General features: G+C 47.1%; 3 protein-coding genes and 2 long non-coding RNA genes across 12 annotated transcripts; 3 read left to right on the forward strand and 2 right to left on the reverse strand.

The window, feature by feature from the left end:
• Positions 1-17,764: 17,764 nt before the first annotated feature.
• On the forward strand, positions 17,765-19,126 carry LOC123045515 (uncharacterized). Its single transcript, XR_006421460.1, has 2 exons — positions 17,765-18,574; positions 18,714-19,126. It is a non-coding gene; the product is annotated as an uncharacterized lncRNA (long non-coding RNA).
• Positions 19,127-19,895: 769 nt separating this feature from the next.
• On the forward strand, positions 19,896-25,733 carry LOC123045514 (uncharacterized). 8 transcript variants are annotated; one of them, XR_006421458.1, is made up of 6 exons: positions 19,910-20,519; positions 20,635-23,432; positions 23,502-23,575; positions 23,662-24,378; positions 25,243-25,314; positions 25,402-25,733. It is a non-coding gene; the product is annotated as an uncharacterized lncRNA (long non-coding RNA). The 8 variants fall into 8 exon arrangements; XR_006421453.1 differs by having other exon boundaries at positions 20,033-20,519; positions 20,635-21,038; positions 22,380-22,538; positions 23,227-23,432; positions 23,662-25,733; XR_006421454.1 differs by having other exon boundaries at positions 19,896-20,519; positions 23,662-25,314.
• A 2,944-nt stretch (positions 25,734-28,677) lies between these two features.
• LOC123045518 (uncharacterized) lies at positions 28,678-31,591 on the reverse strand. Its single transcript, XM_044468595.1, has 5 exons — positions 31,181-31,591; positions 30,159-30,244; positions 29,905-30,080; positions 29,346-29,454; positions 28,678-29,208 (listed from the first exon to the last, which is right to left on the reverse strand). The coding sequence occupies exons 1-5, from the start codon at positions 31,497-31,499 to the stop codon at positions 28,900-28,902; spliced, it is 999 nt and encodes a 332-aa protein (XP_044324530.1). The 5' UTR covers positions 31,500-31,591; the 3' UTR covers positions 28,678-28,899.
• A 51-nt stretch (positions 31,592-31,642) lies between these two features.
• On the forward strand, positions 31,643-33,525 carry LOC123045516 (probable pectinesterase/pectinesterase inhibitor 51). Its single transcript, XM_044468593.1, has 2 exons — positions 31,643-33,361; positions 33,458-33,525. The coding sequence occupies exon 1, from the start codon at positions 31,780-31,782 to the stop codon at positions 33,163-33,165; it is 1,386 nt and encodes a 461-aa protein (XP_044324528.1). The 5' UTR covers positions 31,643-31,779; the 3' UTR covers positions 33,166-33,361; positions 33,458-33,525.
• A 625-nt stretch (positions 33,526-34,150) lies between these two features.
• On the reverse strand, positions 34,151-35,723 carry LOC123045517 (septin and tuftelin-interacting protein 1 homolog 1-like). Its single transcript, XM_044468594.1, has one exon. The coding sequence runs from the start codon at positions 35,669-35,671 to the stop codon at positions 34,559-34,561; it is 1,113 nt and encodes a 370-aa protein (XP_044324529.1). The 5' UTR covers positions 35,672-35,723; the 3' UTR covers positions 34,151-34,558.
• Positions 35,724-72,089: the final 36,366 nt, after the last annotated feature.

Raw genomic sequence — 72,089 nt, forward strand, 5'->3', positions numbered from 1 at the left:
GTGGGGGATTGTTGGAATTTTGCTAGTAGGCTTTTGGCCCAAAGCCCAACTAAAATTCTGAAGTTCTCTTGGCCCATTCATGCATATATGTGAGTGGTGTGAGTGAGACTAAAGTTTAGTCCCACCCCGGAAGTTGAGAAGGAGTTGCACCTCTTTATAATGTGAGCTCTTCTACAACTTGTATGAGCATGAGAAGAGGAGACCTACACGCGCGCTCCTCCTCCTCGCTCTCCTCACCACGCCACGCCTCGTCACGACGCGCCGTGCCGCGGGTTGGGGGATTGAGCCGAGTCGAGGACAAAGCTATGCACGTTGTCTATATTTTTGTTGCTCGGAAAAAATAATGAGTCATTAATTAATAATTAATGGACACCTTAATTACTGAACCATTTCCGATTCTTTTGGATCGCGACTCGGACGTGGGGTTTACTCCTACGACCCACCCGACCCGCACTATAAAGTCAGGCAGACGTCTACCCTAGCCGCCACCACTTCGTATGGTTTCACACCACCGTTCCAGATCATTGCGCCGCCATGCAAGTCTTCTCCATCCCTCCTTCCGGCGTGCACCGCGAGAAGGGACAACAGGCCTCCGGACCCCCACCTCTCGTGATCATGTACGGGAGAGGGGCGACCAGGTTTTTGGGGAGCGTACTTGCGCGACTGGTGGCAGCGACGACTTCGCCAACGACGACTTCTTCCCCGATCTCGGCAACCTCGACCTCAACAACATGGCTGAAAACATCAACGCCGGCGGTGCTGCTCCCGCTGCACCGTATGTGATTCAATCCTTCCCGTTCGAGATCATGATAGAATTCATGTTTCTAGTATGTGCCCTAGATGTGATCTGTTCATCTATTATGCTAGTTCGCATGATTAGTTTAATCTCTGCTAGTGCTGTCATGGTTTATCTTCTGTTTATTCAGTTTAAAACTGGCAGTAATTTGCTCATATATTCAACAACTTCGGTCACACATTTCAGCATTTGAGAATGCCAAAGCCTATTTGGCGCCTTAAGTGTAGCTTAAAGGCCAATCTGTACAGAACGCACATCCTCTAGTATAGTTGTTCTAGTATTGGGTTGGCTCATATATTTTTCTTTTCATTTTTCTTAGTGTTTCTACATGGGTATTCTTTGTTTCCTTTTTTCCTCCTGTTTCTTCTCCCTTTTTAAAATATGTGAATGTTTTTCGAGAACAATGATTTCTTTTCTTAAAATTGACGAGCTTTATTTCTAGAGCGTTGTTTTCTTTACAAAATTTATGAACTTCTTTACAAAATCGATAATTTTTCTAAATGTGATTTTTTTTTATAAATTTATGATTTTTTTTCAGAAATAATATCCTTTTTCCGGAATTCATGATCTTGTTTTGATTTTTTTTCAAATTTGATGAACCTTTTTTCAAAATCGGTGAACTCTTTTCCAAATCTGTGAATTATTGTAAAGTTTATGAACTTTTTCAAATTTCTGAATGTTTTCCTAATTCATGAACCTTTTTTTAAAAACCTGGGAACTTTTTTCAAATCCATAAAATCACAAACAATTTTACAAATGCGCGAATATTTTTCATTTTCATGAACTTTTTTTCTAAAGTCAACGGTCAACGACCAGCTGGTGAACAGTGAGCGGTCAACTGGTCAACATTTTTTTCCAGCAGCACCTGGCGTGGAGCGTGCCTTTTTTGAGTATCGTAAGTTCGTAACAGGTGCATGAGGGAGCGATCCTTTTTTATTTTGAGGGAGCGAGCGAGTATTTGGGCCACCCAGTAGGCTCTCGTTTGAGCGCCTGGTGCATTATTAACAAGGCGCTTATTTCGTTGGGACCTTCTATATGACGCATTTTGCGTCATGCAGCAGCTCGATGCACAGGGGCGACGCGCTACTGGGCTGGCCCAATCTGTTTCCTGTCGCATGACACCAAAAAAGGCTACAAATAAAAACAATAGAGTTGCGACGGAATTTGATCCCAAGCTCTCGTTTGAGCGCCTGGTGCATTATTAACAAGGCGCTTATTTCGTTGGGACCTCCTATATGACGCATTTTGCGTCATGCAGCAGCTCGATGCACAGGGGCGACGCGCTACTGGGCCGGCCCAATCTGTTTCCTGTCGCATGACACCAAAAAAGGCTACAAATAAAACCAATAGAGTTGCGACGGAATTTGATCCCACGACCTCCTGCAACTGACAGCGAGCCCCTCGCCACTACAACAGACAACAACAGCTGACCACCAAGGTGCAAAACATTATAAGACCACACAGAAAGCGCTGAGATTTCGAAAACATTTCTTAAAAATAGTGAGAAGTTTTGAAATGCCGCAATTTCATTATATTCCTTTTTTTACAAGTGAAGATTTTTTGAAATCCCACTTTAAAATTAAACACGAACAAATCCTGCAAATCCCGAACAGTTTTCCAAAGTGCAAACAATTTTTCAAAAATTTAACCATTTCTGAGAAAACGAACAAATTATGAAAAATGTGTGCTTTTTTTCAAATTTCTGAATATTTCCTGAGATCACGAACAGATTGTAGGTTCTGAAAAAAAACTGGAAAACATGAACATTTTTTATGTTCAGAACAAAAAAGTTAAAACAGAACATTTTTAATGCAAACAAAATTTCTATTGTATGCTTTTTTGGAAATGCGAACAAAATTTGAAACATGGGAACGTTTATTGTAAATTGCGAACAAAATGATGAAACCGCGAACATTTTTTTAAACATGAACATTTTTCTGAAACGGTTCACAAATTTTGAGAAAGAAAATATTTTTTGAAATTACTAAACATATTTTGGACATGAACATTTCTATGAAATTGTGAACAAATTTGAAAATAGGAACATTTTTTGAAATTCTTTAACTTCTTCGAAACACGAATTCTTTTCGAAACTATGGACAAAATTTTAAAAAGAGATTTTTTTTGAATTTCAAACATTTTTTGAATATGAGTATGTTTATGAATTTCCTAAAGATTGTTTCAAACATGAACATTTTTTAAAAATTGTGAACAAAAATTGAAGACGAGAACATTTTTTTAAACTTTAGCTTTTTTAAATTTCTGGACAGAAAAAACAGGAAAAAGAAAAATACGAAAAAGGAAAGAAAAACAGAAAGAACAATAAAAAAAGTAAAAGTAAAAAATGGCAAAGAAAACCCGGTTTAGGAACCTTCTAGAAGGTTCCCAAAACCGATAAAAACCGGCTGGGAATCTCTGGAAGGTTCCTAAAACCGAAAGCGCTGTTACAGGTTCACGGGCCGGCCCAGTTTGAGCACTCGATCACCAGACTATGCGAAAGATCGACAGTTTGACGCAACATGCGTCAAATAGGATATTCCTATTTCGTGCACTATGGCAAGGTGTACATGGGCTCTCGCCGAGCCGGAGTTAGAGTCAAAGATGGCAGAGAATGTTGAACCGAAATCACTAATTAAGGAGTACTCTTTTCAAAGAACACTCCACTTTTCAAGGTCGCGACAAGTGGCGCACATGCAGCGCGCCACTTGTCGCAACCTGGGAGTTTTCCCTTTTTTCGTAGATCTATTTATTCAAAATATTTTATCTCCCAAACCGTGCGTCCAAATCTCGAACCGTTTTCACCATTGGATTCCTCGCATCGAGATCTTCAGAACTAGATCCCATGTTGATAAGTTTTGACGAACTTTTTTTTTCACGAAAAGACCGGACGAAAAAACCGGGCGAAAAAACCGAACCGGGAGCACGACTTTTTTCCCTTTCCGAAAGAGGCACGCCCGTGCCTCTCGCTAAATCACAACCGTGCCTCTCGTGGAAACAAAACCGTGACTCTCGTGAAAGAAAAAAAAACAGAAAATGCATTTTTTTCCCGTTTTCGAGAGGCACGGCCGTGACTCTCGCGAAAGCACAATTGTGCCTCTTGCGAAAGCAAAAACGTGACTCTCGTGAAAGAAAAAAAACAGAAAACTCGTATTTTTCCCTTTCCGAGAGATATGACCGTGACTCTCGCGAAAACACAACCGTGCCTCTCGCGGAAGTAAAACCGTGACTCTCGCGAAAGAAAAAAAAAAGAAAAAACGCGTTTTGTTTTTTCCTTTCCGAGAGGCACGACCGTAACTCTCGCGGAAGCAAAACCGTGACTCTGCCGAAAGAAAAAAAACAGAAAATGCGTTTTGTTTTTCCCTTTCTGATAGAGGCGGAGGTGTCCTGATCTTTCGATGAGATGATAACTATCGATTTGGTGGAGACGACTTTCACGATCCGACTACAAACGTGCACGACATTGCGCCTTAGCAATCGCTAAACCAATCTCCTGAGGTTATTGACCATGCCGGAGCACGATCAACCTGACCACGAAGGTGATGCGGAGCATCCCTTGGTCATCCCCATGGACCTACCATCGTCTCACCAAGCCTCAAGAGGACCCATGACTAGAGCACGTGCTAGAGCTCTCGAAACCGAGGTGACTTCTCTCCTAAATGATATCTCATATGATCCTCTCGAGACATGGCTACTACCTAAGTCTGATATACTATGCATGATTAGGTGTCAAGAAGAACCTCCCGAGGATGCATGTGAAGACGGACAAGCTGCCCACTCCACGGATGAAGAGAACCAGCTGAAAAGGACAAGTTCACCTTCCAGGCCCCGTACATCCGGCCCAAGCCCCGGACATCCGGCCCCTGGAGCATCGCCATCAGCATCAGCCAAGCCGGCCAAGTCTACAGGGCCCGGACATCCGGCGTCCAGCCCGGACATCCGGCCTCCGCCCGGAAATCCGGCCAAACCCCCCGGAAATTCGGCGCCTCGCACCAGGAACCACAGAAGTTCAACCCTCCAGCCCGGACATCCGGCGTCCTGGCCCGGACATCCGGCGCCTCCGGAAGCCCCGGACATCCGGCCCGACGCCCGGACATCCGGCTCCGCCTGCGTGTGAACAGTGAAGGGCCGAAGCCCATGTACCTCTTCGCCCCCTAGACTATATATACTCCTTCCCCTTCCTCTTTCTAGGTTTAGCATTGGATTAGCTCATATTTGTGTGAGATCCTTTGCTCATCCACTTGGATACTTCTCCTCGGAGTTCAGGACCTCTTCGGAGAAGATCCCCCAAGCGGATTCAAGACCCCTTTCTAGGGAAGACCCTCAAGACCTCCGTTAGGAGAAGAACTGTCCTTTGTATCCTTTCCTTTGTTGATCTTGAATCTTGTGCTACCTTATGTGTGTGATGATCTAGCACTCGTGTGATTGATTCTATGTTGGTTTAGTGTTTCTCTCTCGTTTTCCCCGTGTTCCCCTTTGTGATTTCCGCGCGTTCCTCGTGTTCTCCCGTAGGATCCCCTCCAAACGTGAAAGGTCGACGCTCTAGGGTTCCACCCTACATCATCTTGGTATCATGAACCACGTTGATCACGTTTTTGGAGCCCCTACCCCGTGTTTTCTAGCTTGATTTTGTTGTTTTCGTCCTAAATCCGAAAATCCCCAACAAAAAAATAGCCCAATTTTTTTTGTGATTTGTTGGTGTGATGAAATTTTGTTGGATTTGGTCCATGAATTTGTGTTGTTGCATGTGGATCTAGCTTTCCCCACCCTCCCCACCCTTTTCCATCCAGCAATTCGTCCGAATTTTGCCCTGGAGTTGCATTTTCCCCCCGTGGAGTTCATCGTGTTCGTCCCTGATCCAGAGCCCGGACATCCGGCCGTGTCCCCCGGAAATCCGGCGCCCCGGACATCCGGCCTCTTGGATACAGCAACTCCACCCCCGCGCCCATTTCTCCATACCTTTGCCAAATTTTGCCACCGTGCCCACGACTTCTTCTGCATACCCACAACACTTTCCACAACCACCACCACCGCTCACCGCTACCTCCTATGTCGATTTTGATACGTTTTGGTCTTTGAAATTTGAGTTGTGGTTCCCGTGTCCTATTTTGTTTCGGCTATATAGGTACGGTTCAACGTCATCATCACCACCGCTCAACTCCATCGACTACTCAACATTGCCAAGGACGGTAACTTCGACGACATCTTTGTCATAGCTTGCAATTGCATTGATAACCCACATTGCCTCATTTTGCGTAGCTTACCCATCGAGACTAGCCATTGAGTATTGCCGGCAACGTGACTTGTGCACATTAGGGATCATACTCCATAACATACATACCATACCATAGTGGTGCATATCTTGGGATCCATTTGTGTGTCACAAAGTTGTCATCGCATACACAATTGCTATCTTGGTTCGTGAAGTATTGCATGAGAAAAGAGCTCAAAAGTGAAAGAGCCACCCAAGCTTTTAAGCAAAGAGGAAAGATAAGCAAAGAGCTTATGAGCAAGAACCATAGCATCATAATACATTAAGATTGTCATATTGGATCATTGCACCGAAATACCATACATATAGCATACTTGGGATAGAGATAGTTGCATTTTTGCTTAGTAGGTTGTGCACAAGTTTGCGTATCCGCCTATTGTGCAATCGTGCTAGCGTCTCTCTAGTATTGTGCAACAAGAGCATTTTTGTGGTTTCCACATTTTGGCTCACTTTTGGATTGCACAATCCCATTTATCTATTTGCGTGTGTGTTTCCGTGTACCCATACTAGCTTGTTCTACTTGTTGCATTTGCAAATTTGTGAATCTTTTCCAACATTATTGAAGCTCACTTACTTTTGCATCAAATTTTGTGCCACCATCCTAACCAAGCTCCACCAAAAGCTTTTACTTGTGTAGGTGTGAGAACCGACAAGAATTGGTACCAAAAGTGCTATTTCATTGTCCGCATTTGGGTGAACTTGATTCATTTTCAACATCGGTCAAAGGTACATTTGGTACACGTTCTTTTCCTTCTACCACTTACATTTTGCTTGGTATGATGGATATGCCAAGTTCTTCTACAAATCCACCTCTCATCGAGAACGGCGACGACATGTCATCATTCGTCACAAAGAGCCACCTCTTTGGTGCTCAAAGGGCGTTACACCAAGAGCAACAAGCTTTGAGCGACCGCATCGACAACCTCGCCACCGACTTGCGACTCTCCGAGCAACGTACAAGAGACTACTTCGACGACAAGTTCGACTCTCACAAGCAAGAAAATGATGCAAGAATGGACGAGATCCGCGCCTTGATGAGGAACCGACATCATTCCACTTCTTCCTCCTCAAGACGGAGCCGCTCGAGTCGACACTCCGACGACACCTTCTCCGACACAAGTACACCGTCATCGACCATTCTTCGACGAGCCGCGCGTCAAGACCGTCATGCATCTAGGAACCCACTACAAGACAAGCATTCACAAGAGCAAGTCGATGAGCAAGTCCCTCGTCCTCAATCAAACCAAGTGGCTTTTGCTCAAGCTCAAGAACGGCAACGACTACGGCGCCAAGAATAAGAACGAGCGCATCTACACCAAGAAGAACAAGACGCCGAGGCTCAACGTCTTCAACAACAACAACGAGAAGCACAAACTCTTGAGGCGCAACATGCCCTTCAAGAATCAAGTCGAGCCATCTCCAACCGCAATCGCGAACGGCGCAATCAAGAGGAAGCTCTTCGAGAAGAAATCCAAGAGAGGAACTACCAACCGCATGTGCAATGTCAAGCTCCACAAGCCCCTCCACAAGCTCGCCAAGCTCCTCTCCAACCTCAAGTTCAACAAGAGCAAGTTGATCATGGACTTTCTCCGCGCCAAGAGCAACATGAGGATGACTATCCTCCACGTCAAGGACGTCATCATCACCATCGCCAACAACACAATGAAGAGCAACGCTATGGCAAGCTCAAGTTCACAATGCCCAAGTTCAATGGAAGCAATGATCCAGAAGAGTACCTCTCATGGGCATTGAAGGTCGACAAAATCTTTCGTTTGCACAACTTTGAGGAAGAGAAGAAGATCGCTATGGCATCACTTGAGTTCCAAGACTATGTGCTCATATGGTGGGAACAAGTCCTTGAACGCCGCGAAGCAAGAGGTGAACCTCCAATCACCACTTGGGCTCAAATGAAGGATGTCATGCGGGCACGCTTTGTACCAACCTACTACAACCGCGATCTCTTCAAGAAGCTACAACTCCTCAAGCAAGGAACAAAGAGTGTTGAAGAATACTACAAGGAAGTGGAGATATCCATGATTCGAGCCAATGTCAAGGAAGATGATGAGCAAACAATGGCACGATTCTTGAGTGGACTCAATCATCCCATCAAGAAGATCGCCGACTTCCAACCCTATTCCAACCTCATTGAGCTCGTACATCAAGCAACCAAGGCGGAACGTCAAGTGCAAGATGACTTCAAGTACGCCAAGTACTCATCCAAGACCTACGGTTTCTCCAACATTCAAGCTTCAACGACTCCTTCAACATCTACACCAACCAAACCTTCTCCAAGCAACGACGACAAGTCAAGTTACAAGAAAACTTCGGCAAGTTTAAGTCGCCTTCCTCCTACGATAAGCAACTTCAAGCCGCGTGCTTCATCATCTACTCCACCCGATGAGACCGTCAAGACAAGCTCCTTCAAGTATTTCACTTGTGGAGGCCGAGGCCACAAAGCTTTCCAATGCACCAACAAGCGCACTATGATCCTCAACGACGATGGCACCTACGACTCAATGAGTGAAGATGAAATGGAAGCCATTGAGCAAGTGGCCATGCACCGGCGCGTGAACGAGGATGAAGATGATCAAGTCTTTTGTGATGAGGATTCGAGCCCCGCTCTCGTTGTCTCCAAAGTCTTGACACTTCAACATCAACAAGAAGAAGACCAACGATGCCACATCTTCCACACTAAGGCCGGCATCAATGGAAGATCCGTCAAGGTCATCATCGATGGAGGTAGTTGCCACAACTTGGCAAGTGAAGAACTATGCTCCAAGCTCTAATTGGTCAAGAAGAAGCACCCGCACCCCTACAAGGTTCAATGGCTAAGTGACTCCGGCACTATACGAGTCGAGCATACGGTCCAAGTCTCCTTCAAAATCGGTGCATATGAAGACACTTTGGAGTGTGATGTGGTCCCAATGACCGTTTGCCACCTCCTTCTTGGTCGACCATGGCAATTCGACCGCGGTGTCATCCACAATGGGCGCACCAATCACTATAGCTTCAAGATGAAAGGAAAAGAGTATGTGCTACGACCTATGTCTCCTAGTCAAGTATGTGTTCCGATTGTAGACCCATAAACGCCATCACCGTTCGTTATAGGCACCCCATTCCTCACTTAGATGATATGCTTGATGAACTTAGTGGAGCCAACTTTTTCTCAAAAATAGATCTTAAAAGTGGCTATTATCAAATTCGCATTCAAGAAGGTGATGAATGGAAAACCACTTTCAAAACCAAATTTGGCTTATATGAGTGGTTAGTGATGCCTATGGGTTTGTCGGAAGCACCCGGAACTTTCGTGCGTCTTATGCATCATGTGCTTAGACCTTACATTGGAGTCTTTGTTGTGGTTTACTTTGATGATATCCTTGTGTTTAGCAAAACCCTGAAAGAGCATATTAATCATGTTAAATCTGTGTTGCAAACTCTTCGCAAGGAACGCCTTTATGCAAACTTGAAAAAATGCACTTTTGGCGTTGACAAAGTGATTTTCTTGGGTTTTGTTGTCTCTTCCAAGGGTGTCCATGTTGATGAAACTAAAATTGAAGCAATTAAAACTTAGCCCCAACCCACCAATTTACAACAAGTGCAAAGTTTCCTTGGTCTTGCAGGTTTTTATCGTCGTTTTGTCAAAAACTTTAGCACTATTGCCGCCCCTTTACATGCTTTGAGTAAGAAGAATGCTCCTTTTGTTTGGGAAACTTTGCAATCAACCGCTTTTGATGAGCTCAAGTCTTTGCTTACTCATGCTCCGATTCTTGCTTTGCCTAACTTTGACAAAACTTTTGAGGTTCATTGTGATGCAAGTGGTACCGGAATTGGCGGAGTTTTGATGCAAGAAAAACGAGCCATTGCATATTTTAGTGAAAAACTCTCCGGTGCTCAACTTAACTATCCCACATATGACAAAGAATTGTATGCTTTAGTACGTGTACTACATGTTTGGGAACATTATCTTAGACCTCATGAGTTTGTCATCCATACCGATCATGAAACGCTTAAGTACTTAAAAGGTCAAACTAAGTTGAACAAGCGACATGCCAAATGGAGTGAATTTATTGAATCTTTACCATATGTGATCAAGTACATTAAGGGTAAGGAAAATGTAGTTGCCGATGCACTTTCACGCATATGCACACTTGTGACTAAACTTGAGTTGAATGTTATTGGTTTTGAGCATATAAAAGACTTGTATGAGCATGATCCTTCTTTTGCACCTCATTATGCTAAATGTTTGACGCATACATCTTGGGAACAATATTACATCAAGGATGGTTATCTTATGAGAGCTAACAAACTATGCATTCCCGAGTCTTCTCTTCGTTTGCTACTTTTGCAAGAGGCTCATGGAGGTGGACTCATGTGACACTTTGGACGCGACAAGACTTTCGCCACGCTCTCCAAGAACTACTTTTGGCCCAAGATGTTTCGCGACGTCTCACGCTTCACCACCCGATGCTCTACATGTCGCAAAGCTAAGTCTAAAGCCCAATCTCATGGTCTTTACATGCCTCTTCCTATTCCTTATCAACCATGGGAAGACATTAGTATGGATTTTGTACTTGGTTTGCCTAGAACTCAAAATGGAAAGGATTCCGTGTTTGTCGTTGTGGACCGATTTTCTAAGATGGCACATTTCATTCCTTGCAACAAGATAGACGATGCTTCACATATTGCAAATCTCTTTTGTAGGGAAATCTTGCACCTCCATGGAGTACCAAAAACAATTGTCTCCGACCGCGACGTCAAGTTCTTGAGCTACTTTTGGAAGACTCTATGCGCCAAGCTCGGAATCAAGCTCTTGTTCTCATCCGCATACCATCCTCAAACCGACGGCCAAACGAAGGTGACGAACCGGACACTATCCACTCTACTTCGCGTGTTGATCAAGAGGAACATCAAGGAGTGGGAGGCGTGTCTACCCATCGCCGAGTATGCCTACAACCATGCAAGACATTCGACTATCGGCAAGTCCCCCTTCGAGGCCGTCTACGACTTCAACCCGTTGTCCCCATTGGACATTCTACCTCCCCCTCTACAAGAGCGCACCAACATGGATGCGAGTGCACGAGCAAGCTACATCAAGAAGATGCATGAAGATATAAGGCACACCATCGAGCGCCAAGTACAACGACTAGCGTCTAAGCTCAACATCAACAAGCAACACATGATATTCAACATTGGAGACCTAGTGTGTCTACACCTTCGCAAGGACCGCTTCCCCAACGAACACAAGTCCAAGCTTCTCACTCGAGCCGATGGACCCTTCAAGGTGCTCGCACGCTACAACAACAACGCTTACAAGATCGACCTCCCACGCGACAAGTACAACGTGAGCGACATCTTCAACGTCTACGATCTCTCCCCGTACCATGGTGATGAGGATTTCGATCCGAGGTCGGATCTTTCACAAGGGGGGGGGGGAGATGATGCGGAGCATCCCTTGGTCATCCCCATGGACCTACCATCGTCTCACCAAGCCTCAAGAGGACCATGACTAGAGCACGTGCTAGAGCTCTCGAAACCGAGGTGACTTCTCTCCTAAATGATATCTCATATGATCCCCTCGAGACATGGCTACTAACTAAGTCCGATATACTATGGATGATTAGGTGTCAAGAAGAACCTCCCGAGGATGCATGTGAAGACGGACAAGCTGCCCACTCCACGGATGAAGAGAACCAGCTGAAAAGGACAAGTTCACCTTCCAGGCCCTGTGCATCCGGCCCAAGCCCCGGACATCCGGCCCTGGAGCATCTCCATCAGCATCAGCCAAGCCGGCCAAGTCTACAGGGCCCGGACATCCGGCGTCCAGCCCGGACATCCGGCCTCCGCCCGAAAATCCGGCCAAACCCCCCGGAAATTCGGCGCCTCGCACCAGGAACCACAGAAGTTCAACCCTCCAGCCCGGACATCCGGCGTCCTGGCCCGGACATCCGGCGCCTCCGGAAGCCCCGGACATCCGGCCCAACACCCGGACATCTGGCTCCGCCTGCGTGTGAACAGTGAAGGGTCGAAGCCCATGTACCTCTTCGCACCCCTAGACTATATATACTCCTTCCCTTTCCTCTTTCTAGGTTTAGCATTGGATTAGCTCATATTTGTGTGAGAGCCTTTGCTCATCCACTTAGATACTTCTCCTCGGAGTTCAGGACCTCTTCGGAGAAGATCCCCTAAGCGGATTCAAGACCCCTTTCTAGGGAAGACCCTCAAGACCTCCGTTAGGAGAAGAACTGTCCTTTGTATCCTTTCCTTTGTTGATCTTGAATCTTGTGCTACCTTATGTGTGTGATGATCTAGCACTTGTGTGATTGATTCTATGTCGGTTTAGTGTTTCTCTCTCGTTTTCCCCGTGTTCTCCTTTGTGATTTCCGTGCGTTCCTCGTGTTCTCCGGTAGGATCCCCTCCAAACGTGAAAGATCGACGCTCTAGGGTTCCACCCTACATCAGAAGGTCTATTCCTGCAAGCAATCGAAGAACAAGCAAGAATATGATAAAAGCAATCTGAATATTGCGAATATGTATGAAGTATTGATAAAGGTGGGGATCCATAAGCGGTCTTGGTCTGGTCGTTGGACACAAACGAAGTACACGAAGTTGCAACGACTAAATTTTAACTAAACAAATCCCAAGGGAAAAGCTACTAGATGGATCTACTTATATAGGAGCAAGGGGTGGCGGCCTAGGAGGTGGGAGGACGTCCCAAGGCAGCCTAAAACTAACCCTAGGTCGTACAAGGCCAATGGGCCCAAGTGGAGGTGATGCAACACCTTTGGACTTGTTGTTTGACTCGGATTCTGCTGCAGTGTCTGATTGTTTCGTCGATATCTTAACGCTCCGGATGAATTTGAAGATGAATCCAATTGTGTTGGAAAGAGCACAAAATCTAGAATCCAACAAAAAGAATCACCCAATTCGGAGTCCGTATGAAAAAATTGTTGGCATTTTGAGTCAGGTATGTCTGTGCAGTCCGAATCTGAATCCAGAACGTGAGAGACTTGGACTCTATCTTCTCTTGGCCCAAAAGTGACGTGAGAGAACTTTTTGAACAACACTTAAACATCTCTTTCTCCCTTATCTTCATATGTGAATTGTACAAATATCCCATACACCTGTAATGAGACAAAACACAAAAGTGTGTGAAGTATTTTTGTTCTGGATAACACAAATAGATTATTGAATAGCTTGCACTAGAAATCACCTGACAAATATGCATGTATGCAATATTTTTGGTCGTATCCAAGGTAGTCATGTCCTCATCATCCTCCCCTTTTTGAAAACAAAGCCGCCCTCGACGTTGCTTAATCTGAAATGTGGCTAAGAAAAGAGACAAGGTATACATGTTGTATATGTATATGTCATCCATTTTTACTTCCCTTGATTTTTGCACATATGACACATGTATACATGAGTAACTTTCATATATCATAAAATATAAAGGCAAAATATTATTATAAGTAGAAGGCATGAAAATATTGCAACTCAGTTTGCACATATAAGTGAAGCTCTTATTCCTATCAAATGATTGACAATATTCATCATTAAACCATCCCAATATTGGTGAATAAACCTTACTTGCATCAAATTTACATGCTACAACATTCTTAAATAAGCAAACATGCAGTAAGTCATTGGACACAGAATCATCACCAAGATTAGGGGTCATATCAAAATGATTAAACATTGGTTCTTTTGCATCAATAGTTAATTCAATGGGTGCACTCAAAATTGTTGGTATTTCAGTTGTTTGATCACATGATGCATTCATGATAGTAACATGATTCTCTAAAATAGGTGGCGTGCTCAAATCAACAGGTAACTCAACATATGATGTATTTAAGTTAATTAGGGATGCATCATTCTCATGTGAAGTTATATCATCAATACCTTTACCGTTACCTTATCGCAAAGACGTAACTGATGTCGGTATGGACAATGATAATGTACCATACACTTGAGATGATGTCACACTCACAATCTGAGGTGTGGCTGCTCTAGTAGGTGCAACGGTGGAGGAATCAACCAATGGTAGTGAGCATGAATTGGAATAGTAGTTGTTGTAGTCATCCAATGAATCCTCCTGTAACTGTCTCTCAAAGGTACAAGCACGAACATACATACCAGTAATGCAACAAGGAATATACCTAAATCTTGCCTGAATATCATGGTTCAAACCACCAAAAGTCTATTCATTGTATCATCCTCAGATTCTTCTATGTCACAATGATGCATATAAGATTTGAACTCTTGGTAATAAGCATGAACAGTGTTATTGCCTTGTTTAAATTGTTCAAATTTGTGAAGCAATTCACGACGATAGTAAGGAGGGAAAAATTTGTCTCATTACATGTTTCAAATCTTTCCAAGTTGTGGGTTGGTTATCAATGTTTTTCTTACAATCCACACTCCACCAAACAGAAGCAAAGCCAGTAAATGCTCTAGTGGCAGCTCGTACTCGCTCAAGTTCAGAAAAGTCATGGTTACTAAAAACTTGTTCTACTTCAAACTCCCAAGCTAGATATATAGCAGGATTAAATCTACCCTCAAATGACGGTAAAGAGATAACCTGACCATGTGCTTGTGTGTGTTGTCCCAACTCTCGTGATGGTGAAGATGTGTCTGTCGTCCAAGAACTTCTATCTCCGGAACCTGTCATGATTAGTAGAAACAAGAAACAAAATTCGAGAATAATGTTCCTATGAACTACTAGGATGTGGTTGTAAAGTGCTCACAGTAAATCAAATATCAATATCTTACAAGTTCTTACCATGCGGCAGGTGGTGACAGGCAACCAGCGATGTCAAATAACTCCGAAAATTGTGTAAAGCGATTGCCAGGGGAACGTATGTATACACGGTGTAGAAATATGTGGAGCTGGGTTGGCTATATATGGTAGCAAAAGATTAGCAATAATCAATTCAAAGATGCAATGTTGAATAAACGCTCAACGACGGTACTGTGTTGGTCCTAGGCTAGACCGGACTAGAGACGCGAGCCTAGAACACTAATGAGGTCACGGCGTAGCACAACTAGCATCAATCAAGGATACTAAGTAGCTCTGGACAGCAAGATATAAGTGAAGATCACAACGGTAGTGAAGATAATGATGAAAAACAACTGCCAAGAAGGATATACAACAACTCTCTCCAACTTTCCTCTTGAAAAGTTTGAGCCAATTTTCTGATAAATTTTTTCAAAGAATGCTACTAACTCAAGCTCTCCAATGCAAAAAGAATCACTCAATTCCGAGTTGATATGAAGAGTCAAAAAAATTCTAAAACTGGCTTGAAAAACTGGAATAAGCTGTGTTCGCAAACTTCGGAGGGCAAAAATACCTATTTAGAAGCCGATTTTGAGGTGCAAAATATTGAACTAGCTTCTACAACTATTTATATGCGTTTCGTCTCTAGCTTTAATTTGAGTACTCGTGGAGCCAAAACGGACTTCGTATGAGGAAGTTATGCCTGTTTTACTGAGCAGTGCACAAAGCAGATTCCAATCCGAATTCAGCTACGAGATTGAGTCTAGATAGATCTGAACTTTGTTTTTTTTCTCTTTTTTTCCTCACACTTTTTTTTTCTTTTTCTTTCTCTTTTTTTTCTTTTTTTTCTTTCCTTTTTTTCTCTCTTTTTTTTCTATCTTTTTTTCTCCCTCTTTCCAAGACAAACTAGATAAGATGCAGATTGGATCAGGCGAAGATGTGAATGACCTTAACTAGGATTATGACAATGAACAATGCATAGCACATGGTGGAAATTGATGGATGAGATGATGGACAGCGGAAGGGATAATGATGCAGCGGCGACGTGACTAATGTGAACAGAACTCGAAACTCTAAAGGAACTAGACACTAAGGCCAGCAACTTGACACGACGATGTAACCGATAATTCAATAATGCAAATAATGAAACGAAAATTGCAAAGGCTCAGACTGGCTAGGACAAAGGATGAATAGATCTAACTTTTTTTGTGGTTTTTTCTTGGACAATAGGTAAGAAAATAAATCTAATCTAGGGATGACTGGAAATTCTCACCGAGCAACCTGAAAACTGATACCACTTGATAGAGGCGGAGGTGTCCCGATCTTTCGATGAGATGATAACTATCGATTTGGTGAAGACGACTTTCACGATCCGACTACAAACGTGCACGACATTGCACCTTAGGATTTGCTAAACCAATCTCCTGAGGTTATTGACCACGCCGGAGCACGATCAACCTGACCACGAAGGTCTATTCCTGCAAGCAATCGAAGAATAAGCAAGAATATGATAAAAGCAATCTGAATATTGCGAATATGTATGAAGTATTGATAAAGGTGGGGATCCGTAAGCGGTCTTGGTCTGGTCGTTGGACACAAACGAAGTACACGAAGTTGCAACGACTAACTTTTAACTAAACAAATCCCAAGGGAAAAGCTACTAGATGGATCTACTTATATAGGAGCAAGGGGTGGCGGCCTAGAAGGTGGGAGGACGTCCCAAGGCAGCCTAAAACTAACCCTAGGTCGTACAAGGCCAATGGGCCCAAGTGGAGGTGATGCAACACCTTTGGACTTATTGTTTGACTCGGATTCTGCTGCAGCGTCTAATTGTTTCGTCGATATCTCAACGCTCCGGACGAATTTGAAGGTGAATCCAATTGTGCTGGAAAGAGCACAAAATCTAGAATCCAACAAAAAAAAGAATCACCCAATTCGGAGTTCGTATGAAAACGTTGTTGGTGTTTTGAGTCAGGTATGTCTATGCAGTCCGAATCTGAATTCAGAACGTGAGATACTTGGACTCTATCTTTTTTTGGCCCAAAAGTGACGTGAGAGAACTTTTTGAACATCACTTAAACATCTCTTTCTCCCTTATCTTCATATGTGAATTGTACAAATATCCCATACACCTGTAATGAGACAAAACACAAAAGTGTGTGAAGTATTTTTGTTCTGGATAACATAAATAGATTATTGAATAGTTTGCACTAGAAATCACCTGACAAATATGTATGTATGTAGTATTTTTGGTCGTATCCAAGGTAGTCATGTCCCCATCACTTTCCGAGAGGCACGACCGTGATTCTCGCGAAAACAAAACCGCGACTCTTGGGAAAGAAAAAAAAACAGAAAACACGTTATTTCGCGCCAATTTTTTTTTTCGAATTTTTTTTGATCGAAAGCTAAGAAAAACCGGAGGAAAACCAAAACATCGGAAAACCCCGGAAAAAAACCTTTAAAAAGCCGATAACACGTGCGGAAAAATTAAAAAACAAAATCCAGGAGGAGCGTCCAGTGCATGACACGTGGCGAATGGCTGAGAGCGCACCAAGTGACGCTGATCGTTGCGAGGCTCCCGAAGGAGCGCTCGTTAACTAGTTGCTCCCATGTTGAACCACAGGCGATGAATTGGCTTTTCAAATTGAGCTAAACTTTGGATCATAGCTCCTTCACATCAATGGTGGTCACCCTTTGGTGTATATGGTATGTGACGGCATATATCAGCGAGCTGGGTCAGCTGGCTAGTTCAGAGACGAGGCAAGCTCCTGTGGTTGCTCGACAAGACTCCTTCAACTCCAATATTTCGTATATACATAGTATATTACAAGGGAAACGTTCTTGATCGGCGCGCCGGCCGAATGCTCGGCCGGTTGCGTGCGACTCGCACAACTCCACTTGAACAAAAACGATGCCCACAACCCACGTGACCACAATAGCCTAGCCCACCTGGCCCACAACCACTCGTTCCTCTTGTCCTTATCCAGCACTGACACTTCTCGTCCACTCTTCACCCCGTTTCTCATCCCCTATCTCTAGCGAGTGGCCAAATCAAGCCGTCGGAGAAATCACCTCCGCTCCCATGCCCCCATGCGCTGCTCCTCATTCTTGAATCAAGCCCTCTCAATTTCTCATCTCGCCCTGTCTCCTAACTCTATTTATCAGCCACGCCGACCGGAATCCCCTACAAGCACCGGCGGGCCGGCGCCACCGCACCCAAAACTCCCTGCCACACTGCAACCTGAGTTGGTGGAAGTTGGAACTTCCATCTTGTCGAGCTGCAACCGGGCAACAAAAGAGTTGCAACAGGGCGAGCGGTTTGCGAGTCGTGTCGAGGATGCTGGAACCGTCGACGTGAGGTGCTACCACATGCGTTTGGTTTTGCTGGAGCCAATATTCTTTTTTGCTACCATGGGTGTTTGGTTTTGCTGGAACCACCGCCAAATTTGCAAGTTTGCTACCACTAACTTTCTGGTTTGCTGGAACGAGCTTGATTTTTTGCTACATCCGTGTTTTTCTACTTTTGCTGGGGCACAGTTTCCAGTTTTTATTTCACAAGTTTTGCTACCACTGTCTTCTTGTTTTGCTGGATCCAATGCATTTTTTTGCTACAATCAGGTGGGTGGGAGCTGCATCGTCAGCTCCTGGCTGGAACCAGCAACGCGAATAGCTGCTACTGGAGATTTTTGCTTCAAAGGCGATGGGACCTAGAGATGCTGGAACCAAATTTCTTCATGAGGTGCAGCGGCGAGGCACTTTTTTGATCTTTTGCTGCCATTGTGTTTTTTGCTAGAACCATCGGTTGATTTTGCTACAACGAGCATTTGATTTTGCTGGAACCGCCTGAAGCAGAGCTGATTTTTGTTGCAACCATCCAGTCCGCAGCGGGCCTGGCGAGCGGCGACGGCTAGCCGGTAAACGGTCCCGGCCAGCCGACGAGCGGTGGCCACAGAGCTACAACCATCGCCACCGGGAGCTGCAACTGCGTGCTCACGTTGCTGACGAGAAACGCAGGCGGCGACGGCAGTGACCGGTGATGATGACGGCGACCCGCGGCGAGGGCAGCGACAGGGGAGAGGCGCGGGGAAGTGCTCCGAGGCTGGTGCGTCGTCATCTATGGAGGCTCGTTGGGAACTTTTTTTAAATAAAGAATGTCTGTATATATATTTCGTGAAGGAAAAAATGCAGATACTTATAGCATGCATCCAAATACAGTACCACAAGGACGACCATGCATGGAAGAGCATGACGATTATTTTCCATGCATGCTAGTACACTACGTTTCAAGCAACAAGTGATGTACGTAAACAATCCCACTAATCACACACCACACTAACAGAGTCACTAAGCATGGCAACACAAACGAGCTGGTACAGTACGTGATAGGCTGATAGCCTGATAGTGATAGGTCAGGGCGTCAGGCCGGGCCACCATGTCTAGCACTTGCCATCGTCTGGTTCGTGCGCGTGCCTGACGACGACCTCGTCGACCACCACAGCCTGCTCCTGCACTCGCACGTACTCAGGAAGATCCTCCTCCTCCTCCGGGCACTCGGCCCGCTCCTCCCTCCTCACCCGCCTCCGCCGCGCGAGCAGGAAGAGCTCCGCCAGCAGCCCAAGGAGGACACAGCCCGGCGATCGGGACCAGCACTATCACGAGGATGTGTCCTCCCCCCTCCAGCGGTGGCGACGGCGTATAGACGGTGTTGGAGCCGGAAGGATCATAACAATCAGGCGTTGGAACATATGGGACGCCGGTGTACGGCGTCGGCGCCGGGGCTGGGACATCCGGGCCGGGAGACGACGTCGGTGGCGGAAGTGGACCATAATAAGGTGTCGAGGCATCCGGATATGGGGTTGGCGGCAGAGCGGGACCAGTCGATGGTGGGTAAGAAGGTGGTGGCAGATAAGGGCGATATAGCGACGGTGGCGGCGGCGGCGTAGGAGGTGGTGGTGACAGATAAGTGGGGTACGGTGTAGGAGGTGGTGGTGACTGATAACGGGGATTCGGCGATGGCGGCGTAGGAGGTGGTGGTGAGTGCGGACCGTACCTTGAATATGGTGGCGGAGACATTTTTGCTAGCTAACTAAACTAGCTTGGTGGTGTGGCTCTGCACTGTCTGTTTATCAATGTCTATCTCACTGAGATGTACCTACTCCGGGCTGGGGTGGCGGGCTATATATATACATATATACACATTAAACACATTCAGCTGTGCATCAAGGGCGAAACGCTCGCTCTGTCCACGTCACCCAATCTTTACTGTAGGTAAAACCTAGCGATGTTGGAGATAAAAAGGCAATTCTTCCTGACGAAGGCTCCTTCCTCCTTTTCCTCCCGCCGCCACTGCTCCATCTCCTCCCCGTCTTCTCCTCGTCTCGTCTACTCCGCGGCTCCGTCGCCTTCGCCTCCCCTCCCACCTCAGCGCCGCTGCCTCCGTCTGCTCCGCCTCGCTCTCCTCCGTCCCTCAGCGCGCCACGCCGTCTCCACAGGGTTCAACCTCCACCGGAGCCGATCTCTCCGCTGAGCACGCCCCGCGCCGCCGTTGCTGCCGAGGGCTCCTCGGTGCCGCTGCAGCCGGGGAGGCGGCCTGCGGGAGGGCCCTAAATGTGGCCGATGACTCAATCCGCGGTCGCATGTGGCGGCGGCCAGCCCAGCTCCGCCTCTTCCAGCCCATCTTCCTGGTATGCATCTGGATGCTTGCCTAAAGAAGTTGTCTCCCATTATTGATTCCTTTGGAGGTAATTTGCTTTCATAGTTCTTGTGTGCTGACAAGTCTAATTATTATCCATACATCAGGGCATCATTGGTAGTGAAGAAGGACTCTTGCAGCTGCGAAATATTAGCAGAGGAAAATCTATATGGTTTGAAGGGTTCAGATTCATAATCTGATAGTATTAGGACCCTTGATCCTTCAACCATTATGAGATTTCAAGGCAGATAGTGCATCTTGTACTGTTTACCTTGATTTAGTGAATGCCTTCTGTAGCTTAAGGTTTAATTAGCTGACTACTAATGCTTTGGTAATCTCCTTTCTGAATTCCTTACTTGGTAAACAATGTTCCTCACCCGGTCACCCCAAACTGGTGGAATATAAGAAGAATCAGAACTGGGTCACAATGTCTGGCGATTATCTTGTTTTCTGTTGAGGCGGAACTCAATTCAAATATGGTGGTGCAAGATACATACAGTTTGTACAATAGGTAGATATTACTATGCCACCTTTATCTACATTTGAACATATTAACTTTGCAAGAAAATTCCAAGTACTTTTATTGCCAAGTAAGTTCTGTGTACTTGTGAATCGAGATGCTTCTTGTGTGTATGTTTGCCAATGTTCAGTATTTCCTTCGGTAACATTGAGACTTTAGGAGTGAATATACACGTTGTGCAATCACATCCAACAGTAATAACACCAGTAGCAAAATAAAACTATTTTATTTGTTTCAGCTGAGATCCTAAACTATATTAATATGTTATATAGCCAGCTTCATGTTAACATCTTCCTGCTTTTTCTTGCGGTGAAGTCAAATTTATTATCAAGTTCTGGATACAATCAGCCTTTTGTTAGTTTCACGTTGTTAGTATGGCCCTGTTTTAACTAGCAGAATTCAGAAAAACGTACTAATTAATGCACACAAGAAGAGGGGATAAAAGAGGATGCTGGTGATGTGGATTATAACATTTTCCCCTGCTCATATGGAAACAATGTTGAGGATACCACCCTCCCTGCCCAAATTTTATGTGCAGTTTTCTCACTTATTCTCTAAAAAATTTGCCACTTAAATCTAATTTAATTTAAGCAATTCAATCTATGCTTTTTCCTAGGTGCTACGTGACTTCACTGGTCGCATTATTGACTGAGATTTCGAGTACGAAAACTTCACAAAAAAATGGTTGGCTTGCTATCGTCTTGACGATCTTGAATTTCAGTTTGTTCTTTGGATTTACGGTTTCAAATTTTATCCCACTTGATTTCCAGTTTGAACTTTGGTCGAAGAACTTGGTTATTCTTGTTCTGATTGTTGACACATGTACTTAATTGACTACAAGCATATCATTCATATGACCGATACAATACATTGCCTTGCTTCAGTCTGTTGGAAGAGGGATAGGTGTGCCTTAATGCAGACTGTATATGCATCCTTGGTGGAACAATGTATGCATGTAGTGATGCAACTACGTGCACAAATCTGGGAGAACATGCATTATTTCTCCCCTTTCTAGCAATTTACCACCACATAGAGGTTGTTCCAGACATGTGTTTTTCCTAGATCCATGTGATGTTCCTTTCTTTTTCTCCCTGACTTGTTTATGGGCTTCTAGAGAAATTTTTTCAAGGAATTATTTTCAAAGGATCTATTCTAAAGAAATATTTTTTGTACTGCTGGATAGGCACAAAAAATCCTGTGCCACAAAGGTAGTGTCCATGGCATGTTGATGGCTAGCTATACTGCGTGTAAACAACAGGAATTCAATCAATTTTTTCTCTTTTCTAGAAAGTTAAGAACAATATCCAGTGTGATTCTCTTCTTATGTACCAGCTTCGCTGTGGAGCTCCAAGGCTGCTACTATAACTTCTTGCGCCATTATTTGGCAACCTACTGTTGCGGTCTCTAGAGGTGACACCATTAGTATGGGTCAGTTGCATTGGTGACGCTGAGCACAAAGCTGTGAATCCACTGCCTTTTGCTCTATATTGTGTATGTCTCTCCAACCGTAAGCTCTCCTTATTATTTTAGTAGTTGGATATAATGTCAAATCATTTACAATCATTGTGTGTAACTACAATCTGATGCAGAGAGTTCTGGTTTCTCATAATTCATCCAGTATATGTTTGTTTTCAAAGCAAAGAAATTGGAAAGTCATACAAGAGAAGCATAAATGACATGTCTTGAAAATTGTATGAGGTTCAATCTTGATATAGTTTTGGACTGAATATTTCTCACTTCGAGGAATGTGTTTTTGCTGAATGTTTTTTTCCAGTGCCCCAACGATTTTATTCCCTGGTACCGCATGGACTGAGATCAGGTTTTTATTCCAAAAATATATTTAATTTACTATGAGGTCATTTGACAGAGAGAAATGTTCTCTGTATAGTGGATACAAGCACTCATGATAGACCCTTTATGTATCGCCACTGACATATATCTTTTCTCCAAAGAAGAATATATTTGTGGACTAATTCATGTTATCAGGTTGATGTATCAGTTTTATGTATCACCGGTGACACAATGTTACTGATAATACTTGTCTTGAGAGTTATATCAGATTGCAGCCATCCTTTGAAATTGACATGGCATTTTTTACACCCAGGGTTAATTCATGTTATCTTTCTATTTGCTTCTAATCCTAAATATTTCTCATCCATACACGATTATGTATCTATAGGTTTGGTTGTGGCGTCAACTGGCTATCTCGACAACATTGATGCTGAAGTTAGCGACCCTCCAAAGAATGGGATGTTAGATGTCATAGAACTTGTCTGTCATGTTATCAAGCATTCACAGAATCCAAATGTCATAGTTTCTAGAAATGGGCATGAGCTATTGGAATCTCCCATGTGTTTAGATCCCATGTATCCTCCAATTCATCAGGTATGTCTTCTTGCCGAACTAATCACATTTAACTATAGCATTTCGGTTGTATCTTACTAGCCTTTCTAGGTTTTTGGCTTTCTATGTGTATGCCGATATATGAGAATACCCAGTTGCAAAAGAACATGACATTGCCAACCAAGGTAGGCAAAGCTAAAATAGGATTTTGGTTTGTGACCTTTTTCTATGAATCCCTTTCACGCTAATAGGTGACATTCCTTCCTTTCAGTTAACCACCCGATGCATCAGGCCTACCTCCGACTAGCACCTTGCAAACATTTTGAACTTACAGATTGCACGCTCTCCTTTTTCATTTTCAATGTTGTCTAGACTATTCCTTGTCAATTGATTCTACAGGGAGGGCTGATATCTCATTATTTAGAATTTACACTACAAATCCTTAAGCTCAGAAAGAAAGTTATGAATGTGTCTAGAGGCTCTTTTACTATTGTCACATTTGTGCATACCGTTCTCCAATGGCCATGCCATTTGTTCTGAATGCAAGCCAAGGGTTCATAATTGTCGTCCAACTAGCAGGAGTGAATTGGGTAACATAATATGCCTTGCTTTGGAGAAGGTTGGCGCCTCTCTAGAGGTTTTGTTCAAGTTCCAGAACTTTGGATGCTTGGGAATATATCCTTATTATTGCAAGTTGAAACATGAATCAGAGTGCCAATACATACCATATACTGGCCCAAATGCAGGTTCTGAATGCACTATCGATGGTGACATCCCATATCAAATTTCAGAGTGTTCTTTGAACTAATTCTGTTTGATCTTTCTATAGGTTTTAGATTTTTGTGGATTTATGTGATTGAATCTTGATATGTCGGGAATGCGTCGAGAAAATGCAACATGACTTGATGTTTGAAGTTACAACCTTACAGGGGCATCGACTCAAATTTGCAACGACGAATTTTATACCATGCTTGTGTAGCTCGGTCTGGTAATTTTCTTTCTCGAACATATAAACAGATTTAGTCCTGTATCTTGCTTTGACACTAAGTAATTCTTTATAAAAAATCTTAAAACTTGAAATTTGTGTGTTTATTAGTGTACTATTGGCCTGCGTATCTAAATAAAATAGCAGTGCATATGACCATAATTATGCAGATTCTTGAGACTTAAAAACTCAACCATGATTCCATGTTTAGGGATGCAATGATTCAGTTTGGACATCCAATATCAGCTGGGTTGAGGTTCTGGATGTTTTTAGATAGGTAGCTGTACCAAATGCAAAATTCTCACCTCAGTGAACTACTGTTCAGTATGTGACTGACTGAACTGAATAAGATCACCTATATATATCTCTGAACTAAAATACACTTAATTTCTATTCTTGCTTGACGCCCCGCCTCAACCCATTTCCTTCCCTTGGCCACCGCTCCACCCACCCGCTCTGCCCCATTTCTATGCGAAACCATAGAGATGGTGGCCGCTGATTGATGTGGCCCTGGCGGTAGCGACAACGGCTTCAAGCAGGAATACTAGGAGAAAGGAAGACGGGCATAGATCCATGCGGAGCATGAGGCGGGGAGCTAGAATAGATCGACACCAGGGCGTGAGGACCACCTCGTCATTCTCAAACAATGCCAGTACACCATGTCAGTATAGTATCATGTTCATGTCAGAATCTAAGAGATTTAGGAACATAGGAAGTAGATGGTAATTATGGACGTTGGAGAGGAGTAAATTTGATCACATATACTATATAGGGACTTCGTAGATGCGTTCTAGCAGCAGAAGCACAAAACCCTGTATGGAGAAAATTCACTTTTATTGAAGTACTGACATGAATATGACAGTACAGTGTTGATCAGTAGTGGTGGGCGAGGCGTGGGAGGTGACGATGACGAATGATACGGTGGTCAGTAGATAAAAGGTAAGTGCCGCCGCCGTTTGGTCCCTCTCCTCTCCTTGCTTCTGCCTCTTCCTATATTCATGTTTTGTGTTCTTGCCTTGTTGGAAGCCGTTCATTTCCACTGCCCAGCGGGGGCATCTTCGAGGACTAATCTGGCATCAGGCGTTATAGTAGGAGACACGGCTCTCATGGATTAGGATGTTGCACATCATTGACGGGTCATTCCATGGATTAGGATGTTGCACATCATTGACAGGTCGTTCCGCGCGCTGCTCTTGTTGATTTGTTCTTGACATATCCTCTGTGGTGTTGTACTTTTTGAATCAGTTGGTGGTTTATATTAGCAAGTCCTATCATTTTGTCACTTTTGAACCATCGACTATTGCTTTTGTGTTCATACAAGCCTCTTAGTATATATGATGTCACTATTATTCTTTTAAGGCCAATCCATTCTCTGAATGTGTTGTATAGCTCTGTCTTATTGTTCCAGTCACCAACTTTCATATTGATGTACTTTGAGTCTAATGCAATAACACTACATAGTACAAACAGGTGAGTATAAGGGGCGCAATCCACCTAGCACCGCCCCCAACTTTCTCTTAGGAGGCGCCACCGGGTGGCGCCCCAACCACTAGTACATACATAAGCTCAACAAGTAGCACGAGCAGTGCATGCAGTACGCTCAATCCATGCATGATTGTGAAGTGTGAAATCACACGACTGTCCCTGCTTGGTCCAATAATATCTCCGTGTGTAGTTTGTTGGCAGCACAAGCAACTGTTAATTAGCATTTTCTCGAGGTAGCATGCACCTGCTAGTTACTACTAGTACTTCACCAGTTGGATATGTCTAGCTAGTTACTACTAGTACTTCACCAATTGGATATGTCTAGCTGCTCTAATTTGTGTGGGCACTCGAGACTTGAGGTTTAATTATCATAGCATAGCCCTTGCCGCGGGCGACGGGCGGCCCCTGCCGCTCCTCGCCTCCGGCCCCCCTCCCCGTCCATCTCCCCTCCCCCTCTGCTGCCGGCTGGGTCCGCCGGGCCCGTGCGACGTTGGCGGCAGCGGGCCGTCCCTTCCCCGCTCGCTCAGGGGGGGGGGGGGTGCGGGGGCCTCTTGATGGCGCCGGTGCAGCTTGGCCGGCTAAGGTGGGGCTCGGCGGCGGGTCTCCGACGAGCTTCGTGGTCCTTGGTGCTGCGGCGTGGTCGTTGGCCGCGGGGCGGCATGGCGGTGCTGGTGGCCGGCGGCGCCCGTGCGGTCCAGATCTGGGCCCTTTCGGGCTCCATCTGGGCTAGGACGGGCTGACGTCTCGGTGTGCGGCGACGCTGCTCCCTGGTTGGTGGCGAAGAGGCGGTGATCTGCGGGCGGTGGCGGCTTCGTTGGCCGGCGAGCTGCAGCGTGACGGAAGGGGCTGTCCGGACCCAAAAGGGTCCGGTTGGGCCTCGGCGCCTGGCAGGCCCCTTGTCCGTGCGTCCGATCGGCTCCGCGATGGCGGTGGTGGTTGTCCCCTCATGTCGGCAATGTTGCGGATGCCCCCGAGGCCACTACCTCTTCTCCCGTCCTCCAAGTCTCGTGTCGGTGACCTCAGCGAGATGGCGAAGTTGATTCGATGACCGTGGTGGCACATGTTGGTGGGCGGCGGGATGGGCGGTGCACTATGATTCGTCTGGGTGATGGTGGGGGTTTGGGTTGGAAGAAATCTCTGGCGGCTTGTTCGGCTCCGATGCGGCGACGCCTGTGGGTGCCGCCGGACCTTCCTGAAGGGCGTCGGGTACACCCCTCCTCCCACTGCCCCCGCGTACCGGGGGAAACCCTGGGACTAGTCCGGGCAACAGCGGCGTAGTCGTCGCCTCCTTCTTGAAGGTGTTGCTTGGTACGCGGCGCTTCAGAGTGCTGGGAACGTGGTGGTACTTCTCCGGAGGATGCAACGGTTGCCGGTCATCTTAGTTTCGTTGATCTGCCGTTGTTGGCATTTGTTTCTCTTTTTTTTTTCTCTGTTTTTTTTGGCTTATTTGTGTTGCGGCCCCAGCACCTATCGTTAGATGTATCGATGGTTGCTTTGTAATATAAAGCGGGGAAACCCTTTTTCTCAATTATCATAGCATAGCAGGTGATCGAGTCTATAAAACCTGCTCTAATTTGGCGTAAGTACAAGCAACTCAGAGTGTGGAATCGCGTGTGTTTGTGCTTGCTTGGTCTAATGGCATGTGCTTGTGGCACAACCATAGAAGCAACTCGACAGTCATGCACTTGCACTTCGCCGGTTAGATATTTATAGATCGACGATCTGCCACATTAACTATTTTTGTTGGGGCATGCACTTGAGATTTACTAATTATCATCTTGTTCGAGATCATAACAAATGAGTACTACTGTATGTATGCCAACTTCTTTAATCGTTAGGAAGCTCAGCAAAAACAATGGATCGATACTGCACATATGCTTCAATACAAAGTTGACGCGCATATACTCCCTCCGTTTCTAAATAGATGACCCAACTTTATACTAACTTTGTACTAAAGTTAGTATAAAATTGAGTCATCTATTTTGGAACGGAGGGAGTATATGCCTAGTTGATTGGCTGAACTCCCGTCACTCAGTTTCTACCAAATACAAAAGACAGTGGAACATATGTACTACTCCCTCCTGCAAACTTTGTACTAATTCAGCGACACTTAATATGGAATAGAGGGAGTAGCTGAAACTGAATTAAAAGCTGGACGTACTATGTAGCAATGAGGTTGTTTTGTCTGGATATCCAGCTGAATATTTTGTGTTAACAATTAGAGAACGTCTATTTCGTTATATCTTAGTCGGCGACCTTCAACGTTGATTCTTCACTTAAGTGGTTGCATATTTGCTAGTACAATATGTGCAATTTTAGGTTTTAAGGTGTGCAACTTGGCATATACTGCAGTGTCAAATTTGTTGACCTGAAATTGCACAATTTTTTTCCCGCAAAAAAGGGAAAGAAGTCGCACAATCTGAAGTGTGAAATAGCAAACATCTAACGGTTAAGACGGGACACTTTTTTTTTTGAGGGGAACGGGACACTTTTTAGTTACTTTTACAGAGGATAGTATATCTTTCTATCTCAAGTTCTCATCTTAGTTGGGCTTTGTCCAAATGTCCAACTAGCACGCACGCTTTATGTATGACATGCATGCGCTTGATCAACATTTCTCTGGTCGTATTTACAAAGTCAATCCTATTTATACTAGCTGGTCTAGTTGCTGTACTGGATCAACTTTCCTACTCGCAGCACTTTTTTTCTTCTTTTTTTGCGGGGCACATTCAGTCGAACACGTAATCCATTCTCGTTGACAAGAGATTACTAATTTGACAAGTGGATTGTATATCATGGCCAAATGAAACAACTATGTAAGAGGCAAACAAGAGGGCAGAACTTCAAGACAGGGACAGTTCAGGTGTTATCTGTTAAGTAGAAGAGAAAAGAACTCATCTCACCACTGGATATGAACAAATGGTGCAACAATCTAGCTACTGCACATACACTGGACTATCAGTGGTAGTTCCGCAAAATTGGAAGAGATTCTGCAAAAGTTACCACGGATGGAAACAATGGTTGAGTCAAAGAAGCTGCTCAACATTCAGAGTACACCCTGACCAACTTCAGCGACTCGAACGGCGTCTGCAGACGCCATTCTCTCTGCTTCTTGCTCAAAGGCCTGCCCTTGCCGGTCTGCTGCCGGTTTATCTTCACATCGGCTATGCCCCAGGTGCACTCACACAGGTCCACGTCGTAGGAAATGAGCCTGAATACACCGTCGCCTTCCTGGGGCGTGGCTGCATCCTCGTTTGTCATAACGTATCTGACATACATCGACCGTTCTTTGAAGCGTTCAAGGTCGTCCGGGACACGGATGACTCTCTCCACGCCGGGGGATGACACCTTCAAAGTGATTCATGGAAGTATGCCTTAGTGCTAAGCATCACATAGAGATTTTTCTTTATTGATGCTATCAGTTTGTGCCAGAGTATCCAGATAAGGTTTAAGCTAGTTCTTGATATGGTTATAGAGGGAGATACCTCCAAGGATACGTTCTTTGGTATCCTGCCTGCTGACTCTGCATCATCCAACTTTGCACGGTATGCAATTGTGTATGCTTCAATGTCATCAATAGTTGGAGAACCATACCTGGTAACAAGTGTTTAATGAGAAGTCAAGACAAATGATGAAAAATAGAAGAAGGCTACAAAAAGACAACTTTGACACTAATGATATCAGCAACTAATACATACTATGTACTATGCTTTCAAATGTAAGTACCATATATTTTTTGCGAGGGAGATATAATCGTAATCCATGTTTATGTTTTTATTTCCCAAGAATGTCAATGGCCTTCTAATGAAAAAGATAATTTACATGAAAATTATGTCATCTACCAGTATCAGTTGTGTGCCTGCCTTTATATTCCCTGAATATTGGAAAATTTAAAGTTACTCACCCTTGAAACAGACGGTTAAAACCCATTAATAATCACTTTATCGATCCACTAATCCCAATCACTCCAGGCTTCAACAAACTCATATAAACAAGACAAATTCTGGAAGTTCAGCATATGCCTGTACTAATATTGATTTATACCTAGTGGACATCTTCTCGATGCGAACTCTGATTTCTAAACTTGCAGTTGCCTTGAAAGCATAAATTTTTAAGTCGCCATCGAATGATGTTGAAACCTCCTCGGCCAATGCCAAAGCTTCCTTGCCCCACCATGTACCAGCAAGTGATACTCCACCACCAGCACCTCCATCTCCAACCTCCAATATATCAATGCACATCCGTGGTCAATGGTTAATGGAGTAAGTTGTAGTTTCAATGGAAAAACGAAACCTTACATAAAGGTCTTGTTCATCATCACTCTCAAATTCATCTTCGAAATCATAGTCATCATCATTGTCGCTGTCATCGTCATCCACTATATCTGCAAGGTTTTGGGGACATAATTGCTTTATTGATACCAGTATACAAAATATTATTTGCTTAGTCGGTGGATAAAAAATGTTAATACTAATAGCTGAGGAGAATACAATAATACATTGGAGTGAATTTTTTTGTTCAAAGATTGAACATGTCCGGCATAGATTCAACTTACATAAACGGGAACAATTGCACAACCTAGGTTTATCACTGCACTCGTGTTCTTAGATGAGTAGGACATCAACTGTGGGTTTTGGGCGAGATAAGGGAAGGGCTCTAGCCCCATGCGCCAGATAGAAGAATTAATTTTCTAATTCTTGCTTGATTAACTTTTTGTGGAGGGTCCTCTTTATATAGAGGCCAAAAAATCCAATCAAGTAACAAATCACATATCTTATCTCTAATTTGCTTACGGCCCAAACTGAAAAATTATCTTCTAGTTCAAATGATAAAATTATCCAACCGAGGGATTGGGGATCTTATTCCATAACTGGGAGCTGATCTCACATCAAACATCACTGCACTGAACTCATGAAGTGTATTTGAAGCACCCAATTAAACTATGAAGTTCAATTAGTAAATAGGCTACGCAAGTGATCAATGCCATCTGTTCACAAATATTGTTCCACTTGGCCTAAATTAGAGTGACAAGTGCAAATTGCAGAAGTTACACACTGCTGTGCCCCCACACACGTACAATCTACTGCAGTTTTCTGATGGTGCGTGTTATAGTACCTTATAACTCGCATTCAGCAGACGCTACAAGGAGTCTATGAACATTTGGATCCCCAAATGCTTCATAGTACGTACGGACGGTGATGGAAGAAATGGAGCGAAAATGCAGAATTCCCACATCCTTCCACATGCGACAGTAGACTGAACCCAAAGCTCACAATGAAAAAAAGCAATTAAACATCACCAGAATTCGCAGAACCATTACCGTCATTGCCGATATCCTCCTTGCTGCCCTCGTCCTCCCCACCATCAACATCCTCGACCTCACGCTCTATCTCATCAGGAACATCATCTTTCTCTTCCTCTCCATCAGGCGGCTCCACACTGTACCCCTTCCTCTTCTTCTTGGCAAATGGCACCACCGCTGACCCATTTCTACAAACAGCTAGCGCGCAGGAGCATCCAGGAAACGCGCCGCTGCCGGCGGCCCAAGAACCAAGCAGTAGAGGAAATCTCGGCGGTTTGATGCCTCTCCAGGAAGGCGAGGACCCTTGAACCACAACTCTCCCAGAGACCAAATCCATCTTTTAACCCAGCACGCACAAGGATTAAAACAGAGCGAGCGAGAGCGGCAGAGCGCCACTGAAGCCAAGTGGTGGTTGCTTATCAGAGTTATCGGTTGGTTAAAGGTACGCAGTCGCAAAACCGCCTTCCGAAGAATACGCCTTCGAACTGGGAAAACATGGAATCACACGACCCCGCTTCCTTAGAAAACACAACCTAGGAGTTATACTGAAAACAAAGACGAACGCAATCTAGTACTCCTAGTAGTGACCATCGGGATCTCCCCTCTCTCTCTCCCAAATGCCGCGGGCCCACCCCCGCCGCCGCCGCCTCCTTCCCGTCGCCGCGGCGGCGGCCGCCCTCGCGCTCCTCGCGCTGCTCGTCCTCCTGCCCACCGCGCCGCCGGGGGAACCCGCGTCCCCGGCCTCCCTCCTCCGCGCGGCCATCGCCGCGCACCCGTCCCCCGCCTCATACGCGCACCCGTGCGCCGACCACCTCTCCCTCTCGCTCCACCGCCTCCGCGCCGCGCTCTCCGCGCTCGAGTCCGGCGACCAGCCAGGGGCTCTCCACCTCGCCTCCGCCTCGCTCCAGTACCAGTATGGCTGCTCCCACCTCCTGTCCCTCCCCGCCTTCCCCTCCCATCCACTCACCTCCCGCTTCCTCAATTCCCTCACCCAGCAGACGCTAACCGCAGACCCCAAACCCTCCTCCTTCTACTCCACAGTCCCAGCCTTTCCGGCGAGGGTCCATTCGGCTGCCACCGTCTGCAAGTCCGATCCGGCGTGCGGCTTCTCGAATGTGCAAGACGCCGTCAATGCGGCGCCGAATTACACTGCCGGGCACTTCCTCATCACCGTCTCTGCAGGTATATACAAGGAAAATGTCGTAGTTCCGTTCGAGAAGACCAACATTTTGCTGGTGGGTGAGGGAATGGGGGCTACCGTGATCACTGCCTCACGGAGCGTCGGGATCGAAGGTCTTGGCACTTATGACACCGCGACGGTGGCTGTCATTGGAGATGGCTTCCGGGCGAGGGATATCACATTTGAGAATACTGCTGGGGCAGGAGCTCACCAGGCGGTTGCGTTCCGGTCAGATAGCGACCGGTCGGTGCTGGAGAATGTGGAGTTCCGAGGGCATCAGGACACCTTGTATGCTCGCACAATGCGGCAATTGTATCGCCGATGCCATATTACTGGAACTGTGGATTTTGTATTTGGGAATGCTGCAGCTATGTTTGAAGAATGTGTGATTGAGACGGTGCCGCGGGCAGAGGGGTCCGGGAAGAGCGCGCGCAATGTGGTGGCAGCAAATGGGAGGATTGATCCAGGGCAGACCACAGGGTTTGTATTTCAAAATTGCACAGTGGATGGTAGCAAAGATTTCGTTGTGTTGTTCCAGGCAAAGCCGCAATCATACCGGCTCTATTTGGGGCGTCCATGGAAGGAGTATGCAAGGACACTATTTGTCAGCTGTTATTTAGGCAAGGTTGTCAGGCCGGAGGGTTGGCTTCCTTGGCGAGGGGATTTTGCGCTCAAGACACTGTATTATGGGGAGTTTGATAGTCGAGGCCCTGGTGCGAATCAGACATCAAGGGTCAGGTGGAGCAGTCATACACCAGAACAGCATGTCACATTCTACTCAGTAGAGAACTTTATTCAAGGACATGAATGGATTGCGTACTAAATATAGTAATAGAGTCAATGTTCAGATTAGCGATTCTTGGTGGAGCTTCAACAGCTAAATGCTAAATATCCAACCCGTGATTTCCCTGAATTGCAAGCAAGTCACGCTCCCAGGATCTGGAGTCAAATAACTAACTGTATTGACTTAGTACATAACCCGAAGTGATCTGGTTTCTGCTGTTCCTTTTTACTCACAGGTTTTCCTTCAGTTTTTGCTTTGTATATTCAGCTACATTTTTGTAAATACATTATTTGTTTCCTGGAGTGACTACTGAAAATTGGTTTTGCTGCAGAATATCAAGGAACTTGCCTATTGTAGTCGTGTGGTATTCAGGTCGATATACATATGTAAAGCACATCATGGTTTGATGGTAGATTTGCAATTATGCATTCCAATCCAACCTGTATGTGTGATGGAAGCATCTTTCTGCTATCTATTTTTTGCTTGTCATTGTTTGGTTGTCAGTTTATGTCATTAACTGACTAATTTGTTGGATTGGTATCAGACATTACAAACATGCACACATCTCTCATGTTCCAAACTAGTAACATACATAACCTTAGCACTCTTACAAGAGTTTACAAGCAAAAGTGATAAAGTGAGACGTACATGTTACAGGGATAACTGATCTGCTATATACAATGTTCAGTTGAGCTACGAACAAGGCGGAATTTTTCTAAAATAAGCCAATATATTTTTTTCACAGCCAACTCGACTTGATATTGACCTGCCAAATGCTCCATCATCATCATAAACAGCTAAGTATGTTACACCTATTGCAACTGCAATCTACCTCCCTCCAGCAGCTTATGCACACATTGCAAAGTAAAATTGTTGCTGCTTCTTTATGATTTGTCGACAGCTTGATCTGTATGCTGCTACTGAAGAATCGACCATGATATTTTCACGCGCCATCACTGCATTTTCTCGGAGATCTGTTCCGAAATCTGGACTGTTAGTAAACGACCGCGTACCCAGAAGAAAAAATTGTTCAAGCGTTCCCAACATAAGTGGTTGTCTGGATGATATATCGTTACATTTTTCCATGCATGCCGGTATAACTTATTTTCTGCAGGATGATAGTAACATTTTCCTGTCATTATCACTCCGACAGACTACAATACACTAGGATACACATCTGTCTGTGATTATGTCTCCTGCAAATTAAACGAACTTGTTATTCCAATTAATTCCTTGGGACTCGCGTGAAAATATATTCCTTGGGACTCCCAAGAAAAGGAACATCTCTTAATCTCCAATGTCTCTGATGAAACTTATAGCTACTTGAGAAGTTGAGATCATAGATATGTTCCATGAGATTATTCTGGAATATATCATGACTACATCTTTACAACAGAAATTGCCATACAAGACAAATTGCAGTAGATGCAGACTACAAATTGCTAAAAAGACTGTCGAGTTCTTGCATTGCAGGATCGACCATATCAAGGCCAGCATCAAGATGCGTGAGCGCACTTTCGTCGGCGAGCAGCTCTGGTGTGAAGAGCGTCTTCCAGCCGGTGCACCATGCGATGGCCTCCCCCAACGAGGGCTTCGCGGCTTGCAGCCAGTGCCGCAGCGTGCTTTCCCATTTTTCAAAGAATTTTTCGGCCTCTAGGATCGACACCACGTCTTGAGCGCGCAGGAGAGGTGCCCACAGCATCACGGTCCGGAACGAAGGGTCGGTTTGCTTCGGCGGCGTGATCTTCATCTCCCGTACCAACCGTGTTAGCATTGGCAGGATGTGACGCTTGCTGAAGGTGTCCCACTGCACAGGGCTAAGGTATTCCTTCCACGGCGAGACGACTTCGTAGTCACCGTTCCTGATCTTGCTCTCCACAGTACTGTAGAGGCTCTCGGGTAAGTGGCCGATGAGGGGAATGAACGGGCGTAGCCAGTCGTGGCAGTCCGGATCCCATGACGGCTTCCACTCTCGCACGTCGACAACCATCCTCGGCGTGATCACCTGCTCGATTATGTAGCGCGCGGCAGAAGAAGGCAGCCTGGCTTTCAACGTCCCTAGCGTGCGCTTCCCCTGGAGCCCCTTCTTGGACTCGGCCATGGCCTTCAGCGCATCCGTCGTCTCCACGCTGTCATCCCCTTGAAGCCTCATGTCATGCAGGAGGGCGAGGATCGTCTCGCAGCACTCCGTTTCAAGCCGCATAGCCCGTGCAATATTCTCCCACTCACGGCACTCCTCCTCCACGGGCGGCTCCGGCGGCACGTGGAGACCATTGTCGTATGGTTTCTCACGGTAGCCGAGGCCGGCCTTTGGACGCCGCCGCACCCGCACGACGGCTTGTATAGGCGCGACGATCCCTTGCCCCTGAGTGCCGAGACCTGAGCCCTCCTGGTAGTTCCATCGCCGCAGCATGTTCGCCACAGCCCGGCTGGGGAGGAACACGAATCTGCCGGACATATCTGATGGATTGAGCAGCTTGTCTTCGCCGGAGTCGCTCGTGTCGAGCAGCGTAGAGACGGCGATGTTGGACTCTAGTATCGCCATGCAGACTACGCAGCAAAAGCGGAAAGAAACGCCTGGTGCAGCCGCCGGAAAACCTGGCGCGAGATTATGTGATGTTTGGTCATGCACCGATGCTCGTCAATATATAGTAGCCCTGTTGGACTCCAGGTCTGAGCCGATTTCCTTTTTTTCTTTTCTGTTTCTTGAAAGCGGTCCGAGCCGAACTCTGACTAGTGAAACCGATTCTCTATGGCCTCCTGTCGTGGGGAAAGTAGTTCTTTCTTGTAAAGGATTTTTTTTAATAACTTCTTGTAAATGAATTAGAATCACGTAGCACCATGTACGTAACGATTATTTCCAAAGGAACCCTCGTATGTGTTGGACTCTTTTTTTTACAGCAAATAGACTTTATTCCTCACATAATAGACAAGTCATTTACTAAAAGAGGAGAAATAAAGTCAGGATAGAACTATCCCAAAATCCCCAAGATCTAATGGTAAGAGAATTTCTAGCTAGGCTATCTACTACCTCATTCGCTTCACGAAAACAATGCACAAATGAATACCGGCAGATTCCTTTGGAGGAACACGAATCTGTCCCTTGATTCTGGCAAATGCAAGCGCACCCTCACGCAGAGCGAGGTTTCGTTTTGAAACTTTTTGGCCAAAATTCCCAGGGTTCCATGAGACTGTCAACAATGCTTGGATGAGGCCAATCCAATCTAGGTGCATGATCCTCTCCCTGCACGTCAAGCTGCAACGTACGGCCAGTGCCCTAAAGAGTTGGAGCAAAGGGCTGTTCAGTGAAGCAAAGCTGCAGTTCCTCATGGCACAAGAGATCATCCTGCGTCTCGACACAGTCCAGGAAAGCAGGGCTCTGTCTGATGCTGAATGGGAGCTACGCAAAAAACTCAAGCTGCGGCTGCTAGGCTTAGTTGCGATTGAGCGGGCCAGAAAGAAGCAGAGCTCCCGCATAAATTGGCTTAGGGCGGGTGACACCAGCACAACTTTCTTCCATGCCAAGATCAATGCAAGACGGCGAAATTTTTTCATCTTATCGCTGAAGCAAGGAAACATCAGCGTGACAAACCACAAGGAAAGAGAGGAGGTGATCTACGATCACTTTCATGGCATCTTAGGCCAGAAGCTCATGCGTAATTGCACCATCAACTGGGAAGCGATCAACCTGCCACAAATAGATGAAGAAGGAATGGATCTTCCATTCTCTGAGGAGGAGGTTTGGCAGGCAATCAAACAAACACCGACGGATCACGCTCCGGGGCCTGATGGTTTCTCGGGGATTTTCTATCGAAGCTGTTGGACTATCATCAAACATGATCTCCTCGATGCCCTAAATCAGTTCTACCACATGAATTGCTCAAACTTGGGGATCCTGAACTCTGCTAATGTAGTGCTCTTGCCCAAATCTGATGAGGCCTCCGAAATTGGACAGTTTAGACCAATCAGCTTGGTGCATTCCTTTGCAAAGCTCATTGCCAAGATCTTGTTCATCAGGCTTGCTCCAAAGATGGCCAACATCATATCCCCTGCGCAGAGTGCTTTCCTAAAGACTAGATGCATACATGACAATTACCTCTTTGTCAGGAATGCTGCCCGTAGTTTCCATAGGAAGAAAAAGCAGATGTTGTTGTTCAAGCTGGACATTGCTAAGGCTTTCGATTCGGTCTCGTGGGAGTACATAACTGCTGCAAAATCTAGGTTTCTCGCTCAGGTGGCGCAACTGGATCTCCCTCCTCCTGGCTTCGTCGTCCTCTACAGTCCTGCTCAATGGAATTCCATGCAATAGGATACATCATATGCGAGGCATGCGGCAGAGGGACCCCTGTCCCCATTCTTGTTCATCTTGGCAATCGACACTCTGCACCGTATCTTGCAAACGGCTCAAAACTCTGGACTCCTAACGCCACTACTGGGCAGAGATGCCAAGATGAGGCTCAACCTGTATGCGGACGATGCCATTCTCTTCTCCAACCCCAACGGAGGGGATGTCTCCTGCCTGCTGGAGATCATGAAGCTCTTTGGTGAGGCCACAGGGCTTCGGATGAACCCCCAAAAGTCCACTGTGGCTGCCATACAATGCCAGGAAATCAATCTAGACCATGTTCTAGGGGCTTTTGCTGGGGCACGTGTTGCTTTCCCGATCACATACCTTGGCCTGCCAATCACCTTGCGTAGACTAAGAAAGGTACACCTGCAATTCGTCCTTGATAGAATTAGGGCAAAGCTGGCCAACTGGAAGGGTAGACTGATGAATGTCGCTGGCAGACGCGCTCTAGTGCACTCGGTGCTCACAGCTATACCTATCTTCGCGCTAACCGCCATCCACACGAGCGTTGGTTTCCTCAAAGACATAGATAGGATCTGCAGAAAGTTTCTCTGGGCACAAGAAGAAAATCTCTCTAGAGGCAAGAGCAAGGTCAACTGGCGCCAAGTCTGCTCCCCGATGGAGCTGGGTGGGCTCGGGATCCATGATCTCCAAAAATTCACCAGAGCACTCCGACTCCGATGGTTGTGGTTGTCCTGGACAGAGCCACGTAGGGCTTGGGTAGGCTCGGATCTTCCATGTGATGAGCACGACCGAGCCCTCTTCGCTGCGGCGATGACAATCACGATTGGTGACGGTGCAACTGCTTTGTTCTGGGAATCTACATGGTTGGGGCCACTGCCTTTGCATGAGCTTGCTCCGGCGCTGTATAAACGAACAAGAGCAAAAAGGCGATCTGTCAGAGATGCACTGCATGGTCATCGATGGATTCAAGACACTAGAAGACCACCCTTCACTGATGATTTCCTCCACCAGTTCTGCCAAATATGGAGACTGGTTCGAAATGCTGAGGCAAGCCTCACTGTTGGTGCTGCGGACTGAATAACTTGGAAAACAACATCATCAGGAGCATACTCAGTTGCGGCTGCTTACCAAATTCAGTTTGCTGGCAGAGTGGATTCTCCATTCAAAAGCATGTTCTGGCGGGCTTGGGCTCCACCTTGCTGTAAGTTTTTCATCTGGCTGCTCATGCTAGATAGGCTCTAGTGCGCTGATCGGCTTCAGCAATGGGGGTGGCCAAACAACTATTTCTGCCCACTTTGCCTGCGAAATTTGGAGACCTCGATGCACATCCTTTGGGAGTGCTCGCATGCGCGGAGGATCTGGCAAGAGACTGCGGCCTGGACAGGATGCGGTTCACTCAATCCCCTTGCTTGGGAAAACCCTGAAAGCTCAAAAGAAATGTGGATTTCAATTGTCTCTAGGACGGTGGCTGAACACAAGAAAGGAATCAAATCAATGCTGATCCTGGTTTCCTGGAGAATATGGCTTGAAAGAAACAATAGAATTTTCAGAAACAAATTCTCGGCGGTACAAACCACACTAAAGGAGATTCTAGGAGACTTGGAGCTGTGGAGAATGGGGGGTGCGACCTGCCTGCTGTCGCCCTTCGGGGACCCAGGCTGAGAGATTTAGCCTATCGGGTGTTTTTCCTTTTTTCTACTTTCTCTTAGTTTCCTCTTCTCTTCACTCCTTATGGCCAACCTTGGTCAATGTACATATTGCTCCCTTCCTATCATAATGAAAAGCCCAACGTTTTGCTGGTCTCCCTTCAAAAAAAGTCTTTGCAAATTCCAACTCCATTTGCTTAATTACACTCCATGATGATAGCCGCCTCAAGACCAAAGTATGCCTCTGGTTGATTAAAGGCTTCCACTGCAACCGTACTGTCAGATTCAATGATCAGTAAATTACACCCAGTCCTTTCAGCGAGAATCATTCCATTTCGGACCGCAATTATTTCCATATATACAACTCAAAAGTAAATCTGTACTTTAATTATTAACTAGTGGGATGCCCGTGTGCTGCTACGAGCTACAACACATATAAGTGAATGAAACAAATAATTAAGAACATCAGGTCGAAGCTCATTCCTCTCTCGTACGTCTGGGCTTGTTCAGTGGGCTCCTCAAAATGCAACTGTCTGGAAATCCAGCCCATATGTGGGGGAGAAATGTGGTTGTCCGAACTATCTGCCATGTTATCTCGAACACGCGGTCCAACACAAAAACCCCACCCATGACACACCCTTTTATTTTCCGATCGGACCCTGCCCTTTAAACGGCATTTCTTGCTGGAGCTCTCTCCTTTAAAACCGACTGACGCCTTCTCTCCTTCACACCGTACTTCCCCACGGACTGACAAAGGATTCCCCAACCAACCGCCCCGCTCCCCGCCCTGACCCCCTCCCCCCATGTTTGTGTCGACCCGCCACCGCCATCAAGGAGGTGTGTGCCGCCAGTGATGCCCCCGAACCAAGAAGGCTGATTTGATGTCCTAAAACCGTCTAAAACATAATAAACAAAAATCTAGATGAAATATTGCATGGGTACAACAATGAAGAAAATATAATGAACAAAGCTAAAGTTTAAAGTGCACGCCCAGTGAACCAATTTGTGTGAGGCTCACATGACGATTTAAGCTTATTAATGCAATTCTAATATATTAGAAGTGTAAATTTCAATGTCAATTGACCAAAAAAAGGGAAGTTGAAAAGCTAATTTATCCTTGTACTTGCATGTCACTTTAAGGATAAATAAACACTGCGATAAATATAAGGCACAATTTACTAAAAGTTTCGATAATTAATCTATATGATGCGGAATATCTTGATAAGACCAGGAAATAGCCAAACTGGTCCCATTTATGAAACAACCACAACCCACTATCAAGAGCACAGAAAAAACAAAACAAATTGTAGAAGATAAAGCTCATATGGGATATTTGCCCGATTTCTCCTACCATAGCATGACCATGACATGCATTTACACTTACATGTATTCTTAATACATTTCTACCACAGTTAGAGGAATCATTCAAAACACAACATCATCAATTTCTCAAGGGCATCCACTCAAGGCGTGAGTTGTTTTATTCTCTTAGCATCTTGCCGAACATTCCACATGGAAACATTAGAGAGGTTGGGAGTTCAAGATCGAAGGTAAACCTTTACACCTGTTGTGTTCTTGCTCACACTTAGAGAATCTCTAGCAGACCCTATATAATGGCGACCCGCAAAATGCGTTTACAGTTCGTGGAAAACCGGATTTGCGGGCTGGCGCGGGAGGCGGCCGAGCAGGCCCCGCAAAGCAGACTCGTAAAAAAAGGATCTAAAGATCAGACCCTGATGTTTGCTTGAACTACGTCGATATTTCCCCAAAGAGGAAGGGATGATGCAGCACAACAATGGTAGGTATTTCTCTCAATGATGAGACCCAGGTTATCAAACCAGTAGGAGAATCACGCAACACCACGTAAACAACTCCTACACACAAAGAACAAATACTTGCAACCCGACATAAGAGAGGGGTTGTCAATCCCTCATGGGTAAAAAGATAGATAAAATTATAGTAGATTGGATAAATGAATCTCGCGGGAACGCGAGATAAAATAAATTACTAAAACTTGCAGCAAGGTATTTTTGTATTTTTGGATTAATAGAACTAACAATAAAAGAAAATAGAAATAGATCTCGAAGGCAAATATGATAAGAAGAGACCCGGGGGCCGTAGATTTCACTAGTGGCTTCTCTCGAGAAAAATAGCATACAGTGGGTAAACAAATTACTGTTGGGCAATTGATAGAACTTCAAATAATCATGAAGATTGAGGGAGTCCTAGATTAGGGGGTATACGGACAACCGGACTATATACTTTGGTCAGACTGTTGGACTATGAAAACACAAGATTGAAGACTTCGTCCCGTGTCCGGATGGGACTCTCATTGGCGTGGAAGGCAAGCTTGGCGATTCAGATATGAAGATCTCCTTCTCTGTAACCGGCTCTGTGTAACCCTAGCCCCCTCCAGTGTCTATATAAACCGGAGGGTTTAGTCTGCAGAACAACAACAATCATAATCATAGGCTAACTTCTAGGGTTAGCCTCTACGATCTCGTGGTAGATCAACTCTTGTAATACTCATATCATCAAGATCAATCAAGCAGGAAGTAGAGTATTACCTCCATCGAGAGGGCCCGAACCTGGGTAAAACATCGTGTCCCCAGCCTCCTATTACCATTAGCCTTAGACGCACAGTTCGGGACCCCCTACCCGAGATCCGCCGGTTTTGACACCGACATTGGTGCTTTCATTGAGAGTTCCACTGTGTCGTCGTGGTAAGGTTTGATGGCTCGCCTCGTTGTCAAGGACAACATCACCTCTGGGGGAGCCCTGGCCCTAGGCCAAACTCTCCGACTAGGCGGCTTCGTCATGACCGCCCGATCGGCTATCGCGCCGATGATGACTTCACAGGTCATAAAAAACAGCCTCCACATCAACTCGAAATTCGCCGAACAGATGGATCCAATGGAGCTCTCTTTCATGAATGAGCTCTTGGATCGCATGGCCACTCTGGGTGTCGCTACGGACTATGATCGGATTGGGCTTAAACCCGACCAAAGGGAGATTAACTCTCCGCCGGCCACCCATGAGATAGCGGTAGTGGAAGAGCAACGCATCAATTCTCCCTCTATTTTGAGGACAAACTATGTCCGGATTTCTGAACTATCCGAGCCAGACACCCGTTCGCGGGAGGACGTGACCCAAACCCCGAACTTAGAATCGGACGGCGGGCCGGAAAAATTGGGCAACATCCCGGAGCCTGAGCGGCCAAGCTCGGAAGCTTCTCTGCCCATGGGCCTCAGATCGGGTCAGGGTTTGGACTTAAATCTACCCACCCGCCCAGATTCAAGCAATCTTTCCCACATCAGACAAGAGCCCCAAAAGACAGTACATCACTTCTGGGCCAGATTCCTCCTTGTAATAAACAAGGTTAAGGACTGTCGCGAGGAAGACGCAATCTCATTCTTTTGTAAAAATTGCACGGACAAGGGCATCCTCAACGCCATAAGTCGCCGTGACATAGTACGCTTTGCTGACTTGGCAGCCATAGTACAGAAGTGCTGTGCGATGGAAAGCGCCTGGAAAACCCAAACAAAATTCTGGGATCCTCCGGCTCTAGCTAAACCCTTCATTCGAACTAAAAGGGTAACCTCTCGCAAGTTACCCGACTCAATTACCAAAAAAACAAGGCCCGCTGCAGGGCGTGGAACCGTATTGGAGGAATGGCTCAATGGGCCATGCAAAATTCACAGCACACCGGATACCATACCAACACATAGCCTTAGAGCATGTTGGATACTCCGGCAGGTAGCAAAGAGCAGCGAGGATCTCCTCATCAACCATATCACAGAGCAATATCCCGCCAAATATAACAATACGGTACTGATAGTCTTCGAGACTTTCGCCTCAAACAATAGGCGTAAGCAAGCACTCCGCAGCCTTGCCGAAGTCTACCACGTTGCAACAATGAATCCATGGAACGACACGGCTATAACTTTCAATGCCAGTGACTAACCACAATTCTAAACTGTTCGGGCACAAGCCGCTTTGGTCCTTAGTCCAATCGTGGACGGCTTCCGGCTTACTAAAGTGCTCATGGACGGCGGCAGCGGATTAAACCTCATCTATGAGGAGACCCTCAACAAAATGGAAATAGACAAGAGCCGCATTGAGTGGAGCAGCACAACCTTCAGGGGAATCATCCCTAGTTGGGTGGCACGATGTGCCGGAAAAATCACACTAGATGTGGTATTCGGCACGCCGAAGAATTACAGGTCCGAAGAAATCACATTCCAAGTGGCCCCGTTTAGCAGCGGATACCACACCCTTTTAGGGCGGGACACATTCACGAGCTTTCAAGCCATACCTCATTACAGGTACATGAAGCTCAAAATGCCTGGGCCCAATGGAATCAACACTCTAGCTAGTGATCCGGATGTCGCACTCCGTGCTGAAAATAAAACCGCCGCGCTGGCCCTGGAGGCATTATCCGAAGCCCTTGCAGCTGAAGAACTAACCACGCTACGCACTACAATGGACAGAGACGACGTGATACTCAATAAGCGACCCAAGTCCACCTATTTCAAACTAGCGGACGAGATAGTCAAATTCCAGGTCCACCCAACGGACCCCACAAAGACAGCTTCCATTGGGACACAGCTGAACCGCATAATAGACGCCGCACTGCGAGAGTCCTTGCGTGAGAATTGGGATATCTTCGCGTGGCATCCTTCAGACATGCCGGGCATCCCACGTAGGCTGGCCGAACACAACCTAAATATACTGAAGGGATACAAGCCGGTCAAGCAGACTCTTCGGCACTTTTAAGAACCTAAGCGACAAGCCATGGGAGAAGAGCTAGCTAAGTTACTCGAGGCCGGATTCATCAGAGATATAAAATATCCGGATTGGCTAGCAAACCTGGTGATGGTACCAAAGAAGGACAAATCCTGGTGCCTATGTGTCGATTTCAAGGACCTCAATAAGGCCTGCCCCAAGGATCCCTTCCCCTCCCCCGCATTGATCAAATCATCGACGCTACCGCAAGACACGACTCATAGTGTTTCCTCGACGCATACTCCGGATACCATCAAATTAAGATGGCGGAGTCCGACCAAGCCGCAACGGCATTCATAACACCATACGACCCCTTCTGTTTCAATACCATGCCTTTTGGGCTCAAAAATGCCGGCGCAACCTATCAACGCATGATTCAGACATGCCTGGAGAAGCAGATCGGCAAAACAACGGAGGCATACGTAGACGACGTGGTCATCAAAACTAGACACATCGAATCTTTAATAGATGACTTGAGACTTACGTTCGATAATCTTCGAACATACGACATCAAGCTCAATCCGGAAAAATGTGTTTTCGGCGTACCTACTGGAAAGCTGCTTGGCTTCATCATTTCCAACAGAGGAATTGAAGCAAATCCGGCAAAAATTTGAGCTCTGTCACAATTGGCTATTCCAACAGATCTCAAGCAAATCCAGAAATTAACTGGATGTGTGGCTGCCCTAAGCCGCTTTATATCCCGATTGGGAGAAAAGGCACTACCTCTCTATTGCCTTCTTCGACACACCGAACACTTTGAGTGGACGGATGCGGCCACAGCCAGACTGGAAGAAATAAAGGCCATCTTGGCCAGCAATCCAATCCTAACCGCGCCAAATATTGGCGAACCCATGCTATTATATATAGCTGCAACACACCAGGTTGTAAGTGTAACACCCACGATGCGGCTATATCTCCCACGTGTCAGAGCACGACTTAGAGGCATAACCGCATGGTGGTTTTGTCGCAAGAAGGGTCATCTTCACACAATCCCATGTAATGAACAAGAATGGGATAAAGAGAGTTGGCTTACAATCGCCACTTCACACAATACATAATTTAAGATCATACATCATTCAAATACACTCATAGACTGACTACGGTCAAGTTCAAATGAAAAGAAGACAACCCCAAATGCTAGATCCCCGATCGTCCCGACTGGGCACCTCTACTGATCATCTGGAAACGATACATAGTAACGACCAAGGGCCTCATCAAATTCCCACTTCAACTGAGTTGCGCCATCTGCGCCAGTATCATCGGCACCTGCATCTGTTTTGGTAGAATCTGTGAGCCACGGGGACTCAGCAATCTCACACCCGCGAGATCAAGACTATTTAAGCTCATAGGCAGGAAAGGTGTAATATGGTGGAGCTGCGGCAAGCACTAAGCATATATGGTGGCTAACATACGCAAGTGAGAGCGAGAAGAGAAGCAACGCGTTGGTCGAGAAGCTAGAAGTGATCAAGAAGTGATCCTGAAACTACTTACGTCAAGCATAACTCAAACCGTGTTCACTTCCCGGACTCCACCGAGAAGAGACCATCACGGCTACACACACAGTTGATGCATTTTAAAGAGGTCAAGTGTCAAGTTATCTACAACCGGACATTAACAAATTCCCATCTGCCTCATAACCGCGGGCACGGCTTTCAAAAGATTATATACCCTACAGGGGTGTCCCAACTTAGCCCATCACAAGCTCTCACGGTCAACGAAGGAATAGACCTTCTCCCGGGAAGACCCGATCAGTCTCGGAATCCCGGTTCGCAAAACATTTCAACAATGGTAAAACAAGACCAGCAAAGCCGCCCGATGCGCCGACAAATCCCGATAGGAGCTGCACATATCTCGTTCTCAGGGCAACACCGGATGAGACTAGCTATGAGTAAAACCAGCCCTCAAGTTTCCCCGAGGTGGCCCCGCAGGCAGCTCAATTCGGACCAACACTCGAAGGAGCACTGGCCCGGGGGGGGGGGGGGTAATAAAGATGACCATTGGGCTCGCGAAAACCCAAGGGAAAGGGCTTAGGTGGCAAATGGTAAAACCAAGGTTGGGCCTTGCTGGAGGAGTTTTATTCAAAGCGAACTGTTAAGGGGGTCCCATAAATCACCCAACCGTGTAAGGAACGCAAAATCAAGGAACATAACACCGGTATCACGGAAACTAGGGCGGCAAGAGTGGAACAAGTCACCAGGCATAAGGCCGAGCCTTCCACCCTTTACCAAGTATATAAGGTGCATTAATTTAAACAGGAGATATTGTGATATCCCAAAGTAACAATGTTCCGACCAGGAACAAACTTCATCTTCACCTGCAACTAACAATGCTATAAGAGGGGCTGAGCAAAAGCGATGACATAGCCAGACAAAGGGTTTGCTAGGACAGGATGGTTAGAGGTTTAACATGGCAATAGGTAGGCATGGTAAACAATGGCAGGTAGGGCTAACATAGCAAAAGAGCGAGTACTAGCAAGCAAAGATAGTAATGATTTCGAAGGTATGATCATCTTGCCTGCAAGGTTCTCAGAGTTGTCGAAGGCTGGATCCTCGTAAGCGTACTCAACAGGTTCCTCATGCACGTACTCGTCTCCCGGCTCTACCCAAAGCAAGAACACAAGCAAGGAACCACAATAAATCATGGTGCAATGCACAAGCAACATGATGCAAAACATGTCATGATATGCGAGATGTGATATGCAATGCATATGCGTGCTTTGGGAGGAAAAAGGATGAACAAGGCATTAAATTGGCAAACCAAGTATGCCGCTGGAAAGATGAGATGATTTCGGTTGAAATTGATATAAAGATCACCGGAAACGGATGCACGGTTTGCAAATGACAAGCAAGACAAGTATGGCACAAAGCTGCGATTAACAGCATGATGCTACTTAGCATGCAACAAAAAACTATGCTACAGCACCCCAACATAAAAACAAAGCATATGGCAATGATCTACATGAGATGCTTTACAAAAGAGGAACACTGAGCTACGGCTAATTCACATCATAACAGGTTCAAACAAGCATGGAGAAAGTGAAAAAAATTATCAGGTTGGACATGGCATAAATAGCAGCACGAAGCAATGTTCAGAGCAAGTTTTCAACATGCTACAGGAACTTATAATAGTAAAATAAGACATGGCATGAATCTACTCAAAGCATATATCAAAAGTCCCTTACTGACCATAAGCCAAAAAGGATCATAAAATATGATGGCACCCACGTAAAAATAGCAAGTTTCGTTAACAGATTTCAGCAAACAAAGCATGGCATTGAAATAATTATGAAGGCACCTTCACGAGCTCGATGCACTCACTACAGAGCATCTCATGATAAACTAAGCATACATCCATCAAGAAGACATGACATAGAAGCTATACATGGCAAGAAACAATATCATAGCATATCCGGATCAACTACAACAACCTCGGCCAAATTGAATAACATGTAAACAATCTGCCAGGAAACAATTTGAAGCAAAAGTAGAGCACGAAAATGACATGCTAGACTACTCCAAAATTGCAACCAGGACCATGGATGGATAGAGCAAAACCATGTTTTCAAAACACCCTTACTCAAGTATCTCAAATTATGCATGTATCTCTCTGTAGCAACATGTTTACATGGCAATAAAATTACAGCAGAGCAGGAACTAAAAACAGCATTAACACGAAGCCTAGTTTGCATGCTTGTGCTAGTCACCACATTTATCACAAAAATACATGGTAAGCACCTCTATAAAGAAGACAAATCCTAGTTTAAAACACATTTAGGGACCAACCTCATAGGATGCACACATCAATCATGGCAAAAATGACAAAAGAGCTCGTGCTGATAAGATTCTGAAACTAACAATATGAAGCCCTCTTCCAACAGCATTTCGGGCATCAAGATGAGCTCAAATGCAATTGATGCAATGGAATGAAATGATGTACTCTTCGAGACGAACAAATCGGTATGATACACGCCCAAAATGGAGCCACGGGTGTGAAGATGTGATGCAATGAAGATGCAACAAAATAATCACAAAAATGACTTAGACGATTTCGGGGGGGGGGGGGGGGAAGAAAGTCAACCGTGGCGATCTCCAGATCGGATCTGGCCGGAGTTCGAGGTCGCCGGCGTGGGATCTCGGGCCGGAGGGAGGAGAGGCCGGGGCGGCCGGAGGGGTGCGGCGAAGGCCGGCGACGGCACCGGAGTCCGGCGAGGAGAGGCCGGCGACGCGGGGCGCGGGAGGCGGCCGCGGGAGCTCGCCGGCTCCCGGGACGGCGGCGGCGATGGGCGGAGAGATCCGGGCGGCCGGAGGCTGGCGCGGCCCGGCGGCGGCGGCGGGAGGCGACGCGCGGCGGTGGGGCAGCGGGCGCGTGGCGCGGCCCGGGAACGGGCGCGGGAGGGCCCGCGGCGGGCTCCGCAGGCCGGCGGCGATGTGGGCGCGGGCTGCCCACGTGGCAGCCACGGATTGGCTGCGGGCGCAGCGGCGGACGCGTCCGGCTCCGTCCGGACGTGTCCGGCGGCGCAGAGAGGAGCGGGGCTAGGGTTAGGGTGGTTTTGACCCAGGATTTCGGGGAAGAGGGTATTTTTATAGGTAGAAGGAGCTAGGAAGCTCCAAATGAGGTGCGGTTTTCGCCCACACGATCGTGATCGAATGAAGGAGAGCATGGAAGTGACTTAGATGGGTTATTGGGCTGTTTTGGAGGGGTGTTGGGCTGCAACTTAAAAGAGGCCTTTGCGGATATGCGGATAACCGTTGGAGTACCAAACGAGCTCCAAATGACCCGAAACTTGACAGGTGGTCTACCGGTGCTATACCAGGGCCACTTGGCAAGGCTCGGTCCATTCCGAGAACGTTCAACACCCGCACACGAAAAAGGAGACAAGAGGGGTGCGCCGGTGCATGTGGGAGTGTCGGATTGCAAAACGGACAACGGGGAAAATACTCGGATGCATGAGACGAACACGTATGCAAATGAGATGCACATGATGACATGATATGATATGCATGACATGAATAAAATGCAAAACAAAAGACAAAACCCAACCACGGAGGGAATATCATATCACATAGCCGAAAATGGCAAGAGTTGGAGTTACAAAGATGGAAAGATACATCCGGGGTGTTACAGTAAGCGCAATGCTCATCGTCGAACGAGAAACGGATGGACACAAGTTCCCGCTTCAAAAGCCGGTATACTACGTATCCACAGTCCTCACTCCATACAAATCCCAATACCCACACTATCAAAAGATAACATACGCGGTCTTCATGGCATCCCGGAAACTACGACACTACTTTCAAGAGTGCTCAATCACGGTGGCCTCAGAAGTACCACTCAACGATATAATAAATAACCGCGATGCCACATGCTGGATTGCTAAATGGGCTATCGAGCTCCTCCCGTTCGACATAACATATAAACCACGGCGAGCTATTAAGTCGCAAGTCTTGTCTGACTTCGTCGCTGAATGGACAGAATCCGAACTCCCTAAAGAGTACGACGCATACTCCAATTGGATCATGCACTTCGACGACTCTAAAATGCTGGCCGGATTGGGAGCGGGTGTTGTCCTGACATTCCCCACCGAAGACATGGTTCAGTATGTACTCCAAATACTATAAACAGACTCCAACAATCCAGCCGAATACGAGGCTTTGTTGCACGGTCTTCGGATGGCAATCTCCATGGGCATCCAACGCCTAGAAGTGCGCGGGGATTCGGACCTCGCAATATCTCAGATAAATGGAGACTTTTATGCCAAGGATCCGAAAATGGCGGCCTACCGTAATGCCGTCCTCAAAATGTCAGCTCGGTTCGAGGGGCTCGAATTCCACCATGTGGTCCGAGAAAACAATCAAGCGGCGGATATCCTCACCTGCATCGGTGCTAAACGCGACCCTGTCCCACCTAATATCTTCCTGGAAAGGCTGTTCAAGCCATCCGTGGTGTGGGAGGGGGAGACCGGCAATAACAGTCCGGATCCGAATATACCCCCTGATTCCGAACAATCTGACATAATCGGAGGCTCTGCCACCGAGATAACACCTTCGGCCCACGAGATCATGGTTGTCATCGCCCCGTGGACCGAGCCCTTCTTAGCCTACCTAAATAGGCAAGAGCTCCCCGAGGACCAAAATGAGGCACGTTGCATTGTGCGGCGCTCCAAGGCCTACAAAGTCCATGAGGGAGAGCTTTATAAGAAAAGCGCCACCGAAGTGCTCCAAAGATGCATCTCCGAAGAGGAAGGGCGGCAACTCTTGGCCGAAATCCATGTCGGAGTCGGCGGCCACCACGCCGCAGCTCGGGCACTTGTAAGCAAGGCCTTCTGTACAGGTTTTTACTGGCCAACCGCCCGGGCAGATGCACAGGACCTTGTCCAACATTGCGTCGGTTGCCAACTTTTCGCCAATCAGATCCATCTGCCCCCTACCGCTCTCCAGACAATCCCCATAACTTGGCCCTTCGCGGTCTGGGGGCTTGATATGGTCGGACCCCTTAAAGGAGGAAGCCATAAGAAAAGAATACTTATTGGTCATGGTGGACAAGTTCACCAAATGGATAGAAGCCAAACCAGTTAAAACGGCCGAATCCGGACCAGTGATAGACTTCATATCAGGGGTTGTGCACCGTTACGGTGTCCCCAACAACATCATCACTGACAATGGCTCAAATTTCACAGCCGATGAGGTGAAAACTTGGTGCGACAATATGGGCATTAAGCTCGATTACGCCTCTGTCCATCACCCCCAAACAAACGGTCAGGTCGAACGTGCAAATGGTCTTATAATGAGCGGCATCAAACCCAGACTAGTGCGATCTTTGAAGGAATCAGATACGCACTGGGTCGAGGAGCTCGACTTCGTACTATGGGGACTGCGGACCACGCCAAATCGCACTACCAGATACACACCATTCTTTATGGTGTACGGCGCAGAGGCAGTATTGCCCTGCGATATTTTTCATGACTCACCTCGGGTGCGCATGTACGAAGAGAGAGAAGTCGAGCTCGATCGGCAGGTCAATCTAGATGCCTTGGAGGAGGAGCACGACATAGCAAAAGCCCGTTCCGCATTCTATCAGCAGCAGGCTCAAAGATATCAAAGCAGAGAAGTGCGGGCCAAAACTTACAACATTGGGGAACTCGTTCTATGCCTACCGGAGAAAAAGAAGGACAAGCTCAAGCCCAAGTGGGAGGGTCCCTTCATCATTGATAAAGTTCTCACCGGAGGAGCGTACCATCTGCATAATGCATCAGATAACAGACTCAAGCCGAACCCATGGAACACGGCCAAACTCCGAAGATTCTATGCCTAGTGCCGAACTCAGTGTTCGTCTCCTTACCCCCGCCTTTTTAATTATGTCCTCCTTTTTTCTTTCTTTTCCTATTTTATTTTTACTCACAAAGCCTTAAATGCTTTACGGATGCTTCGATCGCTCCGGCCGCACTATGCGTGCTCAATATATCTGGGGGCTTCCTATACGGAAGCTTAATATAATTATTTTCATGGCTTTATGCCCACCACATATGTGTCACCTTTCCATATGTGCCTTTTCTTCACCATTATATGCATCGATATGCCTTAAGTTTTGGCCATGCTGGGTTGCCTGGCTCTTGTGTTTATGCCCTACGTTCCCGTTAATTCATCTAGGGCATAAGGGGAGCACCTCTGTGATTGTTACTACCGGGTCAGCCGGATGTGTACCTCAGACTGGGTGAAGCCGAAAGCTAGCGTTCTTAAGGGAATATTCGTTCGGTGAACAAAAGATGTTTTTTGTCTATTACAACATAAATCCCCGCATGTTTTGTATCCCGCGTCTTTGTTCGCAGTTCGGACATGCACATTGATGCATGCGTACCCAGGGAAAGGAACCCTTAATGGAACTATTCTCTCTGCAAGATGTTTCTTACTATCCATGTAATATAACATAACTAGTTGGGTACTTGTCTGTTCAAGCACTTATGACCCCTACGCCTGGTTTCCACGTGTACCCCGGTTTTACATAAATCGACGGGTATTCAGATACACTTTGGACTGCCGGATCCGGAGGCTGAAGCGAAAAGGTCCGCCAAGACAAATGATTTACAATCCGGCTAGGGACTACATACGTCCATTGAAGTACATAGTCACTTGGACTGGCTAAATTCTTCTTCTATGCCATCCAACAGGCTGTCTAGCCTACAATCCTGTTGGGAATACTTCGCGGCTAATTCTACTTGGTCATACACCAGACTTACGGGGATCTCTTTCCGATCTGGCCCCACCGGTCCAACCTCGGCCATATGGTTTGGGTCAGCCTTGGCGTATCACGTCTTCACCATGGTCCAGGCCTCCCTTGAACCTCGTCGGCAAGTCGATACCTTCCATAATTGGAAGCGCCGCCATGCTCCCTTGAGCATACCCACAAGCTCCCCCATGCCCCCTGGCAGGGAAGCGGATGGCCACAAGGCCTGGGCAATACCCTGCATCACCTGTCGAGCTCGTTCATGCAGTTGTGAGAGATCTTGCAGTAGATCGCCTGCGGATCCGGGCATCTCCTCTTCAGGACGACCTATCAGCATACCTACAGACATAACTCTGTTAATACATTTCCTCGCTGAACTATACTGCAGTTCGTTTAAGCACTTACCATAAATGCCGCGTCGAAGGCTCCTGTTCTCCTTCACAAAGTCAGCAAGCTGAGCTCGAACATCTGCTAATTCGATGCTCAGCCGGATATTGGCATCTTGGAGATTGTTTTTCTCTTGCCTAACCTGCGTAAGCACACGCTCGCCAGCCTTTAGCTGTCTTCGAACATGTGACTCATTATCTTTTACGATCTCCGGATTCTCTCCGGGATTTCCTGCAGGATCTTTTGTTAGATTTGTAAAGCATGCCAAATACTAACTGGTATACGTCCTTAAATTTTCTTTGATCAAGACAAGTATTACAAGATGAGGCCTTATGGGATTCCTCTACTTTGGCAACTGCGGCCCTCAGCTGGGTCTTGCATTCCTCTAGATCTTGAGATAAATGGATATTCTTCTCTACAAGAACCTATGCATACAATGATCCTTAAATCAGTTGTGCTAACTTTTTCAAGTCTCAGGGGCTACTGATATACATGCTTATCAAATTTTCTTACCCGTATGTCCTTTGCATACTGGTCCATCGCTCTGGCGAGTCCATCTTAAGCAGCGCAGATGTATGCGTCTCCTGAGTTGAAGGCATTGAACGCTGAGGGAGTCCCAGATTAGGGGGTGTCCGGATGGCCAGACTATGACCTTTGGCCGGACTCCCGGACTATGAAGATACAAGATTGAAGACTTTGTCCCGTGTCCGGATGGGACTTTCCTTGGCGTGGAAGGCAAGCTTGGCGATACGGATATGTAGATCTCCTCCCATTGTAACCGACTCTGTGTAACCCTAACCCTCTCCAGTGTCTATATAAACCGGAGGGTTTTAGTCCGTAGGACGAACAACAATCATACCATAGGCTAGCTTCTAGGGTTTAGCCTCTCTGATCTCGTGGTAGATCTACTCTTGTACTACCCATATCATCAATATTAATCAAGCAGGAGTAGGGTTTTACCTCCATCGAGAGGGCCCGAACCTGGGTAAAAACATCATGTCCCTTGTCTCCTGTTACCATCCGCCTAGACGCACAGTTCGGGACCCCCTACCCGAGATCCGTCGGTTTTGACACCGACATTGGTGCTTTCATTGAGAGTTCCTCTGTGTCGTCACCTTTAGGCCCGATGGCTTCTTCGATCATCAACCATGACGCGGTCCAGGGTGAGACTTTTCTCCCCAGACAGATCTTCGTATTCGGCGGCTTTGCACTGCGGGCCAATTCACTTGGCCATTTGGAGCAGATTGAAAGCTACGCCCCTGGCCATCAGGTCAGATTTGGAAGTTTGAACTACACGGCTGACATCCGCGGAGACTTGATCTTCGACGGATTCGAGCCATAGCTGAGCGCGCCGCACTATCATGAGGGGCATGATCTAGCTCTGCCGCCGGACAGTGTCTAGAAGGCCGCTCAGGTGTCCGCTCCGACCCTTAGCTCGGAGCCGACTGCGCCAATCGAGGATGGATGGTTGGACACCGCCTCTGGGACTGCAATCTCTACGGCGATCGAGCCGAATACCAACCTTGTCCTTTGTGAAGCTCGTGACTCCAAGGTGCCGGACTCCTTTCCGGACTCCGAACCTTCCGCACCCCTTCCAATCGAACCCAATTGGGCTCCTATCATGGAGTTCACCGCCGCGGACATCTTTCAGCACTTGCCCTTTGGCGACATCCTGAATTCACTAAAGTCTCTCTCTTTATCAGGAGAGCCCTGGCCGGACTATGGTCAACAAGGTTGGGATGCGGACGACGAAGAAATTCGAAGCCCACCCACCACCCACTTCATAGCCACTATCAATGATTTAACCGACATGCTCGACTTCGACTCTGAAGACATCAACGGTATGGACGCCGATGAAGGAGACGACCAAGAACCAGCTCCTATAGGGCAATGGAAAGCCACCTCGTCATATGACATATGCATGGTGGACACCCCAAAAGAAGGGGATGGCGATGGAACAACGGAGGATGACCCCTCCAAGAAACAGCCTAAGTGCCGGCGTCAGCGGCGCCGCTCTAAATCCCGCCAAAGCAAAAACGGCGATTCCAGCACCGGAGACAATAACACCCCGGACAGTGCCGAAGACAACCCCCTCCAGCAGGATTCAGCGCAGGAGGATGGAAAAGCCAGCCCTCATGAGAGAGCGGCAGACAGAGAGGTCGAGGACGATAATTACATGCCTCCCTCCGAAGACGAAGCAAGCCTCGACGACGACGAATTTGTCGTTCCTGAGGACCCCGTCGAACAAGAGCGTTTCAAACGCAGGCTTATGGCCATGGCAAGCAGCCTCAAGAAAAAACAACAGCATATTAGAGCTGACCAAGACTTGCTAGCCGACAGATGGACTGAAGTCCTCGCTGCCGAAGAGTACAAACTCGAACGCCCCTCCAAGAGCTACCCAAAGCGCATGCTACTACCCCAATTAGAGGAGGAAGCAACTAAACCTACATCACCAGCGTATGATGCGGCCGACCGGCCACCCCGTGGCCGCGACAGAGAGGCCTCTCGGCCATCAACTCAAGCCGCACCCCCGCGCCGCTCAAAAAGTACCAAGGCACAGGGAAACGCGCTAGACCTGTGAGACATATTGGAGGACAAGGCAAGGCAAACAAGATCGATTTACGGATCACGTGGGCGCCCCATGACATGTGATGATAACTGTCATGCCGGATATGGCAAATACACCCAGGCCGAACACAATAGACAAAGCTCATCCGAGCTACGTCGGGATATAGCCCAGTACAGAGGCGCCGCACACCCACTATGCTTCACAGATGAAGTAATGGATCATCAAATCCCCGAGGGTTTTAAACCCGTAAACATCGAATCATACGATGGCACAACAGATCCTACAGTATGGATCGAGGATTATCTCCTCCATATCCACATGGCCCGCGGTGATGATCTACACGCTATAAAATACCTCCCACTCAAGCTTAAAGGACCAGCTCGGCATTGGCTTAACAGCTTGCCAATAGAGTCAATTGGTTGCTGGGAGGACCTGGAATCCGCATTCCTCGACAATTTCCAGGGCACCTATGTGCGACCACCAGACGCCGATGACCTAAGCCACATAATTCAGCAGCCAGAGGAATCGGCCAGACAATTCTGGACACGGTTCCTAACCAAGAAAAATCAAATAGTCGACTGTCCTAACGCAAAGGCCCTTGCAGCCTTCAAACATAACATCCGTGACGAGTGGCTTGCCCGGCACCTAGGACAGGAAAAGCCGAAATCCATGGCAGCCCTCACGACACTCATGACCTGCTTCTGCGCAGGAGAAGACAACTGGCTAGCTCGTAGCAATAACATGACCAAGAGCCCTGGTAATTCGGATACCAAGGACAACAATGGTAGGTCGCGTCGCAACAAGCAAAAGTGTCGCATTAACGGCGACAATACTGAGGATACGGCAGTTAATGCCGGATTCAGAGGCTCTAAACCCGGTCAGCGGAAAAAGACATTCAAAAGAAATACTCCGGGCCCGTCCAGTTTAGACCGGATACTTGATCGCTCGTGCCAGATACACGGCACCCCCGAACAACCAGCCAATCACACCAACAGGGATTGTTGGGTGTTCAAGCAGGCAGGCAAGTTAAGTGCCAAAAACAGAGACAAGGGGCTGCATAGCGATGACGAGGAGGAGCCCCGGCCGCCGAACAACAGAGGACAAAAGGGCTTTCCCCCACAAGTGCGGACGGTGAACATGATGTACGCAACCCACATCCCCAAAAGGGAACGGAAGCGTGCGCTTAGGGACGTATATGCGTTGGAGCCAGTCGCCCCAAAGTTCAACCCATGGTCCTCCTGCCCGATCACTTTTGATCGAAGGGACCACCCCACTAGCATTCGTCACGGCGGATTCGCCGCATTGGTTCTAGACCCAATCATTGACGGATTTCACCTCACTAGAGTCCTCATGGACGGCGGCAGCAGTCTGAACCTGCTTTATTAGGATACAGTGCGAAAAATGGGCATAGATCCCTCAAGGATTAAACCCACAAAGACGACCTTTAAAGGCATCATACCAGGTGTAGAAGCCAGCTGTACAGGCTCAGTTACACTCGAAGTGGTCTTCGGATAATTTCCAAAGCGAGGAGTTAATCTTCGACATAGTCCCGTTCCGCAGTGTCTATCACGCCCTGCTCGGGCGAACCGCACTTGCAAAGTTCAATGCGGTGCCGCACTACGCATACCTCAAGCTCAAGATGCCAGGCCCTCGAGGAGTCATTACGGTCAATGGAAACACCGAACGCTCTCTCCGAACAGAGGAGCACACGGCGGCCCTAGCGGCGGAAGTACAAAGTAGCCTCTCAAGGCAATTCTCTAGTCCGGCTGTTAAACGTCCGGACACCGTCAAGCGTGCCCGAAGTAACCTACAACAAGACCGTCTGGCACGTTCCGAGCAAGCATAGCAGTGTGGCCCCAACCCCAGCCCTCGCGAGATTGTGAAACCAGTACCACGCATACATAATTACGCTCTGGAAATACCATGGGCATATAGGGAGGGGCACAACCACGACACACCCAGAATGCGGCTCAACCGCACTAGGGGCTCCCGATTTTGTCATTTCTCTTTTCTTACTTTCAGGACTCCACTATTCGGAAGGCCTGTCTGGCAGTACAATCGACGAACACACGATGCAACAGCCAGGGAGACAACAAGCCACGTCGAATGTCCAGGTGGTCTCTATAACGAGCTAAATACCTGTCTTACTTAAAGTCTCGCAGCTTGCCCCTGGAGGGGGACATGTCAAATAATCCCATCTCTTGCTTATCGCACTATTTGTATCGTTCTGCTTTCATAGCAGCCCTTTAATAAACAATACATAGCTCTTGTCTATTATTGCATTCATTTTTTAACATGTTCAGTTATGACAATACGCAACCGTACACTTTGGTACGGCCAATACACCAGGGGCTTAAGTACCCCAGAGTATGGTGTGAGAAGACCGAACACTCTCATGAGTGCGGCACCCCGAACTTATAGCATTATATGCATCGGCTCCGAATCATGTCTTGGGTCAATAGTTGGGTTTTCCCGGCTCCCATGTTTTGATACCTTACGTTCCGCTATATCGGCTAAGGTAGCGCTGGGAGAACTACTGCGATTGTGCCCCAGTTGAGCTGGGTTAACACCTCAGTAGAGAAAGCTAAAACTGACCGTCATGATAGGGCGAGAGCCGGTCGCTGTTCGAGAGGTTTTTCGAGTCCCTAAAGACTTATGCTGCTTAGAGCGAGGAGCTGGCTTTGTACGGCCTAGGCGTGGATAGCGCCCCGAACTCGGTCTTCCGAATATTAGGGGCTTCACCGAAATTTAAAATTATAGAATTCTATGGCTAAGTGAGAGTGATAAAGCATTATAAGTCCGATTGCCTTGTTCGTTGTGCTGAGCGCCTCCCTCGAAGGACCCAAGAATGGGAACAAGAGCGCTCAGGTTAATCCCGAACACCCCAACACTCGTGGCATGGGGGTAGAATCCGACGACTTGCGATTTAATAAACGGCTGCACAAAAGGTAATATTTTACATTCAACAAGTGTTGCTTAGCGCATATGAACAAGTTTCCAGCGCACAGGATAACACGAGCGAGTTTATTTAAAAATTACATCCTTGGAACACTCATTCGCCACAAGGCGGTCACCCTTCAGGACGCCCTCATAGTACATCTCGGGCCTGTGATTCTCCTTCCCCTCCGGTGGCCCATCCTTCACCAGCTTCTCAGCATCCATCTTTCCCCAGTGCACTTTGGCACGGGCAAGGGCCCTACGGGCGCCTTCAATGCATACGGAGCGCTTGATGACTTGAAGCCATGGACAGGCATCCACCAGCCGCCTCACCAGCCCAAAGTAGCTCTTAGGCAGGACCTCCCCGGGCCACAGCCGGCCTATTAGGCCCTTCATGGCCTGTTCGGCTACCTTATGGAGCTCGACCAGCTGCTTCAGCTGGTCGCTCAAAGGCACCGGGTGTCCGGCCTCAGCATACTGGGACCAGAACACTTTCTCCGTCGAGATCCCTTCTTCAGCTCGGTAGAATGCGGCGGCGTCGGACACACTGCAGGGCAGATTTGCGAATGCTCCTGGAGAGCTCCGGATTCGGGTAAGTAACAAGTAATTCACTTTCACATGCTTGCTTTGCATAAAAATGCCTTACCCGCCGCTATCTTCTTCATCACCTCAATTTCCTGGAGGGCCTTTTAGGCTTCGGCCTTGGCAGATTTGGCGCTTTCAAGTGCCGAGGCAAGCTCGGACTCTCGAGTCTTTGAGTCAAGCTCTAAAATCTCGTGTTTTTCACAAGAGCATCGAGCTCTTGCCGCATCTCCGCCACCCGCGCCTCTTGTTTCTCTCGCTCGGTGCGCTCCACGGCCGCATTGTCTTCGGCCTTGGATAGCGCTTCCTTCAGGGTCGCCACCTCGGTGGTGGCCCCTGTAAACACCCATGTTAGTCCTATCATTATTTGCAACCAGGTATTTTTTTATATACTTACATAAGGTACTACCTACCTTCCTTGTCCTCGAGCCACTTCTTGGCACGGCCGAGCTCGTTCTCGGACCGCTCGAGGCTCTGCTTCAATGCATCGACCTCCGCAGTCAGTGTGGCAGAGGTTAGCAGCGCAGCCTGCATTCCCATATTGACATATTTATGTTAGACTCCTGCGTATATCTTTTTAGATCCTCAGTCCGGTTTTTCTTTTCGAACACCAAAGTGAGCATCAGGGGCTACTGTCTATGCGGTAACATTTTTACATGTTTTAAATACATACCTTGAAGCCTGTTAGAAGGCTGGCACAGGCTTCCGTCAGCCCGCTCTTGGCGGACTGAACCTTCTGGATCACCGCACTCATAACAGTGCAGTGCTCCTCATCGATGGAGGCGCCGTTAAGCACCTCCAGCAAATTGCCCGGCGACTCCGGTTGGACGGAGGCCGCCGACGTCGTAGGCTTGCCCTTCTTGCGAGGGGGCCGGCTGCCGGACTCCGGAACCACTGAAGGTTCCGGTGCGGTGTCCAGCCCAGGGCCAGACTTAGATCCCTCCGGGGTTTTATCCCCTTTGGGCCTGGAGTCCGGGAGGTCGCCTTGCGGCGCCTCCAGGACCACCTCCTCCTAGTTTAGCCCCTTTTGGGACTCCACCTCGGCATCGTCTATAGGGCGGGGGGAGGTAGCAGTCGGGAGTGAAAGACTATTCACATCCGACGAATCCAGGGAGCCGCTCGACGAATCGTCGAACTGAGCCTTGGGCGGACTGCATGATTATATTCGGCATCAGAAGACACTGTGCAATGAAGGAACACCATGAGTTATTCTGGTATCCGGATACTTACAATTTTGCCAGGGGCTTGGCCCTGGATGGCCACTCCTCTCCGCCGTCGTCGGCGTCGAAGGCATAGTCCGGAAGAAGGGTCTTCCCCTTCTTGGACCCTCCGGCCTCCCCAGTTGGGGCGGCCTTCCTTTTCTTTCCTTCCCCCGTTGGAGGGGGAGAGGCTTCTTCTTCCTCCTCCTCGTCTTCGGAGGAGTGCGCTTCGGGGTCGTCGGGCGATGAATCTGACACCACCAGGCGCCGGGAGCTCTTTCGAGTTCCCGTGGCCTTCTTCTTGGCCTTCTTCTCTGGCACCACATGAGGTGCCGGGACCAGCAGCTTCGTCAAGCGTGCGTCTGCTGGGCCTTCGGGCAGAGGAGCCGAACAGTCGATCTGTCCGGCCTTCTTCTGCCAGTCCTGTTAAAGGAATGGGAGTTTAGATCCGCATAGAGTCAAACTATGAAAAACAAGTACCCTGTAATGGGTAAACTAAGCTTACCGCGCTGGCTTGGCGCTTCACGCAGAATCCGCTATCCTCGATAATGGGAGGGTGAACCTCGGAGCTCTTGAAAAGCACCTTCCAGGCATCTTCGTGCATTGTGTCGAAGAGCCTGGACAAAGTTTGGTGCTGGGCCGGGTCGAATTCCAACAAATTAAAAGCCCGTCGTTGACATGGGAGGATTCGACGGAAGAGCATGACCTAGACTACGGTGACAAGTTTAACCTTCCTGTTGATCAGGTCTTTGACGCAGGTTTGGAGTCCGGTCACCTCTGCCGAATTACCCCATGATAGGCCCGTCTCTTTCCATGAGGTGAGCCGTGTGGGGATGCCAGATTGGAATTCAGGGGCCGCTGCCCATTCAGGGTCACGCGGCTCGGTGATGTAGAACCACCCCGATTGCCACCCTTTGATGGTTTCCACAAAGGCGCCCTCAAGCCATGTGATGTTGGCCATCTTGCCCACCATGGCGCCTCCGCACTCTGCTTGCCGGCCGCCAACGACCTTCGGCTTGACGTTGAAGGTCTTTAGCCATAAGCCGAAGTGGGGTTTGATGCGGAGGAAGACCTCGCACATGACGATAAACGCCGAGATGTTGAGGATGAAGTTCGGGGCCAGATCGCGGAAATCCAGGCCGTAGTAGAACATGAGTCCCCGGACAAATGGGTGAAGAGGGAAGCCCAGTCCACGGAGGAAATGAGGGAGGAATACCACCCTCTCATGGGGCCTGGTGGTGGGGATGAGCTGCCCCTCATCTGGGAGCCGGTGCGCAATGTCGTAAGACAGGTATCCGGCCTTCCTCAACTTTTTGATGTGCCTCTCCGTGACGGAGGAGGCCATCCACCTGCCTCCCGCTCCGGGCATTGTTGGAGAAGGTTGAGGTGGGAAGTGTGGACTTGGGCGTTGGAGCTCGAGTGCACGGAAATGGATAAGCAAGGGAGGAAGAAGGCGTAGACGAAAAGGGTGGATCCTTATCCCCTTATATGGGCGGCTGAAACTATGTGCCCCCACCAGCCTAGTAAAACTCGCTTATCTCCCAAGCGCCGTGATTAATGGCGCGGTTGGGTTACCCACGCCCGTATTGACGAGAATCCCGGAATAAGGTGACATGATCTCTGCTTTGACAAGATGTGCCAAGGAAACCGCCTCGCTAGACGCGCTGAGGTGGGACAGTAAAATGATTCGAATAAAGGCTTGGCTGTGGCATGATGTCACGCTGCGGAGTACGTTAGCAGATTAGATTTGTACAAATATTATTCTCTCTACGGTGGTATGTGGAACTTATTTTGCAGAGCCGGACACTATCCTTGTGTTCAAACATCTTCTATGAAGTATTCGGAGGAGGAACCCGCCTTGCAATGCCGAAGACAATTTGCACGCCGGACTCGTCGTCATTGAAGCCTGGTTCAGGGGCTACCGAGGGAGTCCCGGATTAGGGGGTGTCCAGATGGCCAGACTATGACCTTTGGCCGGACTCCCGGACTATGAAGATACAAGATTGAAGACTTCGCCCCGTGTCCGGATGGGACTTTCCTTGGCGTGGAAGGCAAGCTTGGCGATACGGATATGTAGATCTCCTCCCATTGTAACTGACTCTGTGTAACCCTAACCCTCTCCGGTGTCTGTATAAACCGGAGGGTTTTAGTCCGTAGGATGAACAATAATCATACCATAGGCTAGCTTATAGGGTTTAGCCTCCCTGATCTCGTGGTAGATCTACTCTTGTACTACCCATATCATCAATATTAATCAAGCAGGAGTAGGGTTTTACCTCCATCGAGAGGGCCCGAACCTGGGTAAAAACATCGTGTCCCTTGTCTCCTGTTACCATCCGCCTAGACGCACAGTTCGGGACCCCCTACCCAAGATCTGTCGGTTTTGACACCGACAAATGCCTCTTTGAAAAAAATACCATCGCAGAGTACGGCCCGTCTGCGCCGGTGATTCATGGCACTCTCCACTTCGGAATTCGTAGCGGAGAACCTGTCTGCATCCTCTGTCGGAGGACAATTGGGTGTTGTCCCCACATTAGCCTCCACTCGTGAGGCCGGTTTTGGAATCCGGCTGGCGGAGGCGTGGCCGGCAGGGTCTCCGGATATAATCCGACGACTACTCTTTCTGCCAAGACATAATGGACGCTGTTACATTTCAAAGATGATAATCACGGAGCAAGTTCTAAATTATACCTCTGCGACGGCGTCTCAATCCTAACCGCCTTCCTCTTAAGCCTGCCTGGCCTGGGTGCCCTTTGTTGATGAGCCCCCAGGGGCTCGGCGCCGTGTCCCGGTAGACGTTTCTATAAAAGTACAATATATGTGCATAAGGTATGGTATAAATATGGAATCCTTCTCGGAGTTAGGACTTTGGCTTTACTTACTTGTGATACAGGGAGCAGTCTGGGATAATCGGTGATGATGGCCACCAAGGTGCCGTCATAGCTTTCCTGGTAAAATGTCCCATCGACAAGCTCCACAGATATATCTGGATCTTCTTCAAGTCCGGGATCGAGAGCCCGGCCAAGATCCTCTGGATGCGGAGATGGGCTGTTGAACTCTTTCACGGCCTTTTTCAGCTCCTGCTTTGGAATAGCAAGGTAAATAATTGTGACAAGGGATGCAAGAATAAATAGAGTTGAGTAAAGGATGACAGCTTACCCAGCTTGGGGGGTTGTACATGGAAAATCCATCCCGTGGTTTGACGTGGAGGAACTCCTCTTCTTCTCCTTTGTACAAATCGGACAATATTCTCGCCAGAGCGGTGGCGGAGTCCGGACCTTTACGACCGCAGCGGGTGGCATCGTCTTCTCCATTGAAGTGCCACATGGGTTTCCCCCGGTATTGAAGTGTCTGCACCCCCCGCATTATGCATATTGACATAACTTCGATTATTGTCAGTCCTAATTGGGCCAGTATTTTTTATCCTGCCCATCAGGTAGCGGACTTCTATGTTATCTTCCTCCTGGGGGATCCGGGGGCGCCAGCTTTGGCGTTTCTTCAGCGGAGTGTTAGTGAACTCAGGAAGGCCCGTCCGGATTGGGTCCGAAAGGGGAACATCCTCTACATAAAACCACTCCGAAGGCCAGTCTTCGGATGCCTTCTTTGGAGTGTCGGACAAGTATCTGGTCTGGGCGACGTGCCATATTTCGGCTCCGCCCACTTGATATATAGATCCCTCTTGATTACGAGGGACGAGGTAGAATAGCCTCTTCCATAGCTTGAAATGAGCCTCACAGCCCAGAAATAGCTCGCAAAGGGTAACATAACCTGCAATGTGCAGTACGGAGGCGGGGGTAAAATTATGCAGCTGGAGGCCGCAGAACTCCAGGAGCCCGCGGAGGAATGAGTGGATTGGAAACCCAAGTCCCCTCAGCAAATATGGGACAAGGCATACCTGCTCCCCCTGAGATGGGTTAGGAACGCTCTCAGCTTGCTCCCCGCCATTATAGGTGGCTAGTCCGGCTTGGACAGGGACCATGTATGTAGGTGGAAGAAACCCTTGGGTCTGCAACTCTACTAATCGGCTATGGGGGACACAACACTTTTCCCAATCACCTGGCTTAGAGCTAAGGGTGCGAGAAGAGGAGCTGCGGCGATCGGCCATGATGGAATGGTTTTTTCCAGGCGCGCTCTGTTGAATGCTTGCTAGGGGGAAGATGGTGTGATTTGGATCTGAGGATCCCCGTCTCTTCAAATAGACGGTTGGTTTATGGGGTCAGGGTGGCAAATGTAAAAATGCCCCGACTTCTCGTATTCACTTGACACATGGAGATAGCCATTATTGAAGCAAAGAAGCCGAGGAGTACAACATTGATGGAAAATTGGACACTGTTTGCTACAACAGGTACTCTGGATTTGGAGAAGAACCCGCCTTGCAATACAGAAGACAATCTGCATGCTGGACTCAGCGTCATTGAAGCCTGGTTCGGGGGCTACTGAGGGAGTCCTGGATTAGGGGGTATCCGGACAGCCGAACTATATACTTTGGCCGGACTGTTGGACTATGAAAACACAAGATTGAAGACTTCATCTCGTGTCCGAATGGGACTCTCCTTGGCGTGGAAGGCAAGCTTGGCGACTCGGATATGAAGATCTCCTTCTCTGTAACCGACTCTGTGTAACCCTAGCCCCCTTCGGTGTCTATATAAACCGGAGGGTTTAGTCTGTAGAACAACAACAATCATAATCATAGGCTAGCTTCTAGGGTTAGCCTCTACGATCTCGTGGTAGATCAACTCTTGTAATACTCATATCATCAAGATCAATCAAGCAGGAAGTAGGGTATTACCTCCATCGAGAGGGCCCGTACCTGGGTAAAACATCGTGTCCCCAGCCTCCTGTTACCATTAGCCTTAGACGCACAGTTCAGGACCCCCTACCCGAGATCCGCCAGTTTTGACACCAACAATGATATCCAGGCAATGATCATTATATAGACATCACATCCAAGATTAGTAGACCGACCCCTGCCTGCATCTACTACTATTACTCCACACATCGAACGCTATCCAGCATGCATCTAGTGTATTAAGTTCATGGAGAAACAGAGTAATGCAATAAGAATGATGACATGATGTAGACAAGATCTATTTATGTAGAAATAGACCCCATCTTATTATCCTTAATAGCAACGATACATACGTGTTGGTTCCCCTTATGTCACTGGGATCAAGCACCATAAGATCGAACCCATCACAAAGCACCTCTTCCCATGGAAAGAAAAATCGATCTAGTTCGCCTAACTAAACCAAAGATTCGGAGAAGAAATACGAGGCTATAAGTAATCATGCATATAAGAGATCAAAAGAGTCAAATAACTTCCATGGATAAACTCAAAGTTCATCGAATCCCAACAAACACACTGCAAAAAGAGTTACATCAAATAGATCTCCAAGAGACCATTGTATTGAGAACTGAGAGAGAGAGAGAGAGAGAGAGAGAAAGAGAGAGAGAGAGGAAGCCATCTAGCTACTAACTACGGACCCGTAGGTCTGCAATGAACTACTCACGCATCATCGGAGTGGCACCAATGATGATGATGAACCCCTCTATGATGGTGTTTAGATTGGATTTGGTGGTTCTGGAACTTGCAGCGGCTGGAGTTGATTTCGTCGACTCCCCTAGGGTTTCTGGAAAATTGGGGTATTTATTGAGCAAAGAGGTGACGCGGGAGGTCACCGAGGTGGGCACAATCCACCTGGGCGTGCCCAGGTGTCTTGTGCTCACCTCGGCACAATCCACAAAAAGTTTCACTGCGTCTGGACTCCGTCTGGTATTGATTTCCTGCTATGTAAAAAACAAGCAGAAAATAGCAACTAGCACTTGGCACTATGTCAATAGGTTAGTCCCAAAAAATGATATAAAGTTGCTATAAAATGATTGTAAAACATCCAAGAATGATAATATAGTAGCATGGAACAATAAAATATTATAGATACGTTGGAGACGTATCAGCATCCCCAAGCTTAATTCCTGCTCGTCCTCGAGTAGGTAAATGATAAAAACAGAATTTTTGATGTGCAATGCTGCCTAACATGTTCATCACGTATTCTTTTCTTTGTAGCATGGACATCTGGACTTTTATATGGTTCAAAGCAATAGTCTAGTTTTGACATGAAGACTTTAATACTCAAGCATATCAACAATCAACCATGTCTTTCAAAATAGCAACACTAAAGCAAGTTATCCCTAGCCCATTATGCTCAATCATTGATCCATTCATGAAACATTCTCGCATATTAGCTACACCCAATGCTCAAGTACGATCATAGTGCCCCTTAGTTGGCGCTTTATAAGAGAATATGGAGAGTCAAATAAAAAAATTCACAAAGTAAAAGAAAGGCCCTTCGCAGAGGGAAGTAGGGATTTGTAGAGGTGCCAGAGCTCAAAGCGAAAAAAGATAGAGATAAAACATTTTGGGTGGCATGCTTTTCCTATCAACGAAAATGATCGAGTAGTTCCCAATACTTTCCATGCTAGATATATCATAGGCGGTTCCCAAACAGAAAATAAAGTTTATTCCTTTTTCCACCATACTTTCACTTTCCATGGCTAGCCGTATCCACGGGTGCCCTCCATACCAACACTTTCCAAGAAATTTATTATTTGACAACATAAAGTAAATTCATTTTTTATTTCGGGACCGGACATTCCTAATATCTTTGCCATACTCTCGTGCAATGACAAGTGGATAAACACTCATCTTGAGAATAACATATCTAGCATGGAAACATATCAGCCACCCCCTACCGTTTCATGAGCGATACGAGCACACAAAAGAGAAATTTATTTTTAAAATTAGAGATTGATGACCCACAAGTATATGGGGTCAATTGTAGCCTTTTCGACAAGAGTGTCAAACCCAACGAGTATAAGGAAATGACAAGTGGTTTTCAGCAAGGTAATGTCTGCAAGTGCTAAAATTGTAAGTAGCGGAGTAGTTTGATAGCAAGATAATTTGTAACGATCTGAGCAAATAACGATAGTAGTAACAAAAGTGCAGAAAGGTAGCCCAATCCTTTTGAGGCAAACGAAAGGCCAAAATGGTCTCTTATGATAAACAAAGTGTTCTTGAGGGTACACAGGAATTTCATCTAGTCACTTTCATCATGTTGGCTTAATTCGTGTTCGCTACTTTAATAATTTGATATGTGGGTGGACCGGTGCTTAGGTGTTGTTCTTACTTGAACAAACCTCCTACTTATGATTAACCCTCTCGCAAGCATTCGCAACTACGAGAAAAGTATTAAGAATAAATTCTAACCATAGCATTGAACTTTTGGATCCAATCGGTCCCTTACAGAATAGCGCATAAACTAGGGTTTAAGCTTCTGTCACTCGCAACCCATCATCTAATAACTACTCTGTCGGGGATATACCCCGCGGTATGAATCGGCCGGAAATATGACTCAGCCGGACTTGGCGGTTTACTTGAGACCCGGTGTACACTCGGCGATTTATTGGTGACCCGCCCTGACCAGACGGTTTACAAGCAACCTACCTGAATATAATGACTCACTGGTAACCCGGGGGGCGGGACAAATAGATGACAAGGCCCAAGGCCCAGAAGGTCGGTTTATGCTAATGGCAGGCCGGTTTATGAGGAAAGCACAAGGAATATTTTCCTACAAAGGAAGCAAGACTAGGACTCCACTTGTAATAGAGTAATCCTAATCCAACTAGGACTAGTCATGTAAACCGCCCCTTCAACATATATAAGGAGGGGCAGGGCTCCCCAAAGAGGGACAAGGAACAAGAAACAATCTCCAGGGCTAGACACAACTAGAGGAAACCCGCTTTACGGCGACTCCCTCATGATCATAATGAGACCTAGCCACAAACAACATGTAGGGTCATTACCGGATGATGTTTCCCGGGGCCCGAAGTTGTCTGAATCCCTTGTCTTGCGTGTTGCGTCTCCTGATTTTGCCCAACCCTTCTCAAGCTACCACATAGATGCGTTGGCCTCACGACTAAGTTCTCACACCAGGACATCTGACGTGTTAATTCCACGACAGTTGGCGTCCACCGTGGGGCCCGAGCATGGTGGTGTTGAGTTCTTGGAGGGATTTTTCCCAGGGATCGAGGAGTTCATAATTTCCAGATGAGGAAGAGCTGGTTGGAGAGGATCTACATCAGCTTCGAGTTCATCGGTTCTGATTCATAATTTGTGAGATATAAGGTTCAAGAAAGTCGAGGTTGCGAGATCTTTGCTGCCGCAAGTCGCCAAGTCAACAGGAGCCATCGACCTGAACCAGATCGATTTCCCTTTGCGTAAGATAATCATCACCAAGACCGTTTGGATACCCTGCAAGTCTATAGGCCATCAATCGAAGGTACTGTTTACTCCAGGAGGAGATCAAAGACAAGCCAACTACTCCCGTCAAAATCAATCAAGTAGTACTATTATTCATCGGGAAGCATCAATGGCGTTCGGATCCGCATGCGTGCAGCCAAAACGCAAATGTCAAAACTCAACACAACTCGGACAGGTTTGTTCAAACCGGCCACGACCTAGAGAAGGACCCAGGCGTAATCACGGACTCAGATGATTCTGCAACGCCAACCTCACCCTGAGCCGCCGTACGCTGCGTCAGGATAAGACTATGCTAGAGGAGACTTGGCATCCACTCCCACGTGAAGTTAAGGAAGAATAAAAAAAGGGATCACGTGATGAAGGATCCAATCCGGATTGACAGATAGCAATTCTAGTACTAGTCAAACGATCAACCAAGGAATCAAATGGCCACACGGATGCCAAACGAGCCATCGCTCTGAGCAACCGTTTCCAGACCGGCCAGACGTCAGTTGAGCCGCCGTGGCCTGTCTCTATTGAGGCCTGCCGTCGAGCCTGCCTTCACTGTCACTTTGGTTCAATGCGCCCGCCTGGGTTAACCCGTCTGCCTTCATCACTGCTGCAACATGGTTTGTTTTAAGCTGCCATCACCAACGCGCACTGAGCCACTGAAAGGTTGACCCGCTGCTCCTCTGATTGTTTGCTGGGCTTGACTGCTGGCTCACCGTGCCTGGTTCTTTTTGGATGCGTCCCGTGGGTATGTTGACTGATCAAAAGACTCCTGCGGTGGCGAGGGACAGTGGCAGCCTCATTTATCTGGTCTACATACGGTTACACAAAATGCACCCAAAGGCAGACTGTAAAACACTGGTGTTGTGGATACATTATATAATGATGCTAGTACTACATGCAGATTAAAAGCTACTACCGTTTCTTCATCTCATCAAGACAAATGAGTTTTTATGGACGGAATAAAGAAAAAGCAATGATCATTGCGAAAGTCACGAAGGCCACATGGGGTGCTACTGCTACATCAGCTAGACGTACATGCAGGCAGTTTATTTTCTGACCAACTACGTCCAGTATTATCCAGCGCCAGCGTCCGTGTTCATCCGACAAAAAATACCAGGTGTTATTTTTCCTATGTATTTTATAAGTACATGTTAATTCATCTGACAAAAATTAATCTGGCCTGTAATATTTTTATGCAAGACGGCTATTAAAAGAAAAAGGGGTGGTATTATACCGCGGAGGCACGTTCGGCTGTGCCGCGCAGCTTCACGGACACGCATATCGTGGTCCGGTTTAATCAACGCGCCGGCCGACTCGCCCGTCCGCACCACCTTACAATGCCGCGGACGACTCGCCCGTCCGCCTTCACCGTCGGTTCATCGTCCGCGCCTGCTTACAATGCGGAGGACAACTTGCTCGTCCGCACCGGCTTACAAACGTCGGGCCGATTCATATGTCTATTCCCGCGGCCGACTCAGCCGTGGTTGATTTCAGCTTTAAAGCGGTGATCGTCAACTCCACAATGGATAATTTCCGGCCTAAACGAATCAGGTGCTATCCATCTAAAGTCTAATTTATTAGCATGTATTATTTTTGTCAAAGAACAATTACTTTGATATGTGTACTTTTATATACAGGACAATCATTCACTACAAATATGGTTTATACCATGGGTATGGAGCACGGGCTGACAATATTCCGCTCGGCGATAGTCCATAACATATTACCCAATGAAGGGACGCGCACAAGTCGCCGCTCGTACGGCCCGGTCTGCATCAACTAGCCGGGACTACGCCTGTTATTGACTCGCGTGTCCGCACCGGTTTACAAACACCGCAGACAACTCAAGTGTTCGTTCCTGCGGCCGACTCATCTGTCTGTGCCGCCTCTGATGCTATGCTTATCTTTACTATCCGCCCTGCGGTCCGGCCTATTCAACGTGCCGGGTTGACTAACGGACACCGCTAAGGATCATAAATACATCAGATAAATTCTGGCCTGATAAGTCAGGTGAGATCCATCCAGAATATTTTTTATTGCTTTCTTTAAAAGAGCAATTACTCTGGCTTGTGATGTTTTTGAGGCAGGACATTTGTTCACTACATCAACATGATGTGGCTAACTCGCCCATCCACGTCGGCTTATAGCACCGCGGCCGACTCAGCTATCTGTGCTGCCACTAAAGCCGCGGTCGTCTTTGCTGTCCGTCTCTCGTGGCTTGGTCTACATCAACACACCAGGCCGCACCTGTCTGCATGAGCTGTTTATTGAGTATGAGCAAGTCACTGCTTGGGTAGCCGATTTTCTTCCAGCAAATTGGAGGCAAATTATCGTCAACCGCCGTCTGCGCTGGAGGGCTCAATGGACATGTGTACAAGTCGCCGCCACTACAGTTTGGTTAGCTTCAAACAGCCAGTTGGAAGGAACTATTGTCCGAGTTGCTGACACGGCTCATACGGGATCAGTTATAACCCGTCGCAGTCACCTCAACCTTCTGTGGATTTACATCATGCTATCAACACCAATGATATGCAACTTATGCCGGTTTATATCACGGTCCAATGTGGAGAATCTCAAGCCAACTCCTCGAGTCACCTTGAGACTCGGGGGCTACAATGATATGACTCAGCAAATGTCCGCGGTTTTCAGTGAAGTCAAGAACCCCGGGACGTTGGAGGGAAAGATAACCCGGTCCCGGAGGCTACTGCCTTATTGGCGAAAATTTGAAAGCCGTCAGAAGAATCTTCCAGTTCAAAATGAAGAATGCCAGTTTAAAATACGGTTCAAGGGAAATCTGTTCCCCCATAAAGCTCTGAAGCTCTCAAATATCCGGTTTACAATTCAGTTCAAGGGAAACTCGTTCTCGCACAAAGCTCTGAAGCTCTCAGATCTGGTTTAAGAATTTCTGGTTCAAAAAGAATTAATCCCTCGCAAATCCGACTTTAAAGGCCGTTAGAAAATTTCCGGCTGAAAATGAAGGTTCCGGTTTAAAATCCGGTTCAAGGGAAAGATGTCTCCCATAAAACTTTGAAGCTCTCAATATCCGATTTAAAATCCCGGTTCAAGAAGAATTTATCTCTTGCAAAAGTTAAAGGTTGCCGAAGAGGACCTGTTGCCATGATGCACGGTTCAAACATGGGTATCCCGCCTTATTGGCTTATGATATTATTGGTTACATGGGGGCTTCTGTTTATAAAGCGGAGTTTGGATTACCCATTGATCCGACTATCAAGCCAATATTATTATAAGAGCACAGCTCTGGTTACTTCGGTAATCCGGCTATCAAGCCAATATTATCATAAGGGGCCAAAGAGAGTCTGTTACACAACACAACTCAAACATAGGCACCCACTGAGCACAACTCACAAAGTTACTTGGGGGATCTTTGTGCAACGCAACAAAGAGTTTGAAAGGACCCTTGTAATAGGTTATCAAGACCGGCTTGGAAGCCTGGTGTATTCACCTAAAACCCCGGGTTAACCTGCCTTCATCAAGTAAGCCACTCCTTCCAGGTAATCCTGGTATGACCCGCCGAACGTTTGACAAGTCAATCTTAATAGACCGTGAACTTGTCAAAGTTAAAACGACGATTGGTTAATTGGAGGCCCATCTTGAAAGGCTTTGCAAAATGGTTTAACTCAGTAGCCTGGCAGCCCATGAAAAGCCTCGAATTTGGGCCTGGTAGCCCTTGAAAAGCCTCGACTACAAGATTTTATTTGCCTTTAGTTGTCAAAGTTTTTCTTCTTTGATAAGGTTCTTGGTGAACCGGCGTCTATTGACCCGGTATGACTATAAGTCATCACTTTAACCCGGTGTTTGTTAAACCGGCTCGGCTTTCATCTATAAGTTGTTAGACCACATTCAATTATAAACCGGTGTTTGTTAACCCGGCCTGGCTTTGACTATAAGTTGGCAGGATGATCATCCGGTGTTTATTATAACCCAGTATGGCTTCACTATAAACCAGCAAAGCATGGTGGAAATTACCAGCAAAGCATGGTGGGAGTTATCAGTACTC

Source organism: Triticum aestivum, chromosome 2B (genome assembly GCF_018294505.1).
Source record: "Triticum aestivum cultivar Chinese Spring chromosome 2B, IWGSC CS RefSeq v2.1, whole genome shotgun sequence".
Classification (NCBI taxonomy): Eukaryota; Viridiplantae; Streptophyta; class Magnoliopsida; order Poales; family Poaceae; genus Triticum; species Triticum aestivum.

Coding starts and splice junctions, on each gene's coding strand:
- LOC123045518 (XM_044468595.1), bottom strand. CDS start 31,499: ATGGATTTGGTCTCTGGGAGAGTTGTGGTTCAAGGGTCCTCGCCTTCC. Junction 30,081..30,158: donor ATGATGAACAAGACCTTTAT/GTAAGGTTTCGT, acceptor GATATATTGGAG/GTTGGAGATGGAGGTGCTGG. Junction 29,209..29,345: donor CAAAGAACGTATCCTTGGAG/GTATCTCCCTCT, acceptor ATCACTTTGAAG/GTGTCATCCCCCGGCGTGGA.
- LOC123045516 (XM_044468593.1), top strand. CDS start 31,780: ATGCCGCGGGCCCACCCCCGCCGCCGCCGCCTCCTTCCCGTCGCCGCG.
- LOC123045517 (XM_044468594.1), bottom strand. CDS start 35,671: ATGGCGATACTAGAGTCCAACATCGCCGTCTCTACGCTGCTCGACACG.